Source organism: Sciurus carolinensis, chromosome 15 (assembly GCF_902686445.1).
Source record: "Sciurus carolinensis chromosome 15, mSciCar1.2, whole genome shotgun sequence".
Taxonomy (NCBI): Eukaryota; Metazoa; Chordata; class Mammalia; order Rodentia; family Sciuridae; genus Sciurus; species Sciurus carolinensis.
This window is the reverse complement of record NC_062227.1, coordinates 73,491,465-73,552,412: the sequence shown is the minus strand read 5'-3', so window position 1 is coordinate 73,552,412 and position 60,948 is coordinate 73,491,465. Positions and strand designations below refer to the sequence as shown.

At 37.2% G+C, this 60,948-nt stretch overlaps 1 protein-coding gene and 1 non-coding gene across 3 annotated transcripts; both read left to right on the top strand.

Annotated features, from left to right (window-relative positions):
• The first annotated feature begins 9,126 nt into the window (after nt 1-9,126).
• On the top strand, nt 9,127-46,697 carry Tmx3 (thioredoxin related transmembrane protein 3). 2 transcript variants are annotated; one of them, XM_047526461.1, is made up of 16 exons: nt 9,127-9,335; nt 10,207-10,261; nt 13,113-13,152; nt 14,391-14,514; nt 22,178-22,223; nt 23,463-23,543; nt 26,095-26,194; nt 26,955-27,032; nt 30,695-30,761; nt 33,775-33,873; nt 36,472-36,529; nt 36,727-36,780; nt 37,951-38,007; nt 39,417-39,546; nt 40,977-41,045; nt 43,313-46,697. In XM_047526461.1, exons 1-16 carry the CDS (start codon nt 9,281-9,283, stop codon nt 43,568-43,570), a joined length of 1,371 nt encoding a protein of 456 aa, XP_047382417.1. In that variant the 5' UTR covers nt 9,127-9,280; the 3' UTR covers nt 43,571-46,697. The 2 variants fall into 2 exon arrangements, with proteins under 2 accessions (XP_047382417.1, XP_047382418.1); XM_047526462.1 differs by lacking the exon at nt 13,113-13,152 and having other exon boundaries at nt 9,265-9,335.
• LOC124965919 (small nucleolar RNA SNORA28) lies at nt 12,583-12,707 on the top strand. Its single transcript, XR_007105298.1, has one exon. It is a non-coding gene; the product is annotated as a small nucleolar RNA SNORA28 (small nucleolar RNA).
• Nucleotides 46,698-60,948: the final 14,251 nt, after the last annotated feature.

Genomic DNA, 60,948 nt, shown 5'->3' with positions numbered 1-60,948 from the left:
AGTTGAGGCAAAATATCCCAAACTGCCTCTTTTGCATCCTTTTGGGTCCCAAGAACAAAATCCATGGAGTCAAGGTCGGTGGGTATTGTTTACCACGGGGGCTCGTGTAATGGGGAGTGAAGGGCGCAGTGTCAATAACCACACAGACACCGGGAGCCAGGTAAGAGCAGGCGAGCTAGTAGCTGCTGACTCATTTATTGAGGAAGCTGCCTCTTCTTTTATTGAGCACCTATCCAATCAGCACATCAATCAGCACGTGCTACAATAGGGATTTATTACTCCACATTTCCCTTTTCTTTTTTTGTGTATTGTTAAGTGTCCTCTGGTCAGGAGCAACAGTAAAACACCACCAGGTGCCAACCTGCGTGGACACTGCAGGAGTTAGGCGGCTGCGCCTGTCTTAGGTGGTCTCCCTCTGGAGACCTTACCTGTCATTGACTACCAGCCATCATCAATCCTGAGTGTGTAGCACATATTATAAAGGTAACATGTTGATGTAGGAGCTTTGGGGCATCCTCATTTTTCTTATGATTTTTTCCTTTTTTATGCTTGGTGTCTTGGAAATCTTCATCGGAAGGTTGTTCTGGTTCCTGTAGACTAACACACTGTGGCTCGGTGCTTACCAACATTGCCATCGACTTGCTGATGTTGCCGAATTGAACCTGTAATGAATTTCCTCAACAGCATAGCAAGGTACATCATGAGTGTAAGGAATCCGGCCTCCCCACCGCCTGTCAATCTGCAATCCGCCCGCCTCTTCCGTTACAGGAATTTCCAGACTCCGGCTGCCGTCATCTTCCTGCCTCCCACTTTACGTTCTAACATGTTATTGGTCTACCAGTCAGTCTACAAGAGTTCTCCTCCCCATTGGTTCCTCCCAGCCCACGAAATTTCAATATCTGGGAGAAGCCATGTGCCATGTTCTCTCTTTCTTCTTTCTTTTTCCCCTAATAAAGTCCCGTGTGTGAGATCTCGTGTCTGCGGAGCATTTTTCTGGGAGCTATTGTGGAGCCACAACTGCCCCTAACAATGAGGAGCATTTTAGTCAAGCACAGGTTTGGCATTCCTTGCAGGTACCCACACCGGAGTTTTGCTGGTTTCTGGAAAGACACAAGCATAACCCCTACCTTGAGAGAGAAGGGGATGGGGCCCATGCCACTGAGATGATATGGGGTCTTTCCACCTGACTAAAGGCAGAGGAGAATGAGCTGGTAGGGAGTCCCGTAGGTGAAACAGCAAAAGCAGCTGGGCGAGAGGCAGACTGCAGAGAAGGAGATAAGTGTTCCATGGATGCAGCAAGAGCAGAGATTGGGGCAGAAAAGTAGAGACTGGGTCAGAAGGAGGGAGTGGAGGAACTTCTCTGGCAGCTCGAATCCATTTAGCTATATGTCCGGCACAGAGAGGAGCAATGAGCAATGACATTTTTAACAGCTGTAGTGGCTCCCTCCCAAACAAGTTGTTTAACAAGAATATCTTTAGCAAGCTCATCAGAAATAGTGCGATCAACAGCAGTCTGAACACGTGTGAGGAAGTACGGAAACTACTCATGAGGGCCTTGAATAAGGTTTCTTAAAAGTTCACAAGATTTAGGAGTACAAAGCGATTTAAGGGACTTCAAAGCGAGGTCTTTAATCTGATCATAATAAAGGTGGCGGCCCACAGTGGCTTGATTCCTGGGGTGTGTGTAATCACCACGGCCCAATAACATGTCAAGGGAGATAGACTCCCCATTGACAGCACCTGTTCTGGCTTGTGAATCAGCCTCCATGTTGCAAATGGCTTTCCATTGTACAAATTGACCAGGAGATAAGCAGGTCTTAAGAATGCTGAAATCAGTCAAAAGGGGTCTGTAATTCACTTCCCCATTGTTCTAAAACTTGCATAAAAAAGGGAGAATTCCAAGGTGCCAGAACTATAGTCTCATCCCAAAACTTATCAAGGTCAGAAGTTTTTACTTTAAGGCCTCTCTGGGACGCAAGAATTTGTAAAGTGGATAATTGAGGCATTTTCTGGGTAGAAAGGAGGTTGCCCACGTTGAGGGGATGCAGAAGAGAATAGAGGGAAAAAAGAGCCAAGAAAACAAAGAAGAGGCATGACAGAAGAGAAAAGTGAAAGGAAATCATAAGAGAGAAAGTGAGAATAAAAAGGGAGACAAAGAAGGGAGCCTTCAAAATGTGGTGGATCAATGTAAATGCTTAAGCAGGGGACTTGCAACGTCTTTTAGGCATTGCCCGTATGCCTGCCACAGTGTCTTGAATTGTTCCCAAGCCAATTCAGACAAGGGTGGTTCAGTGTTTAGGCGTGATCAGCATCGAAGTAAACGCCCCGGACGAACCCAAAGTGTTGCAGCTCAATGAAACTAGGGAGAATATGACGAGACAAACAAAAACAGGGAAAAAGAAGGAGCCTATCTTACTCTATAGGTTCCGTATAACACAAAACATAGAACAAAACCCCTAGAGACACATATAGTGTCCATAGGGGCCCTTACCTGAGAGCCGAAGAAAGAGGCCGGCCAGCGGCGGTGGCCCCACGTTGGGTGCCAGATAAATTGTTTACCACGGGGGCTCGTGTAATGGGGAGTGAAGGGCGCAGTGTCAATAACCACACAGACGCTGGGAGCCAGGTAAGAGCAGGCGACATAGTAGCTGCTGACTCATTTATTGCGGAAGCTGCCTCTTTTATTGAGCACCTATCCAATCAGCGCATCAATCAGCGCGTCCATCACACCACAGGAAACCACCAACCATTTAGTCTTCTAGAACCATCACTCATTTGAGGGTTTTGTATTTTGCACCAATGGGGATCTATTACTCCACAGGTGGGGTCCTTTTATCACAGTAGCTGTCATGTCCTGGCTGAAGTGCATCTCACAGGTCTTGTTTCATTGTCACATTGTCAATCCAGTACTGTCCACATGGGCAGCATCAAGAAGACCATTTCAATGGTGAAGGAGGTGTGGGGTAATGCCTCTCTGGGAATAACTATCACTTCCCTTGGTCCATTCGGGTCCACATGGACTTCTTGCACAAGTTCCACAAAGACAGCAACCAAGGGAGGATCAGGAATGGCCCACACATTCCCCTGCCTTAGCAGTGTTTAGGGTTAGAGACAACATCACTTTTCTGAAATTCCTGGAACTACTTTAGCAAAGGTTCTTCAGGACAACACTTGTATTCTACCCAATGCCTCCATTCCTTCATGGAATCATACTCGCTTCCATGGTTTCTTGCCTTTGGATGAAGTTCTTAGTCGTAGTGGGTCTCACAGGCTTAGCTGACCCATCAAATACTACAGTTCCCTGATTCCTTTGGCTAGGACACCATTTGGCAGTCAGAGAGTAGGGGGTCCAACTGAATGAGATTCAGAACTTATTTTCACTTTTGCTAAAGCTGAAAATAGCAGAAGGAATTTGTGAGAAATAGAATGTCCAGGGGTCCCTTTTCAGAGTACAGTATTTAGCCTTAAATGTAAAATTACTGAGGATGTAAGAAAATCAGCCAAAGAGGAAAGAGAACAAATGGTTACCAGCAATTAACACCTGAGTGTGGCAGATTCACAGTCCCTTGACAACAGGAGGTGACAGGAAGGGGCCAGCCTGACCAGCGCTCAATCTCAGAAAGGCCTTCCTGCTCCAAGAGAACAAAGGGAGGTGGGGACAAATAGGGGATATTTAAGTAACCCAAGAGGAGGCAGTAAAACCTAGAGGAAGGACACTGGAGAAAACTGTACACCCCAAAGTACTCAGCCAATGAGGAACCAAGAGAGGAACCTTGTACTAAATGGGATAAAATTCTCACTGTAACTGCTCTGTGTCTGCTCACCCAGACACCCAATCTTGCAAGAGTGTTGGTAAAAAGTCTCATTTTTGCTGTACCTCATGTCTCTTAGTCCATTCTTTGGGTGTGTACAGGAGAGCCTGTTTCTCACAGAATCCAATTTTTAATCGACCTGCCATCAGTTTGCCCTTTCTCTAGCTCCTGGAGTTCATGTTCCATGTTTCTACACTGCAGTGGAACTTCTCATATCAGAAACCATTTTCAAAGTCTGTGCTATTTCAAACCAAGCATAGTTTGGCAGTTATCTCTACATGAAGAGTTCTTTTTTTAATCCTGTTTATCAGCATCATTTGTTTTCTAAGTAACACCTAAGTGAGATTTTTAGCAAAGAATGAACCAGGCTGGTTATACAAAAATAAGAGTTCAGTTGCTCAAAAAAACTCACAGGATCCCAAGTAACAATGTTGACAAATCAATTAATTGCAGGAAAAGTATACAATGTAACAACAGTGTTGTAACAATGATAAGGATCACAGTAACACTGTCTCACCCGAATTATTTGGAAAAAAAGAGCAGGTGAGCATTAAATCTTTTTTTCTGTAAGGGTCAGAGGTGTGTGCACTTTCTCTCTGGAATCAGGAATCACCTACGTATACATAAACAGTTTTGAACTAGGGGCTTCAAAGTGGAATTTCAGCTGGGTTTTTAAAAAATATCATGCTGGTCACATCATATTTTTGCAACAAAATCAGTCCCCAACAGAACTCTCTGGAATCCCACTGATACCAAATATGAATCCACTATCTCACTAATTTATAAAATGCTGACAATCAGGCAAACAAAACAGAAGAACAAAACAAGTAAACCCTGAAAATTCCCTGGATCCATGATTTCAAAAGCAATGTTAGTAATTAGCAAGTTTTGGATCTTGACCAGAGCCTAATGCCATGTAGGAAATTAAGCAAAACAGCTCTGGGTAATTCCAGAACTGCTGCAAGTCAACCTTCACAGCATGTTGTCAAATTAACTTCCTTTTCCTAGTTTACTGTTATGATTGGAAATTTAAATATGAAAATGAATTTTACTGCACTTAAATGATTATATTTTTCATTTTTTAAAGGTAGTGTAGAAAATTACATTCAATGTTTCACCTAATGTTAAAACATGCTTGTGTTTCTGGAAAAAATACTTTAGTCATGATGTATTGTCTTTTTGGTACACTGTTAGACATGGTTTGATGATATTTTAATGGGAAAGTTTTCTGCTTTTGTTTGTGAGTGAAATCAGTGTGCATAATTTCCTTTCTCACATATGCCTTCTTTGGTATGGTACCAAGTTTATACCAGCATCATTGAAGAAACTGGTGAATGTTCCTCATTTTTCTGTTCTCATGGAATTTGTAACAACAATGTGATAGTTAATTTTATGTGTCAACAAGGACAAATTAAAGGATTCCCAGATAGATGGTAAAACATTATTTTTGGAAGAATCTGTGAAGATGTTTCTGGAAGAACTTAGCATTTGAATCAGAAACTGTGTAAAGCAGATGGCTTTCCCCAGTGTGGGTGGGTATCACCCACATACATCTTGAGAACAAAAAGATGTAGGGAAAGTGAAGTCACTCCCTCTGTGTGAGCTGAAACATCCATCTTCCCTTGCCCTCCTGCCTGCTGCTTTGGAACTTAGACCTGGGCTTTGGAACTCAGGCTGGGTCTTACATCACTGACCCTCAGTTCTTAGGCCCGTGGGTTTGGACTCAATTGTACCATCTGCTTTCCTTGTTCTGAAGCTTACAGGTGGCAAACCACAGGACATGCTGGTCTTCATAATTGTGTGAGTCAATTCCCAACAATTAATTTCTTTCTATTGGTTTTCTATCTCTTGAAAATCATGCCTAATACAAACCAATATATTATTTTACCATAAAAATGGACATCATATCTTAAAAATCAGGTCTAATGTTTCCTTATGGGATAATTTCAAACCTTTGACTCAACTTCTTTAATGCCTATCCAACCTCAAGTCTTTTTCATTCTTTCATCAATTTTCATTATTTTTTAGGATTCTGACATTTAATTTTTCATATGCATTTTTATAAAATTGTTCATCTTTTCAATCTTTGCTGTGTAACAGCTGGTGCATACTAGAATTTGAGAGGTACCATTTAACATGACATAATATATTCCACTGGAAAACACAAACCTATATAATTTTATTTATTTATTCTGTTTTAAACTTTTCTTGTTAAAGTGAACACAGAGAGAAGTACACAAACACTAAGAGTTCAATGCATTTCCATAAAACCACAAAAAGAAAAATTTACCTGTAATCCCCAACTTTTAGTGCTATTGTGTGACAGTTTTTGAGATTATGTAAATAAAATCACACAATGTTTGCTTTTCTTTGGTTACTGGCTTTTCTTGCTTGACATTTAATTTATTATATGTATCCATGTCAGTTCTCTATACAAAAGCTCATTTGTTCTTATTGCTGCAGGAAAACAACATGATTTATTCATTTGACTATTGAACATTTTAGTTGTCAGTTTTTCACAGTTAGAAACAATACTACTATAGATATCCTTGTACATACCTTTTGGTGAAGATGTGCGTTTTGGCCTGTTTCTGTTACTATAGCAAAATAATACAGATTGGGTGACTTAAAAATAATAAAAAAATATTTTTCACGGTTCTAGAGGCTGAGAAGTTCAATGTCAAGTGCCAGCAGACTGGATATCCTGTTCTTTGCTTCCAAGGTGGCACTTGCTGTGTCCTTAGATGGCAGAAGGCAGAAGCAGAAAAGGGACTAGAAAGCTCCTTTTAACCTTTTTTATAAGGACAATAATCCCATTCCTGAAGGTTCCACCCTCATAATTTATCACCCCTGTTGGCCCTCATCTCTTATTATTATTACATAAGCAATAAAGTTTCAATATATAAATTTTGGAAGACACATTTAGACCATAGCAATATGTATGCAAAGTATAAAAAGCATATATATGTACCCATAGTTCACCTGAAAGTCTTTTTTAGAAAAACACTTGTCATAATTATATAATCTTTTAAATATTAAGGAAATTCATCAGTTCTTGAGACAGGTAAGGAAAACACTTAAAAGGTTTCACTAGTTAAAAATGTTATTCCATAATATACTAAGAACTTACTTAAAGTAGGTTATAGCATATGGAAAGTTAGTGTATTTTCTGCACAAGAACCCTAAAATTTTTGTTCTGTTTTCATCATTATCAGATTAATGCAAGCTCTTTTACTATTTTCAGATTGCCTAGGTTACTGATGTGCAATGAAAATAAAATGCAAGTCACATATGTAATTTTTTTATTAGTTATATTTAAAAAGTAAAGTTGAAATAATATTTTATTAACTCAACAGATGAAAAGCCAATGTTTTATAGTACATTTCATTACGGACTCTAAAATTTCAACAGGAATACTTCATTAGTATTTAGATTTCATAAAATTTACAGAAGAAAATAATATTTGGGGTACTGTGCACACGTATCTGTTATCCCAGCTACTGAGAAGGCTCAGGCAGGAGCACTACAAATTTCAGGCCAGCATGACTCAAAAGAAATAAAATAAAATGGGCTGGGGCTATGGCTCAGTAGTAGAGCACTTGCCTAGCACAGGCAAAGTTTGGAGTTCAAATCCCAGCACTGAGGGGAAAGTAAAAGTAGATTCACACACCCTAGTTGTTCTAGCCACAAAATTATTTTCAATAACTAAACTGTCAGTTTATAGGTTTACTAAAATCAAATATTCGATTACTCTGCCACAGTAGCCAGATTTCAAGGTAGCTAGTAGTTACACCATTGGAGGGCACTGGCATAACTCCAGTGGTTTTTGCTATTTTGAACATTTTTATTTAAGTTTTATTGCAAAGTCTAAGAAAAAATATTTTCCTTTACAGGCTGTGGGAGACAGGGAACCTTGATATATATGAGAATAATTATATATTCTTACAACATAAGTAGTTTGGTTCCTCCAGAGATGTCAAATCTTACACTGTATTTCTAGGCGTTCTATCACCTTGTAGTACATTCCCTTCACCTCTATAGTCATCTTACTTTCTTAGTCTATGTTTTATCTATTTATCTATCTATCCATCCATCCATCCATCCATCCTTCTATCTGAGTCTGTGAGAACCTGTACTGGATGCCAAGCTGTATACAGTTAAGAGGTAAAACTTGGTGCTTGTTCTTAATCAGGTGGTAACTTATAATCTTCTTCTTTTAATTTTTAATTTTTTGGAGGGGCTACCAGGGGTTCAACTCAGGGGCACTCAGCCACTGAGTCACATCCCCAGCTCTATTTTGTGTTTTATTTAAAGACAGTGTCTCACTGAGTTGCTCAGCATCTCGCTTTTGCTGAGGCTGGCCATCCTCCTGCCTCAGCCTCCCCAAGAGGCTGGGATTACAGATCAGGCACTTAAAATCTTCTTATAATACCACTGTTCAATGAGATTTGTCTGTTTCAATTATGAACCTAGAGTAAATCAGTTGACTTCCTTTTTCTGCTGTTATCTTAAGTTTCAAGAATTTCAAAGATCCTCTGGTACTGTTTGTACTACAAAAATTTTATCTAAGTAGTGTGTAAGTGACTGCTGCAGAAACTGCCACAAAACGGTATCGTTCTTACATATCATAGACGTGTGGGGGAAAAAAGAGGTAGCAATATAAATAATATTCTATACTAAGTACCCTACTTATGCCCTCAGAAACAGTAAAAAATCATTTAAAAATTTTTTTCTTCTTAACTTCAGTTATCCAGGATTCCAGAGAAACGATTTTTAAAGAGGGGTTCCTTTAAGTTGGCCAAGATGCATCAGAGCTTACGGCTGTAGGAGCGCCCCTTTTGCAAACATGCTCAGACTCCAAACGCGTCTTAAAATCCCACGGCCGGGTGCAGAGTTCAGCGATCCACAGCGTTCCATTTTTCCACGCAAAACTAACGCACTATTTCCCACGAATTTTGCCCAAGACCAAAAGCGCACGTGCGCTCACCGTAGAAGGTAAAAAGATAAATTCAACTTCGAGGGGCGTCCCCGGAACCCACCTCGTTCCTCACTCAGCGAACCCGGCTTTGGGTTCCACCTCCCGGAAGCGCCCCCTGGGCGCCGCGTCCCACCCCGCCCCGCTCCGCCCTCACAGGAAGTGCCCCCAGCGCGCCGCGCCGCGCCCCTCCCTCACAGGAAGCGCCCCCTTGCCGGTTCCCACGCTCCTGTAGACTGCCGAGGGCGCAAAGGAGCCCGGAGAATGCCAGTGCGCTTGCGCCGCAGAGCGCGCATGCGTCGCAGTGCTGCGCATGCTCGGAGGCCGAGGCCTGCGAGGTGCAGTGAGGGTAACCAGCCGATCCGCCCCGCCCCCGGTGTGAGCGCGGTGCTTTCCTTTCGGGCGGTCCTGCCGGCTTCCTTTTCCGGACCGGCAGGCGGTCGGCACCGGCGTTGCCTTCTCTGCCCCGCACCCTGAGCCGCTGCAGCCCTCCATGGCGAGCCTGGCGGGTCGGAGGAGCCGGGCGGCGCTCGGGCTCTGCGCCACAGGTAACAAGTGCACCGAGGCGCAGCTGCGCGCGGACGGGCCGGGCGGGCCGGGGTCGTCGGGGCCGGACCCAGCGGACGTCCTCGGGGGCTCTGGCACCCGGCCTGCTCGAGACTTCGCGCCGGAGGTCGGCACGATGCGGCGCCTGCCCTCCGGCTCTTCTCCTGCCGGGGCAGGAAGTTCAGCAGCGCCGACTTCCAGCTCGGGGGCGAATCCTGCCTGGACTCGAGGGCGGGTCTGGTCAGTTGGAAGAGAGTTTCCCCCGGGGTAAGAGGTGGTCAAGGCCTGCCCACGGTCAGTTCGCCAGGATTGTACACTGTGAAAAGTGACCCGAGTGTGTGCGCGCGCCTTCCTCGGGGTGCCTGGCTCTCCTGGCTCGCTAATGCGGCCACCATGTAGAACCCACTGTGTGCAGCCACTGTTCTGTAGTATCAGGTGTGACTCTACCTCAGTTTCTTCCGTGCTCTCCTTTTTTGGTAAAATAAATAAATAAGTGATAATAATGATGATGTTTTGAATAGCATTTGTAGTTTTTACTGAATAGGCAATTGCTAGTTAAAAAAAAAAATAGAGAAGTGAGTTTTATCTCCATCCAAAAGGTAGTAAAAAATATATATGTAGAATATGGCACTATGTAATAGGTGAGTTAGCCTGTGTAGCACTTGCTAGTTGCAGGATGGTTACATGCAGGGTAAATATTTATTAAATGAATGTACTACTTAAGCTTCTGCATCAGTCAGCCCTTGGAGTGGATCAATGATGTAAAAAAAAAAAAAAAGAAATCAGAACATTTTATAGGTGACTAAACATACAGTAAGAACCAAGTGATTAATCACTCTTTTCTACATTTTGTCTTCTTTTTTTGTTTTGCAGTTATTTTACTTGATATGGCTTTTTGTAAAGGATTTGTAGAAGATTTAGATGAATCGTGAGTATATATATATATATATATATGTATATTTAAAATATTATTTTATCTTTGAAAACTTCAGCTTTTATCTAAATATTTGCATGTGAATGTTTTCTTTTAATGATAGGGGCAGTGATGACCTGTGTTTATATGTTGGTACTTTTTTTTTTTTCTTTCAGGAATTGTTCTAAAAACTATAATATGTACAAAATGGGTATGCGCCCCAGATATTTTTACTAATAGTTAAAAGATCAAAAAACTGGCAAACTTTTCCATGTTCTATTTTATCACTTTACCTTGTATTTGGTTCTTTTTGCTTAATCATTCATAGTGGGTACTGGAATTCAGTGTTAATTTTTATAGTATCAGCAATAATCACAGGTCCTTGCTTGTAGTGGATGAGCTGTCTAGCTCCAGATAATAATCCTATGTGTTATCGTTCAGGCTTGACTGAAGGCAATAACAATGCTCTTCCTGCCAAGCCACAGGGGGAAGGTGCCCTCCCCACACCAAATTTGGTGCACAGTGCATTGCAGTCTCTAGAGGGACTGTAGTTAAGGACTCAGACCTTCCAGGCCAACCACATTTATATGCATATGTGTGTTCCTAGCCCAGTTCTTTGTGGAGTCCTCTTTATTTGGGGCTTCATTTGAGGCATTTCCCAGGCATTTTTTTGCCAAGACCTCCTTACCAGTGGCCACTCATAAAGAGGCAGAGCTCTTCTTAGCAGTAAGACGAATTTCCCTGTCTGTGCTCTCGATTAGTGTTGTTTCATGTGTAAAAGTGGAACGTTGAGGAACTGGCACCTCTTTTTTTTGTCTCTTGGCTTACATGGTCACACTCAGTGGATTAAAATCTTGATTGTTACTTCCAGTTTAACTGGTTGTCCTAATTTACCACCTGAACGCCTGATTGTGTGACCAAATCAGTGTGGTGTGCAGGCCAATCAGTTGATCACTGTGCTGTTACAGAAGAGTAAAATGCCTAAGGTCCTGTGGTCCCAGGCATATTGATTGGTCTTAGAAGTGCTTGCAGATTGCTTAGAGAAACTTTCTGATGCTGAGGAAAACATTAGGAACAAGGAGGTAACCTTATTGAGTTTAGTGATACCCTGTGGGGTGCGCCATTGCAGGTTTCCTTTTTCATCTTGTCCTGGCAGTGCTGACTGCCTGAGGAGGAAGGAATTGTTCTGCTCCTGTTGGTCATTTCATTAGCCATGTGGATGCTTACCAGAAAGGCCCCTACGCTGGGTAACATTACCAAGAGCAAATCATGCTTCTGAGTTAAGTGTGGAAACTGAGTGATTCCTCATGGTAGAGCAAGCACATGTGCCACCAGTGGCTTCCTGGATTCATAAGACATGGACCATGAAAATTCAGGCATGATTCTAGACTGAGCATGGAATGCCATTATAGAAGGCACCAAAACAGCATTAAAAAGGCATTCCACTTGTCTCACCATGTTCAAAGCTAAAAACACTTCCTGAGGACAGATTGTTCAAGCTTATGGGCAAGGGTATTCTCACCAAATAGAGAACACTGGATCCCTCATTCCATCCATAGTGTTCCTCTGAATCCCAACTGGAGTTGATGCATCTCTGGATTTGCCTTAATCATCTACATGTGTTCCACTGGCTTCAGTCACATTATCTAGGTCCTCACGGGACTGTTTGCCTCCTGTTCAGGTTCTCTAAGATTACTGCATCTGATGGCTCAACCTACACATTTGTGGGACAGATCATGGTTATACAGTCTACTCTGTATGCTCTGGATCACTCTAATTCACAGGGATGATTGAACATTTTAATGGACAGTTGAAGGACAGGTCTAAAGCAGATGACAATGTGCAAGTTTACCCTAGCCTGGATTACACATCTCAGTATTGAGTGATTTCAATGTAGTAGTTCCCCAGTTAGGTACTTTCCTCAAACATCTTATGAAAACAGCCATCAGGAAATGATGACAGTCATCCTAGAATCCAAGTTCCCAGATTAAAAACAAAGGACCAGTATGTAAACAGGCTTTTCCAAGAATAGCAGCCTTAGGTTTTGCTACATTAACTTTTTTCTAGAGGTGTAAAATGGAATAAAAGGGTGAAGAGCTTAGGTGTACACTGTCATCCATTGGTATTCATGGGGATAGGTTCCACGACACCCTGCAGATACCAAAATCTGGATGCTCAGGGACCTTATATCAATGGTACAGTATTTGCATATGCCTTGTGCACATCCTCTTGTACAGTTAAGATCACCTCTAAATTACTTATACTATTTAATGTAAATGTTATGTAACTAGTTGTTATGCTCTGTCTAGAATAATGTCAAGAGAAGAAAACCTTGCAAGCAACACTCTGTGGCAGATTGATCAAAACCGACAAAATTTGAGCTCGTTATACAGCAAGAAAGTCTAACCTATTCTGATGTTCTCTCTTGCATGAGACAAACTGTTGTCTAGACTTAAACTGTAAAGAAATAAAGAGAAGAAAACCTACATGTGTTCAGTACAGAGCCAGAGTGGCAGTTTTCTACCCTGCCCTACTGCCCCAAGTATTTTCAGGTCTTGGTAATCCACAGATGAGGAAAGCCAATTATATTTGTATTTCTACCAAAAAAAAATCTTTAATTCTGCTTTCTTTTTGTTGGATTCTTTATTCCTAATTGTCTCTTCTTTGATCAGTTCTCTGCTTTTATTCTTAAAATATTTAATGGATAGGATAAGATTTAGAGGTCTCCGAGTAAAAATTTTACACAAAAATTTATTGAAAGAATTTATTTCATGTTCCTATTTTTATCAGTTTATTATCCCTACCCATACTATACATTTGTAAAGTGGACACAAACATAAAATCAGAGATTTGCTTTTGTTTTTAGGTTTAAAGACAATCGAAAAGATGACATTTGGCTTGTAGATGTGAGTATGTAAATTTTATGTTAATTACCTGCCCCTACCATTTTAAATCCTCTTTTCTATTCTCTTTCACCCAAAGAGGGCAATATATAGTTAGTACTTATGGATCTAATTAGTTTTTTTCACAGATAGTACTGTTACGGTTTTTCTGTTAAATGAACCTTGGAGCTTTAAGATTTTGGCAAGGGGACTTGTTTTAATGAAATTTCGGGGTTGGGGGCATTAAGATAGGAAGCTAAAACCCTATCTTATAATGAGGTGAATTTGTAGATTTTGTCTTTAGGAGATTATGGTATGATTTTATTATAGAATTCATTCATTTCTTCATGTTTTCCAAGATATTGATTAATCTCATTTAGTCACACTCATACTAGTCTTAATAGTGAACAAAATTAAATATTTAACATCCTTTCCTCACTTTCTAGATTGGAATAAATTTAAATTTCACAATGATTGTGATTTGTTTTAACATGCTTCAGCACAAGTAGCAGCAAGTGAAATGAAATAAAGTTGGTAGAGTTAGTGATTATTGAAGCTATATGATGAGGCATGAGAGTCTACTGTTCAGTTGTTTCTCCTTTTGTATATATTTGAACCTTCCCATGGTAAAATTTAAAAAGAAGTCTTTCATGAAAATATAATAAGCAGTTTGTTAGCTAGGAGTTCTAAGTATTACCCCCACCATTTGGTGATTCTGGTCTGTGATTTTAGTTTAATCAGTCTGGCTTGTAACTATTCTAAGCCAGTCATCCTAATGGTCTCCTGTATCTTGCCAATGGATACAATAAACTCAGCAAAGGCACTCTTTGTTGGGATTTTTGTAATAGAAATAGATTAATGTTTGCCATTAACACTTGGGTGTGCACATGGTATGATGTATGCATGCTTATTTGCTGGTTCCTATTTTTTTTTTTTTTTTTTTTTAAGAACATGGACACATCCACTTGGAAGCAAAGATATTTTATTAAAATTCACATATCTGTTTTAAATAGATATCAATCTATTAAAATGAACTTAAGATAGTATTAGATTTGAGGTAATGTCCTAGGAGTTAACCTCCCTGTATTTCTTTGTGTCTTTTATGTTTTGCTGTGTAACCACTTAAGAGCTGTGTTTGAATTTTTAATCCCAAATAGATTATTAGCAGATTATTTAATAAGAGATTCTTTAAATATTAAGATTCATATTTATAGTAGTGCACCATTTTTAGTGATTTTTTTTTTTTTTTTTCTTTTGGGTAGTTTTATGCACCATGGTGTGGCCATTGTAAAAAACTGGAACCAATTTGGAATGAAGTTGGCCTTGAGATGAAAAGCATTGGTTCTCCAGTTAAAGTTGGAAAGATGGATGCTACTTCCTATTCTAGTAAGTCTTTACATAGTTTATTATTTTATTGTCCTTGTAAAGAAAATGTTTTAATTATATGCTGCAATATTCAAAGTGGGAGGGAACATTATTTTGTTTTCTTGCAAATTTATCTTAATTTAAGACTGCATACTGCTGGGTGTGGTGGCACACACCTGTAGTCCCAGCGACTGGGGAGGCTAAGGCAGGAGGATTGATAGTTCAAAGCCAGCCTCAGCAAAAGCGAGGCACTAAGCAACTCAGCGAGACCCTGTCTCTAAATAAAACATAAAAAAGGGCTGGGGATGTGGCTCAGTGGTTAAGCGCCTCTGGGTTCAATTCCTTGTACAAAAAAAAAAAAAAGAAAAAAGACTATATGAGTTAAGTGGATTGCCCTTGAGTATTTAACATACAACCTGTGCTAATCCTAGGCCTAACATAAACATGTAAGCTGTCATTTGTTCATACATTAACCCACCTTACTCAGTTTACTGGAGGCAACTATAGTACGTTGAATGTTTAATAAGAACTTAAAGATAAGTTATGATGAATGTAAGTGAAAATCAGGAAGGTGTTCGTGTTGAAAAGAATATAAGAGCGAAAATCAGAGCTCTTAACGAGTGTGTACAGAGCTTAATGAGAGTGTACAGAGAATAAAGTGAAGCAGAGCAAATCTGTTCTCCTACTTGTTTTGCAAATAGAATTATTGGAACATAGCCACACTAGTTTGTTTACAGTTATTTAGACAGTTTTCATGCACCAGAGTCAAAATTGAGTAGAAGTTACAGAAATCACATGTCCCCCAAAACCTCAAATATTTGTTACACAAAGTTTGCTAATAACTATTAAAGAATTTAGACAAAGACAAAACTAAGTTTAGAGAAATATGTGCTATCATGAAAATTTAGAAAGAGCACAACTCCAGAAAGTAATCCTGGCTTTGCCTGCTACTTCTGCTGTATGTTTTTGAAGGCTTCCAAACTTTGAATTCCATATTGGTAAATTGTTAATTGTAATGCAGCTTCTATTGGTTATTTGAAGTTTGAATGATGTATTTGTAAAATCCATTGTATGTTATAAATGTATGTTTCTTTTAGTTAAAAAGGAAAGTTGAAGTGTGTATTACATATCTCTTTTTAGGAAGTCAACTTTACATTCTGGATCATACTTTAGAGCAGGACCAACCTGTATTAATCTCATCTTTCTCATGTCCTGCTTTTGTGGCTTTGGGAAAGTACTCAGCCTCTCTTAAGATTAGTTTCCATGTCTGCAAGGGACAGTGATATTTTCAAGATTGTGAAGATATTATGTTCAAAACTCCCTATTGCAAGAGCACATATACAGTGGCAAAGGATGATTTCAAATTGTTAGAACTGACCAGGGCAAAATGTTTTGCATAGTTGTCAATAAGGAGGTAATACACATTTTTGAGAAGGCAAGTTGTTGATAAAAAAATTTTTGGCAACAACTTGTAAGACGAAAGAGAAGAGCAGGTAGAGACAAGAAAATCATGCAAGTGAACTTTCGTATGTGTCCTGGTGCGGATTGCTGGGAGCTGAGGCATGGGTAGAAGCCATAGAGTAAAGTGAGAAAGAAATTATTATTATATTCAAGGCTAAAGTTGCAGATGAGATACTTTGGCAGTGCTTGAATATATTCCCTGAGCTGTACTACCACTGTCATGTGGAAACAAATGATAATTTAATTTTGAGTGCATTTTCAACCTCAGCTGAATTGGTAGCTCTTTGCTTTATTGATGTTTGTGACTTGGGAACTAGAGTGCATTGGGATGCTTAGAGCTGGAGTTACTGATCACACATCAGTTTTTTCAACTTTGAAATAAAGATAAATGTCAGGACATTGTCAAGGGGAGAAAATAACATTTGTGAGTTGCTTTTCCTTGAAATAAGCTTTTAAGAATGCTAAATAAGGTATTGCTTTCAGTGGTTACACATGAAATAGGTTCTTGTGTCTAGATGCATTTTGATTAGCTATGTATATACATATTTATTCATAGATGCAATCATTAAATAGTTCACTCAATTATTATTTCTTAACTACTGTTATAAACCACCATAGCCTCTCTTTAGAGGCTATTACAGGCTCAGACAAATCCTGCCTTAGAAATGCTTACAATACTTATAGCCTTATAGAGGGAAAGATAAACCAGTAAGTGTAAAGAAGTCATAAAAACTGTAAATTCTTGTGTCACTTGAGTCATTCAATGGAGTAATAATGTATAAAGCAAATTGGGAATATAAAGAAAAATAGTCATTGAGAAAAATAGTTTATATAAATTAGTAAAAATCTTTACGGTAAACTGTTCATTTGATGTTTCAGTGAAAAATAACAATTTATATTGTCAAAATTTACTATGGTATCTAATTCATCAATTTGCTTTTTATTAAGTGTTTCTGTGTGCCATTATTAAATTGAAACTCTGATTAGGGAAAAAATAGATATACAAGGGCTGGGGATGGAGCTCAGTGTTATAACACTTGCCTAGTATGCACAAGACCCTGGTTTCCATTCCTAGCACTAAAAAAGAAAAGAAAAAAAAAAGCCAATATATTTCTCCTGAGTGGCTTAAACAAGGAAGTGTTTTAAATGCTCTGATTAAAAAAGCAGGATTCTTCTGGGTCTTTAGAATATTTTGTGTGTGTGTGTGTGTGTGTGTGTGTGTGTGTGTGTATATATGTCAAGAATACACACACACACGTGTATACACTATGTAGTTTTTGAATTTTAATTTTATGTGATTTGGAATTTTAATTTTTCAGCAACACTTTTACTTTAAAATGGGACTGGGACTTTTTCATTTTTCATAAACTAGAGGTTTGATTTTTGCCTCTAATTTCATGATTGTTACAGATTTTATTTCTTGTTCACTTAGCATTGTATTACATGTTGTATTGAATTGGTAGAGGGAAAAATCTCTATAAAGGTTACTTTGTAGGAAATATACATATAGTGTATTATTTCACACAAACAACCTAGCTCTGGGAGAAAGGAGGGGGAACTGATATTTACTGAGGCCACTGTCTGCCAGGTGTTGTGCTAGGTAGTTTTTATACCCACTCCAGCTTGCACCCCACATAATGATGTGTTCTTGTGAGTACTTGTGACTCCTTGAATAATTGAAACATGGTTTATTGAAAAATTCCTTTGTAAGAAAGTTATTGAGTCATGTTCATTAAATATCACATATTAGGATAAAACAGAAACATTCTAGGCATTTGTAATTCATCAGTGAGCAAAGTGGACAAAAATTTCTGCTCTCGTGGAGCTTGCATTTTTATGGTGAGAGATAAAACAATAATCAATATAAACATGAGTAAATGTTAATACTGAATATTGTTAGCAATGGATGCTTTGTCCACTGCTGTAGACAGTAAGAAATTTATCTTCCTAATATTTAAAAAAAAGTTGATAAATATTCAGAATCACTGTGGAGACATTACAAATACATTTTTGCCTTGTACTTCCCAGTGTTTCTTTAAATACTTTCAGGCAGTTCAAATATAGGCAGTTTAGTGGAATTTAGAGTTAAATAGACAAAGAATTTGAGTCATCTGTTGGTATTATTCTGTGTCTTAACTGTCGAACGCTAATGATTTGACTATTTCATTAATACCTCTTCAATCCCCCTATGCCATTTCTGTTTCTTGGCCTGTAGTCTGTGGACTAATGACCTGCATTAGGATGATGTGGTAACTCATTGTCAGTTCAGAGTCCTCAGGCCCACACCTGACCTACCAAATGGAAATAGTGTGATTTGGTCAAGAAAATATATTTTTAACATGCCTTTCAAGTGATTTTGCTGCACACTTAAGATGGAGAACCACAAAGTAGGATATTAACTTGATTAACAGGTTACAGGATTTTGGTTTGGTGTGATATAGAATTATTCGAAGTGATCAAGTGTAGAAAAAGTCTCTTAATTTTCTTTGATGATACCTTATTTCTTATTTATTTATTTGTAATGGGTTGAAAGCAAATGCCATCAGGTTCAAGCTAACCTATATCTCTGTGTAGAACTTTTGAACTGGAGAAATTTAAAATGTATGATTTATTTTGTTCTCTGTGTTTGGAATTGCACCATAAACTTCTTGACGCATAGTTTTGTTTTTGTTTTGGGTGTTTTTTTTTGGTATTAGGGGTTGAACTCAAGGTTGCTTTACCATTAAGCTGCATCCCCAGTTTTTTATTTTTTATTTTTGAGACAGGGTCTCACTGAGTTGCTGAGGGTTCCCTAAGTTGCTGAGGCAGGCCTCAGACTTGCAGTCCACCTGCATCAGCCTCCCTAATTGCTGGGATCACAGGTGTGTGCCACTGCATTCAACTCTTTGTGCACAGTAACTAATGTCAAATAATAAAAGTGCTGTATGGTGTTCACTGTAAATTCAGATATGTATTTTAACCTTTCTTTGTGTATGTATCCCTTGAAGAATAAATACTGAAAATTTCTCATTCAGCAGTTAAATTGTGATATCATGTTCCCCATAATGGGATGCTGATTTTTTTTGTGGAACCAATGGAATTCTGTTTAGTCTCTATTTAAATTGTGATATGGTTTTATGGCAAAGATCATAGTTTATCTCTCTTGATGCCTAAGCATTCAGTGGTGTTTGAGCAATAAAATTCTTATTCTGACTTCTTGTTTACAGATTATATTTGCAAATTAATTTTACTTTCTAGATTATAAGCACTTTTTGATTAGTGATTACATTCCAAGGTTTCTAACTTTGCATTGTTGACATTTTGGGCCAGATAATTCTGAGGTCTCTTTTTGAGGGGCATGGGGATTCTGTGCATTGTAGGATTTTTTAGCATTGTCTCTTGCCTGTCCCCACTAGTTACTGGTAGTACCACCTCCTCGCTGCCCACTCCCATCCCCACATTGTGTCAATCAAAAATGTCTCCATTTGACTAACCACTACTATATTTTATGCTCTTTTCATATTGAATACATAATGATACTTAGTAAGTACTAAGAAGGATAGTACTTTTCAGCTGAAAAAGAGATGGAGAGTTTGAGGCTCACTCCCCTTCCTCCCGCTCTTGGTCCCAGTTTATAGGTTAAGTAACATGGTAACTAAGGTGTCAGGAGAGTAATTTTGTACACCAGTTTGAGACAGAATTAGTCCTACAACCCTAGATTACCATGATTCAAATCCTTACCTGCCTTACCTGCCATCAAATCCTTGCCATCAAATTATTATAATTTCAAGAAGCCAGAAATAAAATAGATTGTTTCATGTTTAATCTCATTTTAGAAATATTTAAAATTACAAAACTTCATGGGAAGTTATTCATTTTACAAACAGGATCTTCTATTTCTGAAGCAATTGGTATAATTCTTCTCTAATATAAAAAGTAAAGAATGAAAACTTAGACTGAATGTCAATGGAATCCTTACTTCCTAATTGTTATGTTTTCTAACAAGTTACCACATCTTAATAAGTTTTATTTTAATCTGAATTTGCACTGTTTTTTCTTCCACACAAAAGTGCTTCAAAATACAGTGGAAGGATATTAAAAGCTTGTTATAAAGTTTTATACATTAGTATTTATTAATATTATCTACATGTTGATGCATTAGCAACTGATAATTACTAGCAGTGAGATCAAGAACAAAGTAGGAAGGAAATGGATCTAACATTTAAGGATGATCTATGTGCCAGACTCTGTTCTAGATACTTTTCTACGTATTTTCACATTTAAAAGTTCCACCCATAGCCCTGAAAGGTGAGTGGAATCTTCAGAAGCAGAATCAAAGAAGTTGAGTCATCCAGTGCTATATTAGATAATAAATGGAGTAGTTAGAATCTTGAGCCTGGGTATTATACGTCTCTAACCTAGCTTTGTGTGCTTTTTATTATATTGTCATTCCCCTCAAGGGGACGCTAAGGACGTTTATTTATAGTTAATTTAAATTCTGTCAAACACGAAGATTAAGGATCCGGGGGTAGATGATACTGTCTTTAGTGTCTAGATATGAAAATAGAGGTCAAAGAGATTGATAGGGTTCAGCGTGGAGCTGGGATATTCCCTCTGAAACCTGTTAAGAGATTCAACTCATGCTGTGAAATACTCTGACCATATTCGTTAGTGTGTGCTTCATTTTCTTTATTTGTTTTGCACATAAATGTATTTTAAGATAATTTATATGGATTGATTACTTAATGGGATATAACTCCCTCCCTCAATCAGTTATATTCTTAGGTTTTGGCAGGTTTTAATCAGTTTTTAGTTGAAGATGATATGGGCTTGTATTTATTTGCCTCCATAATTTGGGAAGGATGGAGTTTACTCATATAATCTCCCCCAAATCAGTGTGTGTGCTTCAGAGAATGCCTGCCATCTTGGTAGTCACAGTCATTGTCAGTTAGAGTATACTTCACAGAATTAAGTTGTAAGTTAGAGATGGGCACAAATTGTGTAATTGCTCTAAGTTCACACAGATGTTCAGCGTCAGGACCTCCAGAACTTGAGTTTTTGTTAGCCTTGCTGTTCGTGGTACCTCTTACGAAAGTAAGTGTTGGTCACTGTCCAGACCATTGTGGTCATCTGCCTCCATGTGCCTTGGGAAGAACTCTAAGGTGAAGAAGGCAGAGAGATTTGGGCATTACTTTGCTACAGATTTCCCTTGCTATTCTCAATTGGTGAGGTGTAATAAGAAACCCGATGGGTTCAGTTCTCAGCGCCAAAAAAAAAAAATATAATAAAGAAAGAAACCTGCATGAACCAACATGAAGTGAATGTTAACTGGAGTCCAGCTCTAGGAGCAGTTTCCTTCTCCACAACTGCAATACGCATATGTCCTGGAACTGAGGAAATGACCAAGGGAGAAGTGTGGGGGTAAACACAGTGCACTCCGCACAAATGCTAGTATAGCTTAGCCAGTGTTTTATATTGTATACTGTCCATTAACTGAGAATATTTCTTCTCTCCTTGTTGCCTTGAGTATAGTATTAATTTGATGATTTTTTTGTTTTCTGAAAGTCCAGATTCCCTTACTGGCATGTACTTGGTTTTGTTTTTATTTCTTCTTTCATCTCAAAAGATGCCATTAGAGCAAATACTTCTTATTTTAATTACTGTGAGGATTTCAGAATAATCTTTGAGATAAATTATTCTAGGTTATTACAAAAGCAGAAACTTACAAAATACAAAGTTGCTTTTCAATCATATTTACTGCAGTTCATTAAATAAGTTTGCAAATATAATTTGTGGTTTTAAATTAAAATGCACTGCAGTTCTTGCAGACTCAGTAAACAAAGAAGAGATGGGTCTTCTTTAGAAAAATGAATGAGATCTAGGAAGAAATGCTTGTCCTGGAAATCAAGTCAAAAGAAAAGTACCTTATGTACTTTAAAATGATACTAATAATAACCAGAATGTCTTTTAGAATGATTACTTAGGAGGTAAATTTTGAACTATTATTTTGGCAATTTTTTATTTCATCAGAGTATTTTGTACCTGCCACGGATTGAATATTAAGTAGTTGATTTGAATTAGAATGTCTTGTTTTTCATTTTTCTATGTGAGTCTCTTTTTAAGTACTCAAAAGCAACATATCTACAAGGGCTTATATAAATATATATTTTTAAGTAAAAGGCTCATTTGTTATCTAGTTTCTTAATTAAAAAATTTAGAATTATTTATTCTTTTTCTTATCAAGGCATTGCTTCAGAGTTTGGAGTTCGAGGTTATCCAACAATTAAGCTGTAAGTTGAGTGTTGTATGTTTATATGTGTATTTTTTATTCACTCTTCTTACATTTTAGTACATTTATTTCTAGTAATTTCTTTGGAGGATTGAGGACTGGGTTCAGATTTTTTTTTTTAGATGAAATTTGTATTCAAAGGAGAGGGAATGCTCTTTATTTTTAAGTCAAAGTGTTTATGGCTAATTCAGTAAATGTGTTTTGAGTGCTTACTGTGTGATGTGCCTTGTGTAAGACATGATATACAGTCATAAATTATGAGATGTTTCTTCCTCTGGAGGAGCTCAAGTACGTATTCTACTTTCTTTCTGTAAATTCTGTCTCCTAATAGATTTAATGGTTGTATGACCAAATTTACTTCATTAGAGATAAAAGACATGCAGGGAATCAAAATTGATGGACATTAAATCTAATTTGTAGGTATTGATCAAGTCTATTAGAGTATACAAATTGGTGTAATAATTCTAAAGGACTTTATTGGATTTTGCAGGATATTCATTACCCTTATGTTGGTAATGTGGATAGCTGAGGAATTCTTTTAAAGTTATTTTTATAATAAAAGATTTTTCCATATTTAAAAATATCAAATATCAAAAATTGAATAACTTAAATTTATTATATCTTTAGTATTATGTTGATTTCTTTCCTTTTTCAAAATGTTTGCTAAGCCTCTTACTTTCGAGTTTAATTTTCCTTTTCTGTTTAATTGTAGGTGTTTTGTTATGCTTCCTAATTTTTCTTTTTCATAGTTTCAGTTAAGGAGATACATAAATTAATCATAAGCAGGCTTTTGAAGAATTATCTTAAGTTTTTAGAAAAGTAATTTTATGTTTTTTATGGTGGATATTGGATCATCTATTAAGTAACTATGCTATTGTGTTTAAATTTATATAGCTTTACTAAAATACTCTTAATCTCCCTTTTATTTGCCTTTTGACAGATAAGATAGAATCACAGTGCTTTGAAACTCTTGACCAGGAATGTGTAGATTACTCACTTTTTAGAAGGCATAGAAGCTCAGTGTAACTGTTAGATACAGAGTCAAACATTTTGTATAATTTATTAGAATACAGTCTTTTTCCTGAGTATTTTGAGTTGCTGATCCTCCGAAGCAACATTACTATACTACTTGTAAAAATTCTCTGTAATTACTGTTTCATGTACTGTAAGTTTATGCTACAATAGCGATTAACCTTATATGTTAAAACTTAAAATAATTCATATTATTTATTTATTTAAGATTAAAGGGGGACTTGGCATATAATTACAGAGGACCACGAACAAAAGATGATATTATTGAATTTGCTCACAGAGTATCTGGGTAAGTTCTTTTCAGGAAAAGCCTTTACTATAAAATAATAACATTTGAAAATTAGATATAATAAACCATTTAGAATGCACGTATTTTAGGGACTTACCTAAATAAAATGTTTGCTGATTAATTTATAAAAAAAAAAAGATAGTTACGTAGCATATACAAAGAGATGCTTTAAAGAAACAGTGGTTTCTATTACATATTTGTTAATCTCACATTTAAATTTACTTTGTGTACAGAAGAAATGTTCTCCAGTGAATTTCAATACATTTTCAAACTTTGCATTACTTAAAAAGCAGTCCTCCCTTTTTCATGAGTAGTACATCCCAGGACCCCTGCAAATCCTGAACTTTGCATCGTACCAAACCGTGTATATGTCGTGTTTCTTCTAACACATACATATCTGTGATAAAGTTTAATTTATAAATTAAGCACAATAAGAGATTAGCAATAGTAACAAATAGAACATAGCAATTCTAAAAGTGTACTATAATGCAGGAGTTATGTGAATGTGATGTCTTCTTTCTCTCAATACCTTACTGTGTTTTCACCTTTCCATTTGAAGCAAACCTCTAAGGCTTATCTTTGGTATCCAAATTTCCAGCAACACTACTCTTGCACATTGGAGCCATTATCAAGTAAACTAAGAGTTATTTTAACACAAGCATCTTGATTCTTTCAATAGTCCATCTGATAATGAAAAGGACTGCTAAGTGACTAATATGCAGATAGTCTTACAGCATGCACATGCTGGAAAAAGGGATAATTCCCACCCCTGAACAGGATGAAGTAGGACTCTGTGAGATTTCAGCATCCTAATCAGAATGGTGCACAATTTAAAACTCAAAAATTGTTATGCTGAAATTTTATTACTATGTAGTTTTGGAATTTTAAGATTATTCATGTTCTCATAGACTTCAGCTTTCATTCTTAGTCTGAGGTACTAAAAAATGTTTTTTAGATGCAACTAAAATACTTGTCCTTATCATCACATGCTGGTTTATGCCAGCTGTGAGATGACCTTGCAGTATTTGCTTAAAATATGACAATTAAAACCTAAGGATTCATTTGATTTACAGATTTCTGAGGTTTTATTAGTAAGGAAAAAAAATTCTTCCATAAGCATTTCTTATGGATTTGAATGCAGTTTTTTTTTAAAATAAATCTTGCTGAGGAATAATAATTTAATGTGATTATTTGTGCTTGTACTTATTTAATGTAATTATGTGAAAACTTTTGAAGAGAACATTTATCAAGATAGGTTAACGTACATTAACTTTAAAGAATATGAGCTTGACAGGATAGGATATGTTGATAATCCTAATAGCTTTATTAGAATAGGATTGGTTTGTGTGTGCATGTGTGTGTGTGTGAGATCTGATATAGTCTCAAATTATTTGAGAAAATTCACACAATTTGGAATATCTTTGTAGAAGTTCAGAATGCTTTCTGATGTATTTACTCATTGATTGCATGTTTTTATTTCCTTTCTTTGCCTTGTAAATAAAGTTTTGTATAACTTTTATGTGAAGGGAATGGTATGTGGGATAGGCTTTGCTCCCCCATGTCTTATTAGTTTATATGTTTAGACAGTTTTAAGAGCTTTTTGGTTTAAGCTTAAGAAGGGCTTCTCCTGATGTAACTTGGGGTGACTTTATTGCTAGTTACATTTCAAGAATCAGCTCTGGAGTTGCATCACTTGCTAATTAATTGTTGAGCATTAAAATGGAGGTTAGGGGAAGGTGATGCAATAAATCCCAAGAATTGTGTGATTTGAAACTGCCTTTGCAAAGTGTGTTCTGTTTTTATTTTTGTTTTTTTTAAATGAATTTTCGGGGTGAAAATCTGATAATATGTACCATTTTAAAAAGAGAATTGCTTCTTTTAGTTATTTAATGATATTTTATAGGTGATATGTTTTATAATTTTGACGTAATTCATTTCTCCTTGCTTTAGAAAAATACTTATATAATAAAACTGTAAAGTTTGTTTTTTCTCTACAAGGTTCTTATGCACTATTCATACCAATTTTTCTGAAAATAATTAATAACCTGGGAACTTTACTGGTTTTAACCTCTGTAGAATACTTCTATCTAACATTTACATTGACAGAATATTATATAAATATTCTTAAGCACTGTATACTCCTGGGATAGTATTTCACAGTGTGTTTTGTGAATGTTCTTTTAAAGAGGGATGATAATTCTCATGTGAATTGTTTTAAACCAGTGGCTATAAATAGATGATAATTCTTTTTTTTAACCTATCAAAATATTGGCAGTGGTGATACTCTCTAAAGAGACGTATTTGAAACTTGTTTTCAAACTGGTAAGTTAAATTGTGGGTACATATATTGTTATATTGTGGAAATAATTGTAGTCATGGATTAAAGTTTTATTGGGTTTCTATGGATTTGGGGATAACACTTAAAATGAAATAATACATTATTAAAACTTTTTAACTGTAGACATGATCAACTCTCATATAAATGGCAGTGAATTATATAGAAATTATATACTATCTTTAGTTCATATTCGTTTGTTTTGTTTTCAAACAGGGCTCTAATTCGGCCACTTCCAAGTCAGCAGATGTTTGAACATGTGCAGAAGAGACATCGTGTATTTTTTGTTTATATAGGTGGAGAATCACCTTTGAAAGTATGAAGTTATTTTTTGATCCACAAAAACACGAGTATAATTTAATTTTCTGTAGAGTTAAGACTTTATCAGAATCTCAAAACTTACAGGAAATCTTTTAGTTCATAAGTATTTTTTGTAATAAAAACACTTCCTCAGATACCTTCTGTGGTGTTTGCTGCTCTGAACAGAAGTTGGCAAAAACATCGTAGATGCCGCCTACCTTAGTGTTTGTTTTATTACTGACCTGGTTTTTTAAATTTCATATTGCTTTTTTTTGTGTGATGCTGGGAATTGAACCTAGAGCCTCATGCATGCAAGGCAAGCCCTCTACCAACTAAGCTATATCTCCAGCCCTCATCTTGCTTTTTAGCGTTGTAAATCTTGAGACTACAAATTGCAGTGCGAATGTCAACTTTTTAAAGGCAAAAATTTATTGTCTTTAAGTTACTTGATGTGTATGTGCGCACACACATACCTTCCCTATAATCATCACTGTCATTATTATTCATTGTTAATATAACAATATATTGAATCAATTTCAAAATTCAGTATCAAATATTTTTGGATGAGGATAAAAGCACTTGGTTACAATTATCTTTTGCCCCAGAAAAAACTCATTTCATTTGCTTGTATTCCATCTTTTCACACAAAAGGACATGTGGTAGTAACTTACAACTACTACTTACTGTGTAAGGTAGCTCTGACTTTAATGAGGAATGAATTTTGATCTTTATTTACTATTCTAAAAAGGCCATTTTTCCTCTTTATATTGTTACAGGAGAAATACATAGATGCTGCTTCAGAATTGATTGTATATACATACTTCTTTTCTGCCTCAGAAGAAGTAGTTCCTGAGGTAACATTTAAAATTATATTTTAATACCAATTTTGTTTTTTAAATTTTACTTGTTTTGTGTTTTGTGAGGCATAGAAAGAGTAAACATGTTTACTCTTTGCTACTGGTGCCAGACTGCTTATTATTTATAAACAGATATCACCAGATTCATGAAATTTGGGAATTATTACTGTAGTGATTTTATTCTCTTTAAAATAGTAAGGCTGGTGACAAATTATACCTCATACTCTCAGATTGTTTATAAGTAGATCAACTTGGGTTTGTGTACATGCATGTGCATGTGTGTTACAGATGAAGTCTTACTATTGAGTCTTTTGTTGGGTCCTGAGATAGAAGTTCTGAGTAGACAAATCTATAAACGGGATCTCAGAAATGCTGTAAAACAAAATGGGGGCAGTGTGATAGTTGGGACATATGGGGGTGGATAATTGCGCTATATTAGTTAATCAAGAAATGTCTGTATGAGAAAAGAATATGTAAGCCAGGACTTAAGACGATGTGAAAGAGTCATGCAAAGATAATACAGATGCCAAGATGAGAACATAAACCTGGCATATTTGAGGAACAGGACAATAGACCAGAGTGACTGTGGTGTGGTGAGAGAAGAGATGGGAGGGAGGCAGAGGCCACTGCAGGACCTGAGTCCTGGCAGCTTATGTGATGAGACTGAGGCTGATGGAGAACATGGTCTGGTACCTATTTGAAGGACAGTACTCTGTGCTAAATGCAGAGTGAATTGTGGATTGGATAGTTAGGAAAGAAGATACAGGGAGTTCTGTTGAACTTTTGCAGTAATCTCAGGAGTTTGGACTTGGGGGTTAGTAAAGCACTTAGGAGAAGTGAAAGGATTTGTTTAGGAGATAGAATTGTCAGGGCTTGATGTTGAGTTAAAGAATGGTCTAAAGGGGAACCCTAAGTCTGGTTGGAACACCTTGGTCAGTGGTAGTGTTACTTTTGAGCTTGAGGAATGTTGGTGTTTGGGAAGTGAAATGTTGATTAAGGACTCGAAAATGTTCTCTTTAATTTGATTTGGTGTATCTTCTCAGGCATCTAATTTCAAGCATTAAATAGACAGTTGAATATAGAGGTCTAGAGATAAGTCGAGGCTGCATGAATAAACTTCCTAGACATGGGATGCAATATTTTAAAGAAACAAGTAGTCCCAGCAAAGAAGAATGAGTAGAAATAGTAAATAGGAAAACAAAGATGAGTGAGAAGCCAGAATTAAAAAAATAAATATATTTTAAAAAGGACTAGCTAATTGTTTCACCTGCTTAGGAAGTAATCAAAGTGAGGAAGAGAAAAGTAACCACACTGTCCACCTGGATGTGGTTGTTTTTGAAAGGAGTAATGGGGACAGGTAATTATATGGTGTCACTTGAGAGATCAATGGCAGATAAGAACGTAGAGACCACAGTATGAAAATTTTTGCTTTGCAGGGGACCTGAGAAATTTGACAGTAACAAGGGAAACATGAAGGCTATCAGAGGAGCTTTTTTTTTTAACTAGTATAAGTTATCAAAATGTTGAAATATTTTTATTTTCACAAAGGTAAGTCTTATTTCTGATTATTTTTAGAGTGTTTTAATGTTTAAATATTTTGATTTAAGAAGATTACAGACTTATCTAGAAGATATGTTTAATGTTTCCTGCAATGCGTATGCAGGTGTTTATGCTATAACCATGTATTCTGAACTGATTTTCAGCTCCTTAGAGTATCTCAGGCCATTTTTGGTCAACCCAAATCCATTTTACTGTACCTACTTTGGTGTGATTCAAGTTATTTTGCACGGTATTCTTTGTTTATACTTTTACTTTTGGCAGAAAAGGAAAGATGGAGTAAACGAAGGGCCATCTTTGCCATCAGAGTCTCAAACAGGTGTCTCAAAATGTTACAGACCACTAGTATGGAATGCCAGTATGCGACATAAAGACTAAAATGAACTTCAACTGGAACTTCTAATTGTTTTTTGTCTCCTAAGTCCAGTGGATCATTCTTTAGTATTAGAGAGTTTGTGGTGAGTCCTCATCTGCAGAGCCTTCCTAGCGGTGTTTCTTGGAGTACAGCAGAGTCACTCAGTTACAGGCCCTGACCCCATCCTCACCCTCATGCAGCAGTGGGATGTCTCAGGTCGTGGGCCCTGGAGTGGGCACAGGTAGCCTCTGCTACCTGGGCATCCTTGGTCATTGTGTATTACTGTTGTTGTTATTACCTCTGTCACCTAGTTTCTTTAAGCAGTTTTAAATTATTCTTGGAAATATCAGTCTTTGTCATCTCTTAGTTCTGAGTATGTTGTTGGCAAAAGTGTGCTTGGGGAAATAATAGCTTTTTCAAAATAACACAATGAGTTTTACTCATTGTTAAAAAATCTCTGAAAGGGGCAAAGTCCATGATTTTTATGGTTCATCCAGATTTTGAATACTAGTGTTTTGCGAGTTTCATTACCTTTACAGTTAGGATTTATGAAAATTTTAGTTGGTACTATAGGGGAGGATAAGAGGGGTACATTAAGATAGTTTCTGACTTCACAATACTTAAATGGGAATGGAAAAGAATGACATGTAGACAGAAGAGTGCGATATAAGGTAGTTTAAAGGAGCACAGGGGAGAAAAGGAAGAACTGGATGGCTACAAGTCTCAGACCGTTGCAGTAGTGTTCTAGGACAGACCATTCAGACGTCTTGGAGAGAGAGACCTTCTGAATGTTGAAAACTACTTCCATACATCTGTGTGGATGAGTTGCCAAGAGCAGGTAAACAGGCATGTGGATTTTAGAGCCCTACCTAAGAGCTTTACCACTGCCTGTAAGTAGTTTTTTTTTTTTTTTTCCCCTGGGCTATATCATTTCTTAGTGGTAATGTAACCAAATCATGTATATTATCTTCTCTGTCCTAAGACGTATCTCCTTCCCTTTACTTGTAAATTTCATTATTGACATGTTGATGTAATAATTCTCAGTAGTGGCTCTACCCAAATTTTTGTGTTCTGATCTGGTTCTGATTGTCTACTGTAATTTTACTCCTTTGCAATTGTTCACAGTTCACAGTTCACAGGTATATGAAGCAGGTATTTCTGAATGAATTCATTATTATTAAGACTGTTGTGACTTGTTTATAAAACACTACATAAGTTGAAACATGCTCTCAGTCATTATCTAATGTAACTCACAGTTGCCCAGTGAGGGAGGTGGTCTCAGGTCTCAGTGTCCTTATCTCACAGAGGAGGAAGCCAGTTCCCCTAGATAAAGTTGACTTATTATCACACAACTGGTGTGTGGTGGAAACATCACCCCAGGAGGGCTGATTAGCATTGTGGCCTTGCTATTCCTCTGTGTGTGCCGTACTTTCCATGATGATACCTTTAGGTCTGTTCTTAGTTCTAAGAATAAATCCATGGCTTTTACTGTGGTCTACTGGACTGTGTGCCAGTGTGTGTAAGGGCATTCAGAACCAATCTTCAGGTGAATTTGGAATTGACTGTACTCTTTTTAACTTTGTAACTTTTTTGTAACTAAATTTAAAACTGTGTTTCTGTTGGGGTGTGTATATATGTGTGTGCTTGTGCACTTGCACACTTTGGTATCTTTGAATACTTGAAATCATAGCTATCAATTAAAATTTTTTTAGTGCTAAAAGTTATATAAACTTCTCATGTTTTGCAGTATGTGACCCTAAAAGAGATGCCTGCTGTGCTCGTTTTCAAAGATGAAACTTACTTTGTATATGATGGTAAGTTCCAAAGTTTTAATCAATATAGAACATTTTAAAATTAAGTGCTATACTGTGTCTATTACAGGAGGTGTTGATAAGATTTTGTAAATGCTGCTATTGTTCACAGTTCCCTTTAGTTGAGTGACTAATGTGTTTTTACCCTTCAACTTTAGTTTTTCCATTTCTTGTACTTTATTCTGAGTTTTGCTAATAGTAAATCTTTTGGCAAATTATATGACTTTTTGGAGAAGTAAACTATGCAATTTCTATACATTACTTTAAAAAAATGTTCAAAATTAATTTAAGCTAATACCTAACATTGTAGACACATAAAAAGATGAAATAATAAAATATAAATAATAAGGCCTCCATAAATTCCTCTCCAACTGCTGTTTTCCATCTTCAGAGAAATTACTTCATTAAACAAGTACTTGATCTGTTTTTAAGTTTTATTTTATTATCAAATGTACATTATAAAGAGAATGATATGATGAAATCCTACATACCTGTCACCAAGGTTTTTTACCACATTACTTCAACTGTTTTTTTTGTTTGTTTGTTTTTGGTTTTGGTTTTTTCCTTTGCTGAAGTATTTTAAAGCAAATCCCAGCAATATTTCATCACTTCAGTGCTTCATATACCTCTCTTTAAAATGTGAACCTTATGTCTTAAATAGCTTCATGCTGTTAGAACACCTGAGATGATTAATAATTTCCTAGTACCATCAAAGCCTCCACCCCTGGTTCCCAGACTATGCTGAGTACCACAAGCGGTGCAGCAGACCACCTGGGACACTAGGAGATAATTTAAATTTCAGGGGAAGGGAAAGAATGTGACATCTGTTGGACACTATACATCTATTCCAAGGTGAAAGTGAATTCACTGTGTTGCCTAACAGCAGTCTTAGCAACTGTCTCAGTTACAATTTACTAAAAAATTGAGTTTCTCATTCTCGCTAGCCAGTGATTTGTGTTGGAGAGGACAGATATGGAGCATCTGTTCATTGCAGGAACATTATAGAGTATGGTTATTTTTCTTGTTGAATTATACTATATAATAGAAAGGAAACCAGAACTAGTTGAGAACAATAGACAACTGAATTCCTTAATTCAAATGAACAGGAGTATCCAATGAAAAGAATTTTTTTTTCTTTGGTTAAAAGGAGCAGGGTTTTTTTGACAGTCATGTGAAAATTGAGCATTTCTAATCTTCATTATCTTTAAATGCAAGAACTGAATTTAATTTCTTGTGGTAGAAGTGTACAGAAGGCATGGTATCTGTCTACTTGACATTGTCATTTTGCCCTCAAAGTAATCTGTGAAGGAGATAATACGGCAGATATAGTAATGTCCTAAAATGCAAGGAAGGTAACTGATAATGTTAGATGATAGGTGCATGTATAAATAGTTCATTTATGTGCTTTTTTATTCATTCATTGGATGTTTATTGAATATCTGTATTAGACATCAGGCTTAAAAAGGAATTTAAGAGGAACTTATGTATTTAAAAATTAGAGAAGGGGGATAGTTCATCCTTATATAAGCATGTCATGTATATTATTTGATCATTAAAATAATCATTTAAGATCAATATTCTTAGTATTTTATAAATTGATTAAAACATAAATGAAGAGATTTTTCCCCCAAGTTAAAATATGTAGTCATTGGTATCAAAGTTAGTCACACAAATATCTTATTCTCATTTTATTATGAGTTTTTTTTTAACAACTTAGAGATCAACTTTGTTTCTTTTTTGGAAAAAAAAAAAAGACATCAATTTGGATTTAAATATATTCTTTGCATCTACTAAGAAAATAACCTGCTCTCATTTCTTCATGTTTAATATGTGGTCTCTTGTGTTTGAGACAGGATTAACATGTGAGGTTTCTACATTTGTAAGGGCCAAGTTTTTCTAACATGGAGTAGATGGTATTTAGAGCCTGCTTAGAGCCTTCAGACAGACCAACGGCTATACTTTTAATATTTATTTTAATAATTGTTGATAATGTGTTTGGAAACATTGGGATAAGGGCTCAGAAGGATGGTTTATTTTCTAATGAGTTTCTAGTTTATCGCTCAGAGTAATTTTTAGAAAATTTGCTTTTGACATGGAGTGAAGATTTTGGCCCAGTAATCAACTTCTAGTTTTAGGTTTACTTTTCTGATTTGTAAGTACAAATGTATAAATACATTCAGTTTTGCATTGTACTACTTATTTTATAGGTTTGATAACTTGAAAATATTTTGTTTAGCAATGCAAGTGACAGAAAGCACACCTTTCAAGAAGTCAGTATAATCCAGTCTTCAGCCAGACTTATTGGTAGGCTTTTAAAGTTGTTTACTTTACACTGGCTTCTTTTTCATGCAACTATAATTACTTCAAAGTTACTTGGGAATTATATCTCTAATCAGGACACAATATTGCTTTTGAATATTATCTTTTCTATCTGCTTAACTTGAAGTATTTGATATTGGAAAAAAGCTGATATGCTCTGGTATTTTATGAGTGTTTAAGTTTTACATCTGAAAATAATTTCTAAACTAAGAAAAATTCAAAGAGAAGAGCAAAGAGAGTGTAATGAAAGTTACCCATTGTACAAGTGAAACCATCATTGCAGGTTAGCCATTTAGGAGTATATGCTTTTATTATATCCTCTGTCACTATCTTGTTTAACTTTTACAAAATTACTGTTATAGCATCTCATTCATTTGTATTAAATTTTTTTAAAATTTATAAATCTTTTCCAACATGTGCCAAATGCACTTATTTTTATTTTAGGGCATTTCAATTGTTTTCCTTACTTCAAATTATTTTTTGTTACTTTTAGCAATACTATAATGAAAAATTGCTTTGTGCTTTAATCTTTTTGTGTATCTGATTGCTTACTTACAATAAATTCCTAAAAATAATATTTATGGATTTAAGATTATAATTCTTTGTCAGATATTCTATACATTTTGTCAGATTAAAAAACATTACATCTGTGATAAACATATTCTTACTGCAATTTAGTCTTTGTTTTGTTTTTAAGAGTATGAAGATGGTGACCTGTCAGCATGGATTAACAGGGAGAGGTTTCAGAATTACCTTACTATGGATGGCTTCCTCTTGTATGAACTTGGAGACACAGGTAACAAGCATTATGTACAGCTCTAATTACTCTGTGGGATTCCTTAATTGATTACTTAAACAGTTTCTTAAAGAAATGGATTATAAGCTCCATTTCACAAAGTAAATTTGCATGCTAGTACTGCTTTTGAGAGTAGAAACTGTTATTACAAAATATACCTGTACATGTAGGTCAAAGATTAGCTAAATACAGAGCTAACTAGTAGAACTGATGATGGCAGGAAAGACAAAAGGCCTGGATAGAGGTTTGAAATAATCATCTTACACAAGAGGCTGGTTTTGTAATAGGAGTTCAAGTGAAACTTACCATGACCTTATTATAAGGACTGCTTGTACTTACAGGGAGTTAGGGGGGATGAATCAAATTGGCAATTTCTTAAAGTTACATGATTAAACATGACAGACAAATATAAATGTAAAAATGGAAGTTATAAGAAGTTACATGGTTTCATAGATGCAAACTATAAATCTTACAAGAAGGTAAGCTTTAAGAGGAAGTGTTATAAATATTTAGCAAATGAGAAATTATGGCTTTTCTGTCATTTTTGTTTTAATTCACAGTGTTAGGATTAAGTATGATGGGATATAGTTTTAGATTAGGAGGAGAGTGAAACTATTCAAGGTTCTAGTTTTTTATATGAGAATGAGTGTAGAGTTTCCACTTCATGATTCCCTCCTTTTGAATCTGATGATGAATACAGATTGAGAGTGTTCTTACATGTTTCATTGCTTAGTACTCTGTCTTCAGGTGGCATTTGTTTTAGGTCCATCCTGAACCTGCTTTTAAGGTTCTGTGGCTGGTGGCTGCATGTTAGCTTCTTTGTGACTGGAAGTTGCCATGGGTACTGTCAAACACTGAATTTAGAATATACTAGTTTTGTTTTTTATACAGAAATAATAGAAGATAGCATAACTTCCAGGTGATTAAAATAGGCAGCTTTGACTTACTCAAATACTTTCTTTTCCTAGATTAATGGGAAGCCAGAAATTTGCTATGGCAGTGTTCCTGTTGTGTGTCCAGCTTAACTCCCCTGTTAGGCATCAGCTCTGGCTGTGCCCTGTTCATGACCCCCTACCCCATGCCCTTGTATGGCTGCAACACAGGCTTGTTGCTCTATAGTCTGCCCCTGCACTCTCCTGCAGCCATAACTTTATGCCTTGTTTTTGCTTTGCTTGGAAAGATACAGTTCATTCAGTTTCATTTGTCAAACTCATACCAAATTTGGCTTCCTTAGTAAAAATTTCCCTGACCCCACAAACTGCATGAATCTTCTGTAGCTTCCTTGCAGCAGCGTGTTCCTTTCCTTCAGAATTCTTTAGTTGTTATTGGATGTGTATCTGGTGAAGGCGTCTCTCCCACCACGGCGCTGCTTTCCCGAGCGCAGAGCTGTGTCTTGCCTTTACCTACCTGTAGGCCCACCTTCTGTAAACAGCCTGGTGTCTGGCACATTATTTGGCACTTAGTGATTGTTAAATTAATGTGAAAAACTGTTCCTGTGTTTTTTTCATCTCTTTTTGCCCATGGGAAGGTGCTCTGCATGTTGTATGCATTCCGAATGAGTAAAGGAAACTTGTTGAGGCATCTAAAAATTAAAGAAGCACACAGTAATTTCTATCAGGAATTAGAACAAAATTAGACAAATGATACAAAGACTGAATAGTAAATGAAATATTAAAGGATGGAAATAATCATTGTGAACTAAAGTTTTCAGCAGAGGGTTGAAGGTATTCAAGGTTGTGTGGATTTTAGAGCTGTGTGTTTTTTAAGCAAGATGGAATTGGGGGCAGTGGAAGCAGAGTTACATGTGAGGAGGATGTTGAAATACTGTGGCTTAATTCTGCTGTACATACCTGCTCTCAGCCACATAGTATCCCAGTATTTTTGTGTACATAATCTCATTTACCTCCCAATCATTCTATAAAATAGATAGTAATTTCCTGAAGTAAAGTGAAGTTTTCTGAGGATGTTAGATACTATTCAGGTGAGCCTCACCGTTGCTCTCCCAGAGCCTGGACGGTGCCAGAAATATAGTGTCCAGCCCTGGCTGTCTCACTCCAGCACTGCTCTTCTGGTGGTCACACCATGCTGACCTCCCAGAGCTTAATCAGAGATACATCTGACTCATGCTCTATTTAGGGTTAGGGAAGCGTGAGACATTGAATTCTATGTGTCATTACGGGCAAATAGGCTATGTAAAAATCATCATACTATTACGATCCTTTTCTTTTGTTGACAGCTGTAACAACTCTTAGTAAACTTTTAAATCAACTTATTTCTTATGGTTCTAGCTTTTGACACAAAACGTTATCTTAGTCAATTTGTGGGTGGTGTGAAAACACAATTTGGGTTTATAAATTGTTATTGATTTACTATTAATGTTTTGCGAATGGGTTGCAGGAGAGAACTTACCACTTGGAATTGACTAATTCACTCTACTGATTTGAATGCCTATTCACTGTAATGTTTAATATGTAAGATAATTGGGATTAAATTTTAGGAACATTTTTTGCTATAATTCCTTATTCTCAATAAAAATGATAGTTGAAAAGTTTGTATAAAGTGGGTTATTGGACTTAGATATGTCATTCTTAATTTCAGGAAAGCTTGTGGCTATTGCAGTTATTGATGAGAAAAATACATCTGTTGAACATACCAGGTATAGTTGCCTTGAAATAGTTTTAAGCTTCAAATGTCATCCAATTCAGATCATACATGACTTTAGATCAACTTGATATACTAGTTATTATCTTACTTTTGCTACTGCACTTAGACAAGGTGGCAGATGTTCTAATTTGGTACTTATAATGTATTTTTCACATGAAGAATTGAAATATTTATGCGTTTGTTCTACAGATTAAAGTCAATTATTCAGGAAGTTGCTAGAGATTATAGAGACCACTTCCATAGGTATGTGCTTACATCCTGGTAAATGTCCTTTTTTTTTGTTTAGTTATGTTTTGTAATATAGTAAAGGAAAAGTGATAGGAGAACATCCCTAATCTGAATACTGAAATGCTGTAAAATACGAAACTTTCTCAGCTCTGACATGACACTACAAACAGAACAATCTCACATCTGGCTTCATGTGGGGGTAGCAGTCAAAACACAGACGCACTTAACGTCTTGTTTGGCATTTCTTTCAAGCTATATGTTTAAGTTATATATGAAACAAGTGTATTTTGTGTCTAGATCTGGGTCCTGCCTCCAGTGTATCTCATTATACATGTGAAGATGTTCCAAAATAATTTAAAAAATTGAAATCTGAAGGCTTTCTGGTTCTGAACATTTCAGATAAGGGTGCTCAGTCTGTATTCTGGACTTCCAAGGTGAATCAAGGAACTGAAGTAAATGGTGGCATGTTGCATTTCAGTATGAGTTTTCTAGATCTTGAAATTCATTGATAGTGTGTTTTATGAGTTAGGAATGGAATGCAGTCTTATTTATAATTTGTTACATGTGCTTACTGATAGGATTGAGACAGGTTTTATAGAAAGAAATGCACAGATGTTTTCTAAATTTGTGGTTATGTTAAATGAGCTATCAGAAATTAGAATAAAACTAGACAAGATGATTGTAACAAGAACTCCAAAGAATAACTGAATATAAAAATGTCATCAGAAATGAATACTTTTCCTATGTGCCAAATCATTATATTGCTGTCAGAAAAGACAGTGTGTATTTTTATATTATTTGATTCTTACTGTCTTATTCCAAATCTAATGAAAGGTCGATAAGCAAACACATACATGGTACACGGTAGGTGGTATCTTCTGAATGGTCCAGTTTTAGAGTAAATAGTAATTTAAGGTAATTTATCTTAAACATATTTCTGTAAGTTTTTATTTCCATGTATTTTAAGCACATAAATGAAGAAGAGTTGTCTTAGAATTTGTTAATGCTATTCATATATTTGTCTCAAAATCCAGTAGAATTTCACACTTTTCTATATATATTGATTGTAATTCATGCATTGGATATTTATAGCTTATGTACTTACCAGGCCTGGAAGCTGTTTGTTGTATTGGTTGGCTTTTTTTTTTTTAAATAATTGTGATCTTTTGTTGTTGTTATTGTTAGGGATTTTCAGTTTGGCCACATGGATGGAAGTGACTACATCAATACCTTACTGATGGAGTGAGTAAAGTGCTGTATGATTTTGTTATCACATCTTTAAATTTGTTTCTGAGAGATGGATAGGAGGGGTAAACAGCTTTAAAAATAAAAGCAGTTGGTATATTCTCATGCCAACAGTTTTCCGTTAATTACTTTACTTTAGTTTCTAAATTCTGTGTGTGAAACTTACTAAGTTTTAATATTGCTCATACTAAAAAGATTTGTCTCCTAATTCAGTGTTATAATTTGTAGTATTCTGAAAAGACATTATTCAGAAACTTTTTAAATCGTTATTTTTGTTTAATACATACCTTAACAAGTTCAGTTTTAATGGGTAGTTATAACTGTTAAAATTTTGAACATTCAAGAACTAACTACAATTCTACAAGAATTTTTTTTAATAGACTAAAATAACTATGTAGGAAAAAATTGTGATTTTATAACAATTTAACCTAGTGTGTTTTTGTAAAGATTGATATTAACCCTCTCTTTCTAATAAGAATTTGAGAGTGTTTTCCAAACGAGGAAGTGAACTAGATCTAGAATATAATGAAATCAAGAAAAAGAAAAAGCCACGTTTCTCTGTAGAAATAGCTGGCCCTAAGTTTTTCAGTAATCCAAGTGGAAAAGCAGTTGTTTATGCTCTCCCATTGCCACAGGGTACTTGTTGGTTATAAGAGGCATCTGGTTGACCTCATAAACCAAAGAGAAGTTAATGAAGGGACACTTTGCAATAGCATTATATTTTCATGTCCCAGGATACCATTTGCTTCGTTGAAGGTTCCAAGTATACTTGAAAAATACATGTATTCTGATGTTGGGTAAAGTTCCTACATAGTGTGACAAAGGGATAACAGAGAATTTGCAGTAGTGTTTATTGGCTGTGTAGTATAAGGTATAAGGTATGTGCCGAATGCTAGCTTGAGTTTTCTCATACAATTTTTGTAGCATTGTTCCCCTTGTTCCATATGAAAAATGTTGCATGTGTGAAGCTAAGTTACTTGCCTAGCATACTGCAGCTTTAAGGGAAAGCTCCAGATTTGAATGGTCCCAGCAGGACCCCAGAGACCACTCTTAGTCTGATTTCTTGAGTACTATGTAACTGAGGTGGGTTGTGTATGATTAACAATGATGGTATTTAAGTGCACTCATGATCGGGAAGAATCTCTCCCAGAAATTGATAACTTCATATATCATAATGTTTCTTTATGCTTAATCATGATTTCTTGGCTCTCTGTTGTATTGTATATTAAAATGTTTTTCAAATAATATAATTTAACTAGTTTTAAAATTGCTAGAAAATTTGAAAATTTTTTTAGGCAGAAGTATTGATATAGCTCCCTTCTTCTATAATTATTGAGATATAAAAAATTCCCTGAATACTTGTTATCACTGTTTAATGTTTATTTGCTTTGTTTTTATATTTTCAGTGAATTGACAGTCCCAACTGTAGTTGTACTGAATACATCAAACCAACAATACTTTTTGCTAGATAGACAGATTTCAGATGCCAAAGACATGGTCCAGTTCATTAATAACGTTTTGGATGGCACAGTAGAAGTAAGTAGTTCAGTTCTATTTCAAAGGGGTGAGAGGAAGTAGAAGGGAAGTGAGTTCTTTCTTTCCTTCAGATTCTGAAAGAAATAGCAGGCCCTCAGTGAGGGGTGAGAGGAATGGACTTCCGTGTGATGGTTCTCTCCTGTCATAGGCAGGGCCACATTCTCTTAGACACAGATGGTCTTCTGTGGCAGAGGTTACTAAGACTGGAGGGAAATGCCCCCATTGGAGGGTAATTTGGAGGCATTTGGGGGGCCACAGTGATGGGGGAGGTGATTCTGGCTTTAGAGTTGGCTGTGGATGCTCAGAGATTTATATTATGTTAGGTAATCCCAGAGGCAACTTCCTTGACTCTTAAATACCTCTTAGTACCAAAAGGACCATTGAATTAAGTTAGTAGGATGGGTTTTCTAGGAAAATCTGCACCACAATGTCTTAAGAAATATGAAATGCATTAATAATCACAGCCCCTGTAGAGAATTTCAAATATAATCCCATAAAATATTTCTCAGAAATAAGAGAATAGATCACCTTAGTAATCTGTTGGGTTTTTTGTTTGTTTTTCTATAAATCTTAAGTGGGTTGCAACCCTTATTATTAAAGGATTATGCTTTTCCTTCAGGTCATGGTCGGGTTGTAACCAGCACATAACTTAATAGACTAAAAGAAAGCAAGAGACTTTATTGTTTTCATAAAGTTTAATTATTATTATTTTCTGTAGACTTTCGTTTTCAGTTTTACACAAACCTTATTGGAAAGATAATAAGCATATGTACCTTGGATCAAAGTTAAGAAGTTTGTAAAACACTGTTAATCACATAATGGAAATTTTTATGTTTGCAAAAATAGCATTTTGGTTTGAATGGAACTCATCTGTATGAATGAGAACCCTCCCATTGTGAGTGAGTGGAACCTGGCTTGAACTGTTCAATAACAGAGGTTGTACTGGTCCCCACAGGTTGGGAATTCAGAGTGAGTCAGTCTTCATGGATGGATGGATTCTCATCAGGAGGTTTTTTCTCTTTGCCTTTCAGCACTTCATTTTGAGCTCCATCCTCAGGGAGACTGTCCCTAACGATAGCAGAGGTATCCAACAGCAGCTGTGGTTCAGCAGTCCCAGGTCTAAACTCAAAAATTGGGCAGCTGGACTCAGGGAGTGAGTTAGTTTCGACCAAGCTGCATGGATTTTGAATAGGAGAGAATGAAATTCTTCAGAAGAGAATCAGGTTGTGTTAACACAGAAAGACAAGACAGAAGGAATGTGTGATAGTACAAAAAAATAGTAAATGTGTTAAACATGACTTTTTCAGGTGATTTGTGTAATATTTTATAGTCAGCCTTTTGGCCTCCAGTTATAAGATTGCATCACGTAGGAAAATGCAGCAATAGTAACTAAATAACAGTTTAACTTTTGTTTTCTCATTAAATTGAAGGCCCAAGGAGGTGATAGCATTTTGCAGAGATTGAAAAGAATAGTATTTGATGCCAAGTCTACTATTGTGGTAAGTTGGGACACTTTGTTTAGTGTCATAGGAAGCTTAGAAAAGTATGGGTTCTATATGTCTAATGAGAGTGAAATATAGAATTTCAAAGGATTTGGTCAAAATGTGTCTCCAGTTGAAGGGTATGAACTGTATCCATCAGATAGAAATTGTTTCTGTAATTATTTCTGTATGATTGATGATATTACTGAAATTCAGAATCAGCATGCACTGAAAAACTTTCCCCAAGCTACCATATGAAAGTATCAGTTGTTTTAATTTCATGACAATGTAGCTAATAGGAAATTTTTATTTCTACTTAGTGTTGTTTCCTGTGAATTGGTCATTTTTGTTGAAGAAAATGTTGCAATATTCAAAGTAAACTTTCAGATCCTCAAGTTTTAGGCACCCCCGTGATTTCTGTAGTTCACCCAGGTTAAATAATTAGATTATTTACAGGTGTTCTTGCTCTTGCCCTTTGCCTCCTTCCCCCTCCCTTCCCTCCCCTCCCCTTCCCTTCTTTCCCTTTCCCGTTCCTTTCCTTTCCCTCCCTCCCCTCCTTCCCTTTCTTCTGTAAAAGCAGACTTTAGATGTAGAATTAAAATGTGATGTGTCAAAATCCTTTCCAGCAATGTTTTTTTACCTTCTCTCATCCTAATGTTTATTTATTGTTGTTATATGTAAGTATAATATCAAAAATAGCAAAGAACTTTGTCATATGTACCCCAATTATATTTTTATCTTTCCTTTTATAGTTACATTTTCCAAATATGTTTCATGAGCTTTATGTACTTACTTCTCACCGGATTTTTTTCTGCTATTCTAATTTCCATCCCTTTTCACTGTTTGAAATGCTGTGCAATCTCACTGATAGCCTGCTGGTGGTCTGTCATTCTCTTCCTCTGGATATCTTCAAGGAATTGCTTCTTCACCATTCTCCTTTCCCTGCTGTGGTGATACTTACTACTTCTACCTGCACCCCATTTCTCCAAAAATTCGTGACTTTCCCTTTCTTTCTTTTGCCCACTTCAGTTCTTGGAGCTGAGCCTTCTTGCTTGTAACTGTATTCTAAAAGCTCATTCTTATTCCCCCAACTTCAACTCTCAGTCACCTTGACAGCAGAGGCATTTTAAAACTTGTTTGAGGCCTAAACTTAGCTCTGATTGTCTATCACGAGCTATCCATCAGCATTTTCACACAAAACAGACATGTAAATATACCTAGCTGTCTTTATTGTGAGAAGTAATTCTCATAGTCTTTGGCTTACCATGTATAACATAGTAAGTGTCCTTCAGTTTATCAGTGGCATTTCTTTATTTTCCTGTTGCCACCAACATGGATTAGACCATTATCACACTATTTCTGCTCTCTCTTTTTTTACCTGTTTTCCTCACTTCACTCTTATTGGTCTCCAATCCATTTGTAAACCACTAATGTCACTAAAATAAACAACCTGTCAGGGTTCATCCCTTCTCCAGTAATGTACAGTAGAATATTCTGTCCATCTTAAGCATTTTCTTCATTGTTTTTCAAATATTGCACAAAGCTTTCTGGATCTAATTGTAAGTGCTCACAGTGTGCCTTGTTCTGCCTCTTTCTTACTCCTCCTTAAACTTCCACCTCAAAATATACCCTGATTCTGTGTAACCTCCTATGTTACCTTAATCCAAAATATTTCCAATCTTTCTGAACTTGTGTATATTGTTCTTATAAGTTACATATGCAACCCATAAAATACAGTGTAGTGTAAAAAACATTTAGTAAAATTGCTTTTGTTTTTCTGATAGCTAAGGAGATTGCATATAACATGAGGGAAATAAGTGAGTGAGGCTTTACTGCTAACCAGATGAGTAATAAATGCTAAAAATACCATGTGAAAGGAATATGTATATACTCTGTTCATGATTAAAAAACTCACCTTTGCCATGAGTATCAGATACCTGTAGTTCTATGAATAGCTAGCTCAGAAACTCAGACATAATAACCAACACCTTAAAGAGATCTTTTCAGTTAAAATGAGAAAAATGAGGTTTTTTTTTTAAAGGGATCTAAGCAGTTTGGTACACACACAAGCATGTGTGTGTACCTTTGCATGCATGGATACAGAATATCTCTTTAATATGTCTTTAGCATGGTAGTTATTGCTTAAGTATTGACATTTATTCATTGGAACTGCAAGAAAGTTAGCTAGCTACGAGAAGAAACCTGCAGTGGTTTTAAATTTATTGCATGCTTTTTATATCAGAATTACATCTGAGGGCCACTGAGTTTTAATTATCTTTCCACAGTCTATATTCAAGAGCTCGCCACTTATGGGCTGCTTTCTCTTTGGTCTGCCACTGGGTGTCATCAGTATCATGTGCTATGGAATCTACACAGCTGACACAGATGGAGGTTATATAGAAGAGCGATATGAAGTGTCTAAAAGTGAATTGGAAAGCCAAGAACAGGCAGAGGAGAGCACAGAGCAAGAGCCAAGCGGGGGAGGTTCTCTAGCACCTACTGCGCAAGAGCCCAAGGATGTATTAGAAAAGAAGAAAGACTGAGACTTTACAAGTATAAAACATTTGATAGAATTTCAAATTATTAAAGAGACTATTTATTGAATATAGAGATTCAATCATGATCTTTACAGAAGAGAACATGTTATTTGTATTTTGCTAATATCAATTGCATGGATTTAAATAGTCCTACAAAGGGGAGATATTTGGAGTAAAGAAAGGAACAGTTTATCTAAAACAGAATCAAATCACTCCATCAGAGTTTACCTTATAGATATTGTTATAATATGTCAGTTTTATTTGCATGTTTCTCTATCTGAATATTCTGTGACAAAGTTAACATTCTTGGACAGAATATTTAAGTTGGTCATTCAGGTAGAAGATACATGTTTGATAGAGAAAAAAACAACACATCTACCTACTGCTATCCATTCTCATATATTTTGCATAAGGTTTATATGGACAAAATTAAGTCTTCAAAAGTTAGGCACTTTAAGGAAAACTAATAACTTTTTTCCATATATGAAATTAAGATTACAATGTTAAAAAAATAATGTGGTTTTATATATAGCATAGTGATTTTATTTTATTAGTTATTTTTAAAGGAGAGGAAATGTTACTTTTTAACTTTGTACTTGGTTCCATTATTATAAAATTTTCATATGAGCCTGTATAGTGTGTGGGGGGGGTAGTTTTGTGATTGACCTTTACAAAATAACCAGGTTGTGCAGGGAGTAGTGACTTCAGCCCCTTCCTGGGAAAGTTCTTTAACCAGGTGTCTTCATCAGTCATTTCAGGAAGGTAAGGGGCTGTGTTAATCCTACCTTGCTTTAGCTTTAGACAAAGCAGTGTAGGATTTTATTCTTTTTTATTTTGTATATTGAAATTTCTTCTAAAATTTTCTTTGATTAAAAAATCTGGCTTTTGAAAAGTAATATATATCAAATTTTTGTTTGTGGTAAGTTAACTTTATAGAAATTTATAATCCAAATTATCACACATCTATTATGTAATGCCATTATGAGCATATGTTCATAATGAGTTATGAGTGACATAATTAGCATGTCAAGCAGCATGTCACACCCAGTGAGGAAAAAAGAGGTGGCTGGTTACCTTCTCTGTTTTCTGAATTCTGTCATCCATTTCAGTGAGGATCTCTAATCTCATTTATAATGAAACAGTGTAAGAATTCTAACACAAGTTACATTGAAAAATTTGGTATTTTTCAATAATAGTTTGATATGCTTATTGTGAATTATTTTTGAGGCCTTCATTTTACGTAAGTTTGAAATTTTTATTAGGTAACTTATTTAACTAGTTATTCTTTAATTTTATTTTCCATTGTAAAGATTTATTGAACATTTAAAAATGTTTAATCATTTTTAAAATTTGTAATTTATGGTCCTGACACTGAAGTTATTTTGGGCTTTGCCGGAGGGCAGCTTTTGGTTGTTTCTGATGTCATACTGATCAGGACTAACTGAAACTATGGAATTACAAATAATTGTTTTGTTGTGTTCGTGTGTTCTTTTAGTATGTAGTAAATATCCACCCTTAATTAACTTTTTTCATAATGAAAAAGTATGTAGTCAGAGGGAATTTCAGGAAATACTAGAATGAAATGTTCTCAAATAGAAACTGGACATAAATGTTACTCAAAAAGTAGATTCCTCTGCATAGAATTAAGAGGGGTTTCTTTGGGAAGATAGATATTAATGTTCCCAATGATAAAGCTGGTTTTGCAGTAGTAAGAAACTTAGATAAGTATAGATGCCTCATTTCAGACTCAGTAAAGAAGTGAAATGAAGAAATAGTTGACAAAGTGTCATTGATCTTTTTTTCTTTCATGTTCATCACTATTAATTGTTAGCTTGCATATTTTTCTCTTATTAGTGATTGCCCATGAAGAACACCTCTGTAGGAAAAAGGGTACAGTTCAGTGATCATCCTTTGTATTCTATGACATGGTCCTTCATGCATGGATGCCTTAGTTCTGTTATCCTTTGCACAATTCTGTGCCATTGCCTCATGTTCTCTTGGCAATTTTTGAGGGTGTTTATTGGGAAAACAAAATGTATAGGTTGTTTGATAAATGAATGATTTTTATTTCTTTTTATATTAAAATTTTGCTTTTTACTTGTTTCTGTTTTTGGAATATTATTTGCTTTGTCAGATTCCTTACCAAAAAAAAAAAAAAAAATCTTTTAATTGGCTCACTTGTGTGTTTTTCCCTTCAGTGTGATAATCAGAGTCTTACTCTGAATGCTGTTTTCATTTTAGGAAAAGTTACTTCAAAATAAAGGTATATCTCTTAATCATTAAGTCTGGGAGACAGTTATGATTCAGTTGATGAATTACATGATTACATATCCATAATAGAATCCTTGAGGAAACTGGAGTGCCACTTCCTCTTTTGGTTGCCACAAAGTTCCATATCTATTTTCTGAAATTCAGAATCCTAGATCCTTGCTATTGAATCCGGTACTTGAACATTACCAGTATTTCAGAGAGAGAGTGCATGTTTTTTGTCACGTACACTGTGTACCCCATGACAGCTTGCGCCTTTTTTTTTTTCACTGTGTGCATCAGTATTTCTTTGGCTACTGTTGGAAACTTGTTTGAAGGGTATTGAATCTGGAATTTTTATTCTTCCTCAAACACTGTGTTTCCTGGGATCTGATTTAAAATAACATTAAGATGCCAAATGTTTTAAGGTTGAAGGAAAGGTGTATGTGAGTGTTTAAACAGCTGTTTGGTGAAATTTTTTGTTAATGATGTTCCTTGTGTTTTGATTTGGTTTGATTTTGTAAAAAGTATTATAAACAATTTCATCATTGTTCCATATGACTAGGAGGAAGGACAGGAAAATCACTCAGCTATTCTTATTTAGCAAAACTTGTTGAAATAAACCAGTGTGAGATATTACAACTATCAGTTAATGGATAGGGTTAGGTTTGCCATTTTATTTTTATAAATATATATTTTTTCTGAATGTGTGAGTCCAAGAGTGGACAAAAAAATACTTTTCTACTTTGGACTAACCTATGGTGGTTTTTGAAAGTCTGTATTACTAACTTGTTGAATTCATGATACCTTGCCTTATGGCACCAGTTGTAGACATTTGTTTTTCTAAAATAAAGTAATTCAAAACATAATTGTCAGTTATTTTTACTATGCATCCTTCGGTAGTTTGCCACATAAATAGTTCTGTCCAATCATGATAGCAGCTAAGACTGATTTCCATAAAGTGTCTACTCCTTTTGTTAAAGTTGTAAATAATTTATAGAGATGGTTTTAGATACCAGATTTGAGAGAGATCAGATTGTAATCTGATAGATTAAGAACCTGAGATTCATGGGTTTGTATATTTTGTATTTGTAAAACTTGGTACCTTTTAAATATTAATATTTCCAAAAGGATGCCTTGCCTGCTTTTTACAAAGTTGAAAGATAGAAGAATTGAATTTATATTCTTAAGTCAGCTGCTGAATTATGATCCTGGATACAACAGGATCTCAACTCCCTCACTGTGTTGTCAACAAAGTGGGAATTTAAATCCTCAGTGGTTTTTTTTTGAAATGGCAACAGTTGAGAATATATCACAAAACACAAAAATTCATGCAAATTAATTTTTAAATTTGTCCTTTTATACCAAGAGCATGTGTTTTAAGAGGAATAACTGGCACAAGAGTAACAGTCACCAAAAATGAACCCATAAATTTATGAACTTTCACTGACTAGCTGGTTAGGGTAGGCTGCCTCTGATAAGGGACATGGTATGTTGAGCTGTTTGTGAACTCTGCAGAAGTCTGGTGGAGGCACTCTGTCTCTGTCGGGGTCGCCTTGCTCCGCGTACAGGGGCTCTGGTGCCATGCTGCCTGGTTCATATTCTTGCGCCCTCGTGTACTGTGTGAAGTTGGGTAAACCACTTAACCCCTCTGCTCCTGAGTCAAATATGATTGAGGATAATGGCGCCTGTCTCTTTGGATTGTGAAGATTAGATGAAGCATATTTGGAACAGGGACTGGCACATTAAATATTAACATTTATTTACCTGATTTGATTTCTCACTTCATTTAGAATTTTATTGTTTACCACAGAGAAAATCTAAGTCATTATGGATATAAAATTCTTATATGTTTAAATTTGCTTGACTACTTTACCAATTTAAGTTCTAACATTTTGGATCAAAATGGGAAAAAAGTATTTAACATTGAAATTAAATAATTATAAATATTTAGTTTTAGACATCTCTAAAAAAGCCTCTGGTTTTTTTGCTTTTATTGAAATTGAATAAACATAAGAGAATGTAAGTATCTGGTAGGATAATTGATTGATTTCTGTGCATGTTTATTTAGATATGTGATTTAGAATTAGGATATGAATGCATGTTGCATACGGAGGAAGAGAAGGTTGTTTTCCTGCAAGCCTTCCTGACTACATTCCAGTATTTACTAAGCCCATCTCCTATGAACTGGAAAGGTATTTTAATCAACTAGTGAAAAATTGGCAATTATTTTCTGACTTAATCTTTCAATAAATGTTTATTAAATGTCTTCTTTGTACTACTGAGGTTACAGCGTTAAAAGAAAATCAGGTCTGAATCCTCATGGAGAGTTTTAAATCTATAATTGCCAATCCATTTTTATTTAACATGCCTGATTGTGAAGTTTTCCCTTTTTCTGTTTTTCTTACTTTCCCTTCTATTACAAACTATTTTTCAAAGCATTGTTTATTTTGGGGACAGGCTCAGTGACGAGGGCCAAAGAGAATTTGTTATCAGTTTTCTTGAAATAACGAGTGAGTCAGATTTATTCTGCATGTCTGCAACTATGGTGGTGCCAAGGTGGAGAGAACAGGGGATGGAATGCAGTTCAGAGTAAGGAAGCAATAAAAGGAATGTCCAGAGAGGGATGGACTGCTGGAAGCTCAGGGTCCCCACACTGAGAATGACAAAGCATAAGCCTGACTGCCCTTTGGTACCGAGTCTGTCAGTGCAGCACTAAAGCTACCCTCTGCTCATATACACAGCAGTGCCTTCTCTTTAACAGAGAGCCAAGAAGGTTTTTAGCCAACTCTGCTGGGTTCATTGTTAGTTGGGTGGCTTAGGCAAATCTTCATGAACCTGAAGAATTCACAGTTAGAAACTCAGAATATTCCTCCACTCTCTCAAATTTTTTTCATAGAAATGTTCATTATTGTCTTTGTAAGTGACCACTGTCACTTGGTGATTTATATAAGGGGTTTTCTTGTAATAGAGTTGTTTGATATATCACAGTTTCTGAATACATGTCTGATGTCGTCACTGAAATTTTCTTGCAACTGTAAGAACCCAGCGCAAAATACTGTCAACAGTTAGATTTTAATGGCTCACATGACGACACTTAAAATTTTGAACTACGAACAAATAATCTGTAACTAATCTGTTAAATTCCTTTGCCTTTTTTCCCCCTTTAAGCTGATCATCAGAGCATCTTTAGAAGCATTTTGAACTGGCTTTACTGAGGTTTTTGGACTGTGTAACTTCTCCAACAACACACTCTAACTAAATCAAGTAATTGAGAGAATGACTTAAAATCTGAAAGATTTTGTAAGGACTTAAAGGTGACTCTTTATCAAGGAATAATTTTGGAGAGTAATTAAAATCAAAATTCATTCACCTCACATTTGGATATAGGTGACTTCACACTTTAAAGACTAGCTCGTTAGCTTGCTAAGATTATCATAAATTTTTACCCCAGTTATCCGGTAGGTCTGATAAAACTGGAACTTCTCAAGAAGGATAGAATCACTGTTGAACATCATGCTTAGCATGTTTGGTTTGTGTTAGAGAATATTAGAACAGTTGTGTCGTCGTTTGTGCGTGGGAATGTTTTGAATTCTGCTGCTCTCTGGAAGCCACTGCAACACAGGTCATTGACTTTTAAAGGATGAGTATATGAGTCTTAATGCTAGAATATAAATTATAGTGGAATCATATTACTTAAAATTCACATAAAATATTTGGATGGAATAACCATTGTCTTTTCAATCTATAAAAGTAATATCCATATGTAATTGACATTGATTATTTATACACAAATAGATATACTAAACATTTGAAATTATTTTAAATGTTTTGGGTTTTTTCCTTTTTTGCTTGTGCTTTATTTTCATACTTATTGTAAGTCTTTAAAGTCGTTGGCATGGGCTGGGGAGATAGCTCAGCTGGTAGAGTGCTTACCTCGCAAGCACAAGGCCCTGAGTTCGATACCCAGTACCGCCAAAAAAAAAAAAAAAAAGACCCCAATGTGATGTCTCTCAATAAACCAAGATATATAAAGTCGTTGGCATAATCTCAAACACACTGAATTGCTAACTTTCAAAATAATGATTTTTCTCTAGAGTTCTTAAAAATATGTAGTCAGTCAGATATTAGTGTGTGGAGCATACCGATAATTTTCTCAGGGGATAAACAGCCTCTAGGACAGTATTTTTGAATTATTTTTCTCCCAAATAATCCCTCATAGTATTCCACCTCATAAAAATCCTGTTGTCCCCCTCCCCTTACACACGATCTCCATCATCGCAGGGATGCAGTTATGTAGGAAAGTAGGAGGTATTATTCAGATGGCTTACGGAGGAAAAACTGTCATTCAGTTTTTGATTATGATTCAAGTGACTCTTTGGAGATAAATGGAGATCTGAGTAGAATCATTCAGTAATTGTTTAATCTGAACACTTAGCCTTTCTTCATTGTCATCTCATTGGCTGAACTAAAAATGGGGTGGGAGCAGTCTCCTGGTTCCCAGCAGGGAGTGCGGTGAGATCCACAGAGGCTGGAGTTGTATGGGACTTAGAGAAAACAGGGTGTTGGCGTGCATTGAGCACTTCCTGTGGCCTTCAGGAGGGGTGTTCAAGACAGGAGGACGGGAGACCAAGCTGCTGGGTTGAGGGCCTCTGCCTGGAGACGGCAGTGCCGCGTGGCGGGGAGGAAACCGTTTTCCTGTTTCACCTGCAAACAGGTTTCTTGCTAAAGGTCAGATTAAGGAAGAGAGTGGAGTAGAGACATAATCGGTGCTCGTAGGAACTGGACAGCTGAAGGCAGCCCCACACACCAACCCACACACCAACCGGCAGACCCTCGGCCCAGCATGGGCTGCACGCTTTGCTGTCTCCCTCCACCGTGCGCAGGCTGCCTGGGAGGGCAGCACCTCCAGCTCCTCCTCCAGATCTGAGATTTCACTTCACCTGCGAAGCTCGGTAGAAAGAGTGGCAGTTGAGAAACAGAACCACTTGTAAAGGTGGACAGGCCAGGACCCCAGAAAATCCATGGCTTTGGTGATTGGCCATGGGTTCCCTGGGAATCTTAAAAGTAGGTAGCTGAACTAAATTTCATGGAAGCTGTATTGCCAGAGAATCTCCTAAAGCTTAGTATAGAAGATCACTAATTCCCTAACAGTGAAAATGATTCTCTTCGACTCAAAATCTTACCCTAATCCTCCTTTTGGTGGAGGAATAGCTTTGTGAGTTCACTCTACTGCCAAGCGATGCTGCCCTTGCTGCCTCAGTCTGGTAAAATACGGTATTTCGAGTTGTAACCACCATATGTTGTTTTCTTATCTAAATTCCTGTGGGGGAAGGATTTCAGTGAATGTTCATTTAATTGTGTAATATATATAAAATTACACAATTTATGTATATATACATATATATATTTCATATCTCAGAAGTAAAAAGTGAACCTTGTCCTCTGCATAACTTTGTACCGGAAAATTCAAGATGAATCACAGGTCTACTGTATAAAATGAAACAATAATTTTTTTGTAGAAAACCTAGAAAAGGATCTTTATGACTTTTAGTTGAAAATAATTGCTTGAAGAGAACAGAAATAGCATGCCTATTTATGGGGAGAAAAACGTCTCCATTGGATTTCATTAAAAGTGAGAATTTCTGTTTATCAAGTGACAACATTAAGAATATAAAGGGAAGAGAGAAACTAAGAGGTGGTATTCACAAAATCTACATCTACCAAAGGACTTCTGCAGAATATATAAAGAATACCTTTCAATCAATAAGGAACAGATAACCCAATAAAAGCAACAAGCCAAAGACACAAATACGAATTAAAAAACAAACACATAGCTAATAAACCTATTAACGGATGCTTAACATCATTATTCAGTCTCTTGACTTTAAAAATTGATACATGTTTATTTCACTACTTTTTATCTTGGATTTCAACCATGTATGCAATCGACATTTCCACCTGGATGGTTAATATTCAATTCAAAGAGCATGGCATACCACCGTTGATACCCCTGAATCTGACTTTCCTCCAAAACTCCACGTCTAATCTGAGAAATGCTTGTTGGTTATGTCTTTAAAATGTATTCAGAAGTCACACTTTGCACCACACTCACGGCAAGCTTCTTGCTTCAAAGCTACCATTACCCATTCATTACCAGGATTTTCGTCTGCTACCATTGCATGACTGGTCTCCTGTCTACAAAGCCACTAAGGTGATCTTACAATGCAAGGTAGCTCACACCATTTTTCTGTTCAAAACAGTGTAAAAGTTGAGGTTCTCACCATGGCCTATATCCCTGCTCATACTTTGTCTTCTGAAAGGTCTTATGTTGCAGTCCTAACCCCCAGGACCTGGGCATGTGACCCTATTTGGAATGTGTTGCAGATGAAACTGAGAAGCTGTAATTGAGATGAGATCACCTTGGAGTGGGCGGGGTGTCCTTCTATAAATGGCACATCTAGAAACAGACGTGCACACTGGGAGAGTGCCATGCAGGCAGGCAGGCAGAGCTCGCCTGATGCTTCCGGAAGTCAAGGGGAGCCAAAGATGGCTAGCACATCGCCAGAAACCAGGAGGGGCTTGGGACGGATATTTCCTCATAGCCTTGGCAAGGAACCAACCCTCCCACCCCTTGGTGGTGGACCTCCAGCCTTCAGGACCGAGGCAGTAAATTCCAGTTTAGTCACGCAAAGTGTGGTTCTTTGTCATGGCAGCTCTAACAGGCTGAGGCAGCCTGTATACTGCTTTCTAACAGTTGCCCACCGCATCTTGCTGACTCCATCTCAGCTTCCTGCTCCTTTGCTGAGCATGTTCCCTGGCACTTGCTCTTCCTCACACTGGAGGCTGTTCTCTCGAGTTCCATGTCATCTTGTCATCAATGCCTTTATTAACAAGACCTCCCAGTCTCCAGTCCTTTCCACCCTAACCAAAGACTGCTGCTTTATTTTTATAAGCGCTTCTTTATAATGGATGTTAGTGTTTGTTCAGTGGCTTCATCCCTCAAATACACTTTAACTGAAGATTCAAAATGGTCAGAGTCTGTTTTACTTCTTCGGGGATATATTCCCAGTTCTAAACATGCTTGCCATGTGGTGTGTATTCAGTAAGCAAGGGTTGAATGAATGAAGAGTGGTTGACTCTGTTGTTTTTAGGTAATAATGTTTTTATTACCAGAGTGTTAAGAGTTGAAGGTTTTTGATTAAAAAAATCAAAAGCATATTTATTGTTCAAATTGAAGACTTTGAATGCATGATCCTAAAGGATCTAGATACTGATTGCTATTAATAAGAAAGAAGAGTAATTAAAATAGTCATAAGCTTTAAAAGTATTTTAATGTGGAAGACTTTTAGTTAGCTTTGAATCTAAAATCTTAAATATTGTTGAAAATAAGAATAGATGTCAACTACTATGGAGATGTTTACATAACCAAATAATTCATTCCTTAAATATTATGAAAAAATAATTATCTGTTTTTGTAAATACCACTCTAAAATTGCTAGCCCTTGTGGTAATAGTTACTATATTTTAAGTCAGGGACTGCTAACCAGTGGTGCTTAGCCAAGCATTGCTTAGGTAGTTCATTAAAATACATGAACCTAAGAAAATCTGTTTGCTTGGTTTGGGATAAACTTCTGCTTGAAGTCAGAATAGAGAAAACACAAAAACCCATCTCCCCTGGTTGATTTTGATGTGCATCCCAAGTTGCGAGCCAGTGGTTTAAATGATTATTAGCAAAGATGAAATTGAGCACCTTTGAGAGACACTGTGTTGGTGTTTTCCTTCTGAGCAAGGCGAGGTCAAGTGCAGCCATGGACCCTGCTCCCCCTCTGCCCAGCGAGGGAGCTGGCTCCAGGGTTCTGCTCTGGGAGAGCCATTCTCCCTCCTGTGGGTGGGGAAGCAGGGAGCCAGCTGGGCCTGGAGATGAGCAGCAGCTCAGCTACTCAGTAAGCCTCTGCTGCTGGGGCTGCACAGGGCAGAGCAGCCCTTGAGAAGGGTCTCCACCGAGGGCTCTTGCTCCTGCTGCCCAGGAGTCACTGGTACGGAAAGCAAAACCTTTAAGATGCAGACTTGTATTCACAAGCTGCTTTTGTCTTCTACAAGAGCTGATGTAAAACAGGCTTTACTATGACCAGTGCCGGATCCTAAACATAAATTGGACTTCTGTGACCAAAATCGGTTCTTCCTGAGGAATTGGAAAACTACCCAGTGTAGAATAAAAAAGGAGGAACTAAAATCTCCACCTGCCCCCTACCCTGTTGGAAGGGGAGAAAGTCCGTGATCTTAACGATGGTTGTTTTGCTTTTAGTCGCGTTGTCCCTTGGCATCCTTGGGGACTGATTCTAGGACCCCTGTGGAAAGTGGATACCAAATCCACGGAAGCCCAGTGGCCTTGTATGAAATGGCATGATATGTGTGTGAAACCTACCCACATCCTGTATACTTCCCATCCTCCCTGGATAACTAGTAGATAGTCCCTACACCATGTCAATGCTATGCAAATCGCTGTCACCCCGTATTGTGGAGGAGATAATGTTAAGGAAAAACATCTGCATATGGTCAGTGTAGATGCAGTTATTTTTCTATTCAAGGTTTGTTGAACCCACAGATACAGACCTCACAGATACAGAAGGCATGTTGTATGTGGTCTGGTTGAATAAAAAAACATTTTATGGGGCTAGGGCTGTAGCTCAGTGGTAGAGCACTTGGCTCGCCTGTGTGAGGCAATGGGTTCAATCCTCAGCACCACATGAAAATAAATGAAGGTATTAAAAAAAACTTTACAAACTCTTCATATTGTGCATATTTGGACAGATTCGCAAAGCAGTTGTGGCTAAATGTTTACAATAACTACGGGCCCTTCACCTTAACCTTTCTCCCAGAATCACCATTAACTCTTGCAACTTTTTTGTAGGTTTGAAATGGTTCAAAAATGCTGAGAAAAATATAAATATGGTAACCAATATAACAAATTACTTTTTTCCTTGTGCCAATTGATTGTATGTTCAAATACACCCAGAGATTTCTAAAATCTCAAGTATGATAGAAATATACCAGTCACTTTGGGTAAAGTAGACTATGGCAGCATTGTGCATGGATTGTGAAAGTATCATACAACAGATGAGAAAGGGCTTTCTGTGAAATGAAAGCCTTCATATCAAAGACGCACATGAAAAGTCTCAACAAAATCTGCTCATCGACTTAAAAATGTCTTTTGCTATTAATAATAAATGAATAAATGATATTCAGAAACCATGAGCATAGACCGTAAATTTTATCCCTTTTATTCAACTTGGAAAAATAATCACATAAGTAAACTCCTTATTACAACTTTTGTCAGGAATGTAATATCTGATTATTCTTGCTTAGTATGTATCTGAGTATCATTAATGTTTAAAACTCTAGCTCAATTCAGAAATCAACTTATCGCCGAAGTGTTCACTGACATCTATAGGTGTTGATTTTTTCCCTCATCTTGGTTAGTGGTACATTGTATAAACTTAGATTTGATGCTTAATGTACAGAATTGCACTATTGATTAATTAAATCAATTTATGTAATAATGCATTTCTTGAAAATCTAATGACATTTTTAAGAATTGAAATTGTGTTGCCTGAGCCCAGTGTTCTTAAGAGTCGGAGTGAGGGAAAGATTGACTCAATGATTGGATAGATGAGTTAAGACTTTTCAGAAAATAAAAGCAAGGTTATAAAGACACAAACCACACTTCCTCCAAAAGAACATCCAAACAGAGGTTACTGTCTTTGTTGTTTAGGAGCACCTGCACACACATGCATACAAATAAAATCATATTTCCCATATGTCACTTAAAGAAGGCAACATTTTCACTATATGTTTCCATGAAGACAGAAAACAAGGAAAACGTCATGTGTGTGCAAGCACATTACAGTGTTTCTTTGAAGCAAAACTACTAGCAGAATAGAGCGTGCACACACACACACACACACACACATGCAGTTTTTACAGGAGTCGTTTTTACACAATGGTATAAGCCTGCTCTATTGGCCTGTACTCTGCGCCTGATGCCTGAGCTTGACATCTACAGTCCGAGCCCTCAGGAAGGGAAGATGGACATGAGGTGGTTGGAGGGCACAAGGTTGGAGCCCACAAGGATGGACGGTTCTTGTTGCATCTGTCACTGGTGCTGTGAGGGTCCTTCCAAAGCCTTTTCAGTGGTGCTGACCATAAACGTGCGGCTCGGGAGACAGAACCACAGGAAGCCTGAGGGGAAGGTACAGCATTTGCAGGTTCAGCCTTGCCTGGTAAGGAAGAAGGGAGTGAGAGATCAGCTATTTCAATGACCTAAAAATACCTGGGCTTAATGTCCCCTTCCAAATCTTGCTGGAGGTCCCCCTCCAGCTCACCTGGAAGATGGCTCACCGTCTCAGCCACCAGCAACACGGGATTCTGGAAGTGTTCTGCCTCCCCAGATGGGCATTGGCAAAGCCAGGCGCAGCCACCTGCTGTCACTGGCACCGCACACATGACACCACACTCCTAAGTCATGCTTCACCGCCCAGGAAAGACGTCTCTAAGTCATAGCTAAGCACTCTTCACACATCGGTAATTGATACCTCTTTTCCTAGAAGAGACTCATTTTTCTGTCTTTGGGAGGTTTTTATTCTGCAGCTACTGGTTCACATACCTCATTTTTAATTTTGTAATTAAAATACTGACATAAAATATTCACTGCTATTAACACAGCTTATATTAAATGTAAGGGAATGAGAGAGGCGGGAAAACCCCAGATACTTATAAGATAGATATTGTGTGTGGGCATACGTACGTTAATATGTCTTTTCAGAGTGAAAGAGGTGCACGTAACTACTGGAGTCCTTTTTTCTAGCACTGTTCTTGTGGTCATAACTGCTATTTGTAACTACCTCTTTTCACTTCCCAGTCCATATTCTTTTGCCCTCGAGAGCCCCCACCTGGTCCCCATTCCTTGCTGGATGGGCGATGGGACTCTGCTGGGAGTTTCCCCTGAGGTGGGTTGCGTAGTTCTGCTGACTTTACTCAGAATTCCCGAGTCTCTGGTGGACGTCCTGCACTGCAGACTCATTCCCCACCCGTCATAGGAAGACACCAATTTATTTTCAGTGGTCCGTCAAACACCCAGGCCAGGGTAGTAACCCCTTCTTTGCCGGTGATCCAGTGGCAGCCAGAGCCTGAAAGGTCCATGATGGAAGCATTTCCTCTTTAGAATAGCACCTCCAGGTCTGCAGAGCTGAGGTGGCAGGCACAGAGCTGTGCTCCTGGGTCACTAGTGATCATGGGGGAGCCTCCCTCCCCCCCCCCCGGATTCTTGCTTGAAACAGGAATCTTACAAGTCTACTCTCACTTCTCTTCCCTGACCTCCTTGCGTCACTTCCCTGTCATCTCCCCTGTGGTCCCAGAACATTCTGCTGTATCTTTAGCAGATGTTCCTGATTCACAGTAGACCTAAACCCTTGGCTATCCCCGCTTCCAGGCAGAATGAGCAACACCATGAACCCTTGCAGTTCCCCAGCTGGGAGATGGTCCCTTGCCTCTCCCCAGGACCATCCCAGCCTGGGCTGCGATCCAACGCCCTCTTTTGGGTGGTGTATATTGTGCACATTACATCTGTAAACCACACTGAATTATTCTTTTCAAGATAATTCGTCATAGGGACCTCCTGAGGCCATGTGGAGAGAAGGCTATGGAGCTGAAGCAGAGATCAGACTTCTAGGTCTCTCTTCCTGATGGAATTTACTTGTTCCCTGGGGACCTACTCAAACCCAGTTCCATATATACCACTTCCTTTCCATAATGGAGGGTGACAGCTTATGTCCAAATTTGTTTATCAGCCAGCACCTGGCTTGTGATGGAAGCTCAGCTCACAGGGCAAGGTGGTGAGCTGAGGTCAAGCCTTCAGCTCCTAATGCCCACCAGTGAGCCAGAAGCTGTTTCTCTACAGGTGAATCACTGCCGTAGAGGAGGATGAGGCCTTGCTCCAAAATCCTCAGGGTTTCTCTCTCATTCACTGTTCAACTTGGCAAAAGCTCTAAAGAGCATCTTAATCAGCCACCTAGACAAGCCCCATCACATCTGCAGGGTTACATGGTCTGAGAAGTAGCCTCTGCCCTTGCAGAGCTGCTTGATTCGACCTCGGAAGTGGTGTCTTAACACTGACCTTGGTCCCAGACCATTGAACCCTTTCATCAGAATGTAAGCCTTCTAGATTCTTGTGGGATTTATTTCCTATCCCTGACACAGTGCCTAGGGTAGTTGCTACTTACTACTCACAAGTTTAGTCTGTTTTGTGCCCCAGTAAAATTCATATTTGAAGTGCTGATCCCTGGCACCTCAGTCTATATTTGGAGACCGGACCTTTAGAGAGGTCGAAAAGTTAAAATGATGTCATTAGCATGAGCCTCAATCCAGTATGACTAGTATCCTTGTAGCAAAAGAAATTTGGACACAGACTTTTCGGAGGAAGCACCGTTCTGAAGATGCAGAGAGAAGGTGGCCTCTACTAATCAAGGAGAGAGACCTCTCAAGGAACCAACTCTGCCTTCACCCTCATCTCCCACAGGTTGCCTCAAGAATTGAGAAAAGGAAGTTCTGTTTAAACCTCTCAGCCTGTGGTCTTGTCTTATGGCAGCCCTGGAAAACTGATACAAATGTCGTCCGTGTCCCACACCAGTGTGAATTCCCAGGAAGAAAAATCCATGAACGTTCCCTTAGGGTAGATTCTGGTACATGGCTGGAGAACTGAAATATCCTGCAGGAATATAATTATGTGTATGGCTTCCTCCACCAGCTTAAAGCAAATATTTACTAATTTTATCCTGAATGCATCCGCAAGGTCTCTTAAGTACAATGTACTAATCATCATTCACAGCAAACAATAATTTTATAGTTGCCCTGTACCCAAATTCCTACCGCTGGGATGACAAGATGAAAGTTAGATGTAGTTGTACATTTGTAGTTTGTATTGTAGGCAAGACACTTAGAAAAAAAAAAAAAATCTCTGTGCTTCCGTACATGATGTCCAGCTGCCTCCTGAAAGAAGGGAATTAGAGTTCTCATTCCAACTCTGAAATGTAAACGAATCCCTTCAGAGGAGAGACACCTTCCTTCTCTTCAGATCAGCAAATGGGATGTCTCTAAGCCACTCGGGCACCACTTGGAGTGAAGACAAACCCTCTGGGGGGTAAATCTCTCAGAATTCCTGTGTACCCAGTAAAAATCACCTTCCTAGGCTGGTATTTAGTCTAGGTTCCAAGTTCCAGTCTAATTTGCTTAGTACAGAAGCACAGCATAGAAATATTTTCTTTCAGCCTCCACAAGGGGTCAGCAACTTTTTTTCTGTAAAAGGGCAGACGACAAATAATTTAGTCTTTAGAAACCACATACTGATTGTGTCCACATTCTTTGCTTGTTTGTTTGTTAGTTTGTTTTGACCCTTTAGAAATGTAAAAACCTTTCTAAACCAGGACCTCTCTAAAAGAAGGCTGCAAGCTGGATTCTGCCTGTAAGTTTGCCTAGTACGGAGATAAAGTGTTTACCAGATCATAGTTACATCCCAGATAAAATGGGGTATGTTAATTTGCTCCAGCAAAGAAATTACATCTGGAACATCAGCTGTAATTGGAGTCACTACCTGATTAAATTTTCAGTATTCTGCTTTCATTCTCCAATATCCATCTGTTCTCCATGCAGTTAACACAGGTGAGTGGAATAGAATTGCCAACCCTGTGTCTTTGGAGTCCTCGGTGATGACAGCAATCTCTGCAGCTCCCTCAGAAATGTGACGTTGCTTTGACTTTCTGTTGTCAAAGGCACAGGCAGCTGGCAGCTTCCATTGTGATCTCTGTCACAGCCCTCACTCCATGACCAGGTAATGTGGGAATTCTGCAAGATGGTGTCCATACACATGTCGACCCATTCTGGCCCCAAGCAGACGATGGCAGGGTGGACTCACTGTGAGATGGACTCCTCAGGGATGACATCCACTATCTGATCTCCATAACTTCTCACTCAGACTAGTGACCACAGGAGGTACCACCAATTTGGAGCCAAGGTCTATAAATCCTCCACATCTGAGTGTTTCCTCACCCACACCTGTCAGTTGTGAGACCTTTTGTGTGAGAGCAAAGAGGCTTATTTATAGACACAACTTATTTTTGTTTTGCTGTATAGTGGTGTCTTTCTCAAAGAGAACCGGCCTCTTCATTTGAGTGCCTTCGCTTGGGTCCCATTACCCTTGGCTCAGCCCATTCTGCTGTTTGTTGAAGAGTCCACTTCAGGGTAGAAGTGGCCTTGTAATTTCTGACTTACGGAGGACAGAGACCGCTTGCATCATCAAAAATGCTGAAACTCTCCTCATGAGTTTATTTCTCAGAGTTGGATATGTCTTTTAGACCTTTCCAGAACAACTCTTACAAAATAAATTCACCCCATCATTCTAACTTCCTGGTGTTTCTAAGCCTTTTCTTTGGACGACTAGATTGAAATACCACAAAACTCAGCCTTTTAAACTGTACGACTCTGTGTTGTTGGAATGAGTGTGTTCACTTGGTTATGCACCTCTCAACACTAATTTTAGGATATTTTCATCACAACAGGAAGATCCCCGTCTCCGTTAGCATTCACTGCCTGTTCCTCACAAGCCAGCGCTAGACCACCTCTAAAAGTGCCTTCCATGTGAAGGTTCTGGCCAGTACTTGTTAGCTTTCCACTCTGCTGTCAGCCATATCAGAGGGTGTATGGTATCTCATTTCCTTAGTGATGAATAGTATTGAGTTATCTTTTCATGTGCTTATTGACCTCTTTGTATTTTTTTGAAAAATATCTATTCAGAGCCTTTGCCCATTTTCAAAAATTGGACTTTTTAAAAAATTATTGTTGAGTTTTAGCAGGCATTTGTATATTCTGATACAAGTCTATGATGTCAGTCAGTATAATTCGGCACTCTACTTCCATTCTTCCCATTTGTTTTGCACCTCTTCCTGGGGCACATTTGGTTCCTCCCGACCAAGAGTCTGTTGACCATTGCAGGACTTCCCGGGAAAGGAGCCAGCCTTCTCACAAAGTTGGAAGAGCAGCTTCTGTTGGCAAAGAGGGTGCACTGGGACCTTGGTATTTGAAGT

What these genes read in the sequence shown, in the direction of transcription:
- Tmx3 (XM_047526461.1), top strand. Translation starts at nt 9,281, where the DNA reads ATGGCGAGCCTGGCGGGTCGGAGGAGCCGGGCGGCGCTCGGGCTCTGC. An exon ending in GCTCGGGCTCTGCGCCACAG is followed by an intron (nt 9,336 to 10,206) that starts GTAACAAGTGCA and finishes TTTGTTTTGCAG; the next exon opens with TTATTTTACTTGATATGGCT. An exon ending in CAGAAGAAGTAGTTCCTGAG is followed by an intron (nt 27,033 to 30,694) that starts GTAACATTTAAA and finishes CATGTTTTGCAG; the next exon opens with TATGTGACCCTAAAAGAGAT.